The following is a 71,448-nucleotide window of genomic DNA, read 5'->3' as shown; positions in this document are numbered from 1 at the left end:
CTATAGTGGTAGCAAACTCCTGCTCCCAATAGGCAAGGTCCCGAATGCATCTTCTGGCACTTCGGGCAAGTAGGATAAGCTATGGCATTAGGGGCCCCGCCCCTCTGCTGCTGCGGCCTCTGCTGCTGTGGCCTCTGCTGCTGATTCGGGCCCTTAGCCGGCCCTGTATACTGCTTCTTCGCAGGAGGCTGCGAAGATGGTCGCTGGTACCCAGCCTGAAACTGCCTCTTCCCCTGCTGCTCCCTCTGGATCTCTCTCCGACCCTTCTCGGAACGCAAGACTCTACTGACTGCAGACTCATAAGTAAGGACGTCTGCCATACGAACATCATGCCTGATATCAGCCTTCAGGCCCTCCACAAACTGTCTCAACTTCTCCTGCGGACTATCAGCAATCAAGGGCACAAAGTGACAGCCCCTCTCGAACTGCCTCACATACTCAACCACGGTCTTGTCCCCCTGACGGAGACTCATAAACTCACGGATCATGCGACTGCGCACATCCTCAGTGAAGTACTTGGCGTAGAAGATACGCCTAAACTCTGCCCAGGTCAGTGTAGGAAGGTCAACTCCTCTGGCTGCACCCTCCCACCAGAGCGCTGCATCGCCCCTCAGCATGTACGTCGCACAGTTCACCCTGTCGGTGTCTGTGATCCCCATATAAGCAAAGATGGACTCCAGAGAGCGAATCCATCCCTCCGCCACCAAAGGATCGGTGGTACCAACAAACTCCTTGGGTCCCTTCTTCTGGAACCTCTCAGCAACGTCCTCCTCATGGGACAACCTGGGACGAGTAGCCTGCTGCTCTAACAGCGCAGTAATCCCTGCCATCATATTCGCATTGGCCTGCTCCAATGCTGCAATAGGGTTCTGCGGAGGTGGAGGTGGAGGTGGAGGTCCCCTACGTCTGTTAACTGGTCTCGGAGGCATTCTGCACCACCACATATTTCTTTACGTAAATCGTCATGCATAACTAAGTTGTTTAAAATTAATGCTAACTTAAATTCTAAAAATTAAATCATGCTATAAACACTTAAAACTTACAGACCGGTAGCGTGGATTTCTGAGCTCGCATAGCAGTAATGACCCCTCCGAGGACCGTGTTCTGATACCAACTGAAACGACCCTAACTCTATAATTAATAAATAAATATGCGGAAATTTTTTTTTTATTAAAATACTAATTAAAATAGATGTACATATATGCCCATACATATATGCACAGAATAAAAAGATTTAAAAATAAATAAATAAATAAACGATTAAATACTTAAATAAAAATGCATTCTTTAAAATAAAATAAATATCTGAGACAACATTTAATTAAAAATACTGCATAAATAAAATGATTAAAATTTGCATGCACTGACAATATTCCATAAAATATTCAAAACTCACAACCACTGAAAAATAATATAAAATATGTAACGTGCTGACATAACCAAAAACATGCATGTGACTCAGACATCTATCACGGTCACGGGGTCACTGCATGCCCGCTCATACATCCTCGCCTCCGGTGGGTACAACCTCATCCTCAACGTACTCACCTGCACCATACCAGTGTAGTGAGCCTAGAGGCCCAACATGCTAACATAACAAGGGTTTAAAATAATTTAAAACAATTAAATACTAATACATACATATACATGAATGAGCATGCTTAAAAATTACATAACATAACATAACTTAACTTAAATAAACTTAAATATCATAATCATACATAATACATAAACATTGTTGAGCAATTAATTTTCTAACATCGCATGGTTGTATCCGTAGTGTAACCTTAAATCATACATTAAATACTGATCAGCGTGGAAACCAACGTACGTGGCGGTAACGAATCAACTCTTAAATTGGCAGTAAACTGCCCTTCAATAGGTCACATATGGGGACGAATCCCCCTTAAATTGTCACACTACTTCAACTTCCAACATAAAATATTTTATTATTGCTCAACCTTAAACATTTAATTATGCATAAAATTATTTTATGAATGCATGTACTTTAAATAAAAATGTGTGTCCTTCATATATATTTAATTTAAATTTCTTACTAACATATAAATATTAAAATAACTTCAATGCATAAAAATAATTAAATATATATTCAGGACACATGCAATTTTCTCATGGATTGTACTGGACTGCTGGCCCTAACACTCAAGCCCAATTACTTAAATCTGGCTCATTAACACTGAGACTGGCCCATTAACATACTTAAGCCCAATAAGATTATTCTAAGCCCAATAAAATAATTTAAAGCCCATAAAACATTCTAGGCCTAATAACATCTTAAACTGGCCCAATGGGCCCAAAAACCCAAAGATTGGCCCAATAACTTTTATGGACTCAAAAGCCCATAAAATTAATGGACTAACTTAATTAAAATTTTAAAAGCCCTAATTAATTGACCCAAAAACCCATTATTTCATAAAATATTTTAAAAATAAAAAGACTCGAGCCCGGCCCAACAAACCCGGACCCGGACTCACTTAACCCAACCCACGACCCACTGACTTGACCCGGACCCAAGAACCCGACCCGGACCCAGCCCTAACCCTAAACTCGAACGCACCCTCCCTCTCCTCCTTGGCCGCCGCGTGCAGCAGCCCTTCTAGGGCTGCTGCCGCCCTGCTCCGGCCACCCCTGGCCGGAGCCCTGCCGCCCAGACGTAGCCCACGTCTGGGCGGTTCGAACCTAGACCCTGGCACAGCCCCATGCAACCCACAGAGCCGAGCCCGAGCCACCTTCCTATAACCCTAACCTGCGCATGCCTATGACCGAAACTGCATCAGCTGGTTTCCTGGGCTCGTTTGGCTCGAACCACTCGAGCCACTCGAGTCCAGGCCGTCCCCACACCTCCTAGGACCCTGACCAGCAGACATACCATCCATGGTTAACCAAAAACGTGGGCATGATTAAGAAACCAAAGAACAATGCGCATACAACCAACACCCGAATAGATTTCTGAAAATTCTAAATAATTTTCGATGCACACACAACACACACGTAATATACTGATATGGCACGAAATTAAGAGAAAGAATCATGCCTTTCACCAAAAAACGAAGAGAAAACGAGCGTGAGACGATTCCGGAACGACGGGACGACGACGACAAGCTTTGGACCTTCAAAAGTGTGGCTATGGTGTTCTTCTTGAAGCTTGCTCGGTCGAAGAAGATGAAGAATAGTGAGGGTGGCGGCTGATGGAGGTGAGTGATCGGTTGAGAGGGTTTTGGGTAGCTTAGGTTTTGATTTTTGTGTTAATTAAAAATATAGGTTAATTAAATATAGATAAAAGGTTTTAAATATAAAATATACAACTTAAACTCCTAATTAAAAGTTAAAATCTGATAACTAAATTTAAAAATCTTGAAATTACAATTTAAGAGAATTTTAAAAATACTAAAAAGTCAATATTTTGGCTTATTTTGAATAAAATGGACTCCTAAAATTATATAAAATTAAATACTAAAAATTTTGAGATAATAAAACTCAAAATAATATTTTAGGGCTCTAAAAAGGCTCATGAATTTAATTGGCTAGAAAGTTGTCATCTCGTCCGTCCACGGTCCCGTCTACGCGATAAAATAATTAAAATACTAAAAATCATAAAAATCACTAATTATGGGTTAAATGCTTAAAAATAAATTAAATCATGCACAAATAATTCACATAGTTATTTAACCCATAAATCTAAAATTTAAATAATTAAATATCCTAATTATGCATGTGGATTTACGTATTTAAAAATACCGGGTGTTACACAGTGGCAGCGCCGAGGCGTTGAAGAAGCAACTTGGGAAACTGAGAGTCGTATGCAAGCGGAATATCCTGAGTTGTTTGTTTTGTACTTTTGATTTACCATGTAAGATGTAATTACAGTTGTTGTAATAAAACATGGTTTGCTGTTTCATATTGTTATCTTGATTTGTCTTTAGATGTTATTTCGCGGACGAAATATCTAAAGGTGGGGAGAATGTAGTAACCCAGAACTCATTTTAAGATAATAATATGTTAAACATGATTAAGGGTTGGTAATTAATCAATTTCGGAGTGTTATTGGACTTCGGAAGAGAATTTGGGTTTTTGACTTTGGGCCGGATCGGAAGCTCCAAACCCAGATCGGAAGTTCCGATCCTAGCCACTTCGGAAGCTCATCGGAAGCACAGAGATCGGAAGCTCCGATCCTGGAACGGAAGTTCCGATCTCCGGCTGCCAGCTTTGCCCGATGACTCAGCCGCGAGTTTTGACAAGTGTTGATCGAGGGTGAGATCGGAAGCTCCGATCGTCGGATCGGAAGTTCCGATCCTGGCGTGTCCTGCATGCACGCAATGAGCTGGATCGGAAGCTCCGATCCCGAAATCGGAAGTTCCGATCCTGGCCGGGAATTTTGCCTATAAATAGGTCTCGTTCGATTTCATTTTGAAATACGAATTCCCGAGTTTCTTTCTTCAGTTATATAGTGTGAGATATACACTTGAGGGCCATATCGGTCATAATAGAGGTTTTGGAATAATCAAGGTGTGGTTATAGTCATCCAAAACTAGCGACTTCAAAGGGCTATCGACAGACGAAGGTATGGTCCAGGAATCTATTTAAGTTTTGGGAGTACTTATTAGCTTAGTTAAGGCTTATAGAATTTATGTAGTGATACGGTGAACTTTTGAATATAGGCTTGGAACCTAGGATCCTATTATACTTGAACTAGCCTAGAGGTACGTACACATTGACTGAGATTGCCAGCGAGTATACATGTTTATATGTTGCATTTATTTGGCATTATTATATGGCATGATGTATGCTTTACCGTTTTCTATACTCATATGTCATGTGCATATACACGTTGAGCCTATACCTTGTTATACCTGACTATAGAGCCGCTCAGCTCTATACTCGATAGTCTGTCACTGAGAGTACCGCGACGGCGGGGGCATTTATGTCTGTCTACTCTGGTGTACTAGATGAGTGTGGTTGCACCCAGAAGTTGATCCGTGCGGTGGCAGCACTCATGTGGCGCTGGTACTGAGCATGACTTTTCGGATGACCCTGTACCAGTCATCATGTTGCATGCATCATATATTTACGTGTACTCATGTCTATGTACTGGGCGATAGCGCTCACGTCCTAGTTGTTATCTTGGACACCCTATTCCATGGGGCAGGTCGCAGGATGGACGGAGCTTGTAGTTCAAGACAGGACTAGGGAGCAGGAGCCTTGAGGATTTTATTATACAGCAGGATTCGATATAGCTATATAATGTTTACTGTTTAAGTTTTTTATTTGGTTGTATCACTACAGTATTAAGCCTGGATTATTTACTAAGCTGATATGTAAATTATGGTTTTGTTTTCACATATTTTACTCTGTTAAGTTATTTTGTTGTATTAAGTTTAATGCATGCTATTAGTTGTCAGTTAGTAGGTGATTTCATGCAGGGTCACTACATGAACTTTGGTTGGTGAGTTGATCGTTGTTGTTGATCATCTCTTGTCTTCGTACAGATTCGTTGGAGTTTGTCGAGCCCTGTATTAGCAGCATTTGGTCGTCGAGTGATTGGACGAAGAACGGTAAAGAGATTTTCTTTGAGCCGTTGATTGTTGTTTAGGTTCTATAGTTGTTGATACAATCTTTTGTTGTAGCTTTTCCAGAGTTGGAACTACTGCATTGAAAGGTAAAAGCAGTCATCGTAGCGAGATAGCATACTCGGGACAGTTGGTTCTCGAGTTTCCTTTTCAAATCATATATTGCATCTACACTTGTTCTAGCATGAGGAACTTGTGTCTTGTTGATTGATTTTGCTTTTGACTATGTGGCTTATGTTTTATGTTTCTGTTATACATTCATCTTGAGCCTACGTTGATTTCAGCGGGCAGAACCGCCTTTTTTGTTTGGACGTTTGGGAACTAAGATTGAGTGGCCTAGGTCGTAGTCGTATCGCCTAGTGCTAGCATACTCATTATGGTTGCTCAAAGTCTAGAGGAGTAAGATATGTGGCACCACCTCGATTGGGAGAGTCGGTGAGTCGTCACATGATATCATCCTCGGGATCCCAAAAGCACAGCAGTAATCCCTCGTTTATCAGCTTTGATATCCCGTTTTAAAGACATGCATTTCATTATGTTGTTATTGATTTCGTTGATGTCTTGAAAGCATGTGTATTGTTGTATTACTTGTTATGTTGTTTTTATTGGGAATATCGTTCTCACCGGTTTATCTGGCTGTTTCTTTGTTTTGTATGTGTACTTGGCAACAGGTGGGGCAGGAACAAGCCAAAAGAGGCATGGTTAGCTTCGAGGGCAAGAAGTAGAAGTGGGACTCGGTTTAGAAGTCGAATCAGCATGCCAATCTAGTTTATGTTTCATAGCATGTTTAGTTTCGAACTCGTTGTTTTGTCGTATCAAATATGATAGTATCGTGGATTGCAGGTGGTTGTCATATGTATTATGAACCATGTATGTTTGAATGTTGTTTTGGGCATGAATACTTGATGAAAAATGGATTGGTTTCATTTTGTAAAATAGAAAAAATGCTGGTTTATTTTTGACACAGAACTGGTCTCGCTCGAGCGGCAGTTGGTGCTCGCTCGAGCGAGCGTTCTTTAGTGTGCGAGCTAGAGCGTTGCTCGCTCGAGCGAGGCCTTTTAAAAAAAAATTATTAGTGTTTGTTGCTTTACTTTCAAGTCTTGGATCTTGTTTGCTTCTTGTTGTTCAATCCGAGTTTAGTAGATGTTTAGAACTAAGCTCTCACATACTCCATGGCTGGAAATCGACGAGAACCCATCGCCACCTTTTCATCGCGCCGCCAACCACCCTCCTCAACCAGCATCGATCGTGTCACACCGATTACCCTCTTAGCCGCCTCCCTCCCTTCTCCATCATCTTCTTCATCGAGCAGACCCCAAAGAAGTCACCATAGCCTCGGTTTTGAAGGTCCAAGTCGGTTGTCGTCGTCCCGTCGTCTCGGAATCGTCCCACGCTCGTTTTTCTCTTCGTTTCCGGTGAAAGGCATGATTTTCTTCCAATCTTTTTGTACCTATCAGATATTATATTGTGTGGATTGTGTATGCATCAAAACCTTCAATTTTTTTTCAGAAAATGGTTCGAGTGTTCGGATTTTTCCCAAGGTTACTTGTTTTCATGATTCATGTTCACATTTTTAGGCCATGGGTGCGTTCTATCTGCTGGCTAGGGTCCCTAGGGTGTCCTAGGTGTGACTGGACTCGAGTGGCTCGAATGGCTCGAGCCAAACGAGCCCAGGGAAGCCATTACTGCAGCACGGCCGAGGGGGAATCGCAGTCTAGGGTTTCCTGAAGGAGGGCCACGGCTCGGTGCGTGGGGCTGCATGGGGGCTGGGGCTGGGTCAGGTCAGGTCCGCCCAGACGTGGGCTACGTCTGGGCGGCGGCGCTCCGGCCAGGGGCGGCCGGAGCAGGCCGGCAGCAGCCATGGAGTGGCTGCTGCTCACGGCCGCAGCCGAGGAGAGTCTAGGGATCGGGTTCTAGGGTTTTAGGTGCGGTCCAGGTCGGGTCAGTAGGGTTGGTGGGTCGGGCTCGAGTCTTTTTATTTTTAAAATATTTTATGAATTAATGGGTTTTTGGGTCTATTAATTTGAAATAAAATTATTTGGACTCCCAAATAATTTTATTTGGGCTTTTAAAATTTTAATTAAGTTAGTCCATTAATTTTATGGGCTTTTGAGCCCATAAAAGTTATTGGGCCAGTCTTTGGGCTTTTGGGCCCATTGGGCCAGTTTAAATTGTTATTGGGCCTAGAATGTTTTATGGGCTTTAAATTATTTTTGTTTGGGCTTAGAACAATTTTATTGGGCTTAAGTATGTTAATGGGCCAGTCTCAGTGTTAATGGGCCAGATTTAAGTAAATGGGCTTGAGTGTTAGGGCCAGCAGTCCAGGACCATCCGTGAGAAATTTGCATGTGTCCTGATTATATATTTAATTATTTTATGCATTGAAGTTATTTTAATATTTATATGTTAGTAAGAAATTAAATTAAATATATATGAAGGACACACCTTTATTTAAGTACATGCATTCATGAAATAATTTTATGTATAATTAAATGTTTAAGGTTGAGCAATAATAAAATATTTTATGTTGAAAGTTGAAGTAGTGTGACAATTTAAGGGGGATTCGTCCCCATATGTGAACTATTTAAGGGCAGTTTACTGCCAATTTAAGAGGTGATTCGTCACCGCCACGTACGTTGGTTTCCACGCTGATCAGTATTTAATGTATGATTTAAGGTTACACTACGGATACAACCATGCGATGTTAGAAAATAAATTGCTCAACAATGTTTATGTATTATGTTATTTAAGTTATGTTATGTTATGTTATGAAATTTTCAAGCATGCTCATTCATGTATATGTATGTATTAGTATTTAATTGTTTTAAATTATTTTAAACCCTTGTTATGTTAGCATGTTGGGCCTCTAGGGTCACTACACTGGTATGGTGCAGGTGAGTACGTTGAGGATGAGGTTGTACCCACCGGAGGCGAGGATGTATGAGCGGGCATGCAGTGACCCCGTGACCGTGATAGATGTCTGAGTCACATGCATGTTTTTGATTATGTCAGCACGTTACACATTTTATATTATTTTTCAGTGGTTGTGTGTATGGAATATTTTATTGAATATTGTCAGTGCATGCAAATTTTAATCATTTTATTTATGCAGTATTTTTAATTAAATGTTTGACTCAGATATTTATTTTATTTTAAAGAATGCATTTTTATTTAAGTATTTAATTGTTTATTTATTTATTTATTTTTAAATCTTTTTATTCTGTGCATATATGTATGGGCATATATGTACATATTTTATTTAGTAAGTATAAAAAAAAAATTTCCGCATATTTATTTATTTAATAATTATAGAGTTAGGGTCGTTTCAGTTGGTATCAGAGCACGGTCCTCGGAGGGGTCATTACTGCTATGCGAGCTCAGAAATCCACGCTACCGGTCTGTAAGTTTTAAGTGTTTATAGCATGATTTAATTTTTAGAATTTAAGTTAGCATTAATTTTAAACAACTTAGTTATGCATGGCGATTTACGTAAAGAAATATGTGGTGGTGCAGAATGCCTCCTAGCCCGATGAACAGACGTGGGGGATCTCCACCTACACCTCCACCTCCACCTCCGCAGAACCCTCTAGCAGCATTGGAGCAGGCCAATGCGAATATGATGGCAGGGATTACTGCGCTGTTAGAGCAGCAGGCTACTCGTTCCAGGTTGTCCCATGAGGAGGACGTTGCTGAGAGGTTCCAGAAGAAGGGACCCAAGGAGTTTGTTGGTACCACCGATCCTTTGGTGGCGGAGGGATGGATTCGCTCTCTGGAGTCCATCTTTGCTTATATGGGGATCACAGACACCGACAGGGTGAACTGTGCGACGTACATGCTAAGGGGTGATGCAGCGCTCTGGTGGGAGGGTGCAGCCAGGGGAGTTCACCTTCCTACACTGACATGGGCAGAGTTTAGGCGTATCTTCTACGCCAAGTACTTCACTGAGGATGTGCGCAGTCGCATGATCCGTGAGTTTATGAGTCTCCGTCAGGGGGACAAGACCGTGGTTGAGTATGTGAGACAGTTCGAGAGGGGCTGTCACTTTGTGCCTCTGATTTCAGATAGTCCACCAGAGAAGTTGAGGCAGTTTGTGGAGGGTTTGAAGGCGGATATCAAGCATGATGTTCGCATGGCAGACATCCTTACTTATGAGTCTGCAGTCAGTAGAGCCTTGCGTTCCGAGGAGGGCCGGAGAGAGATTCGGAGAGAGCATCAAGGGAAGAGGCAGTTTCAGGCTGGGTATCAGCGACCATCTTTGCAGCCTCCTGCGAAGAAGCAGTTTACAGGGCCGGCTAAGGGCCCGAATCCACAGCAGAGGCCGCAGCAGCAGAGGGGCGGGGCCCCTAATGCCATAGCTTATCCTACTTGCCCGAAGTGCCAGAAGATGCATTCGGGACCTTGTCTATTGGGAGCAGGAGTTTGCTACCACTGTAGGGAGCCAGGGCAACAGATAGCTAACTGCCCGAGGAAAAAAAACACCGCTGGTAGGGTGTTTGTGATGCAGGCCGAGGAGGTAGATCCAGACACCTCCTTGATCACCGGTATATCTTATCCCTAGCATTTTAATAATTTTCCTTTGGTTAAAATTTAGTCTTTAATTTGGAATTATTGTTATTTGGGTTATTTAACTGCATGTTAGAATAGGAACATGTTTTACTTGTGATTATAATTAAGAAGTAGTAGTGACTCGTTGGGGAAAATTTAAGTAGTGGTATGAATATGTTGGGAATTTTCTACGTGCAGGGAGAATTCTAGTTGGAGGCAACTCCACGTTTGCGTTGCTAGATTCAGGGGCTACGCATTCGTTTATCTCCCTGGAGTTTATCAGGCGGGTAGGCATCACACCTGAGAGTAGTGACAGTGGGTATGATGTTACTATGCCGTCAGGGCAGATTATTTCTATCTCGAAGGTTATTTGAGGACTGGAGTTGGAGCTGCAGGGACACTCCATATGAGCAGATGTGGTAGTTTTGCCTTTGAGTGGATTCGATTTTATTTTGGGCATGGACTGGTTGACAGTCAATGGAGCTTCGATTGATTTTCGTCGGAGATCAGTGTCAGTGAGACCTACAGTGGGCGACCCGTTCACTTTTCATGCATCTCAGAGCAGTGATATTCCTCAGGTGATATCTCTTATTCAGGCGAGGAAGTTGTTGAGACGGGGTTGCCAGGGGTTTCTAGCGAGTATTGTCACGACTTCAGAGCCATCTAGCAGCTCATTATCAGAGATAGAGGTGGTTCGTGACTTTCCGGATGTCTTTCCGGAGGATGTTGCCGGAATTCCACCAGTGAGAGATGTGGAGTTCAGCATCGACTTAGTGCCAGACACCGTGCCTGTAGTGACCCTTACCCGGATCACCTACTAAACAGAACTTAGGCATGCAATTAACTTAATAAAACAGATATCAGAATAAAACTGCGGAAACCAATAACATTATACAATCCCAAGAAAAGGAATCTGTAATTATCCAATAATATACAACCAAATCGAATAGCTGTATAAAACCAAACAACAGTAATAAATCCTAGACGAAGCTCCAGCTGGCCAACCACTGACTAGCCCCTCCTGGATCCACCCTCCTCGTCCAATCGCAAACCTGCCCCATGGAATAGGGTGTCCAAAAAATACAGAGTACGAGACGTGAGCATAAAACGCTCAGTGCGAGAGTATGAGTATACATGCATGCAAAGTGAACTCCCTATAGACTCGAGGTCAAGGATCAGATAACAGAGACAGACCGGGCCCTGGTATGTAGCACGCTGTGCCGTCGCTTCAGGAGGTGGCTCCCATACCGAGATAACTGTGGATACGCCGGACCCAAATCGATGGAAGTCCATCCACTAACAGGATAGGGTACAACCCTACTACAGACATCTCGAAGGAGATACAGCAAGATGCAAATGAATGCAGCATAATATCATGGCATATAAATCATGCAGTCATATAATACATGCATACTCAGTCAGGATATCTCGAACAGTACTTTCGTACCTCAAATACCAGGTAGGCACTACCAGCTCTAAGTCCATGCCTATAGTCTGCTCTACACTGCCAAATGATACTACTATCATTAAAGTGCTCTAAAAGCCTTAACTAAGCTATTGCATACTCCTAAATATTTATAGGAAGCAAAAGCTATACCTTCGTCCGTCGTTAGCCCTTTGATGTCGATGCCTCCAAAACTTGGGCACAACTCCGCTACGACTACCGAACGCCTCTCCGACCTCCGGACCAAGCCTAAGAAGACTAGAACAGCTCCAAAAGGACTAGAAAGGAAAGGAGAACTCGGAATTGGCAAAGAGAAATGAAGTCTCGGCCTTCTATTTATAGACAACGATCGGAGCCTCCGATCCTCGATCGGAACGTCCGAACCTCGATCGGAACGTCCGATCCTGCCATCGGAGCTTCCGAAGATCCTGATCTGCCACGTGTCAAAATATCACTTGATGACTCCGGATAGGGGTGATCGGAGCCTCCGATCCTGATCGGAGCTTCCGATCCAGTCACACGTCATGGATGACGTAATATCATCGGTGCCTCCGATCCTCATCGGAGCTTCCGATCCCGATCGGAGCTTCCGATCGTCCCTTCGGAGCTTCCGATCCGTCCGATGCCTAATTGAATTAATTAGCATTAATCCTTTAATTACTCAATTAGGGTTCGGGCTACTACATTCTCCCCCACTTAAGATATTTCGTCCTCGAAATCAGATCTTAAGTACCGAATGCAAATACAGAAATCAGAAACATTCTTTATTCAAACAAACGTTTACAGAGTTTGCAACTGAATACAACTTAAAGAATGAAATCAAAACAACTCAGGATGGTCTTTACGCATCCTGTCCTCAAGCTCCCAAGTAGCTTCCTCAGTGCCTCGGCGCTGCCACTGAACTAAAACCAAAGGAATGACTTTGTTCCGTAAAACCTTATCCTTATAATCAAGGATACGAAGAGGTTTCTCAACATAAGTCAAATCCTTGTCTACCTGAACCTCAGACCGCTGCAGAATATGAGATTCATCTGCCACATACCGTCGCAACAGAGATACGTGGAACACGTCGTGAATGCTGGATAGATGCGGTGGCAATGCTAGTCGATAAGCCAAATCGCCAATACTCTCCAAGATCTCAAACGGACCGATAAATCTGGGAGACAACTTGCCCTTAAGGCCAAATCTGAGAATCTTGCGGAAAGGTGACACTCTCAGAAACACTTTCTCCCCGACCTCGAACTGCAAAGGCCTACGCTTGATATTAGCATAACTGGCCTGACGATCCTGTGTAGTCTTAATCCGTTTCTTGATTTGATCAACAATGTCTATCGCCTGCTGGATAAACTCCGGTCCCTCCCTGTCTCTCCCCCACTTCTTCCCAGAAGAGTGGAGTACGACAACGTCGCCCATACAACGCTTCAAAAGGTGACATCCCAATACTAGTGTGATAGCTGTTGTTGTAAGCGAACTCGATCAACGGCAAATGATCCTGCCAGGCTGAACCAAAATCCATGACGCACGCTCTAAGCATATCTTCTAACGTACGGATAGTGCGCTCTAACTGACCATCAGTCTCCGGATGATAGGCTGTACTCAAACTGAGAGTAGTACCCATCGCACGCTGAACACTCCCCCAGAACCTAGAAGTAAACCTGGGGTCCCGATCGCTGACAATGCTCACAGGCACTCCATGAAGTCGGACGATCTCCTGAATGTACATCCGTGCCATGCGATCCACAGAGTACTCTCGGCTATAGGCAATGAAATGCGCTGACTTGGTGAGTCGGTCCACCACAACCCAAATAGCATCACAGTTCCTCGGGGATACCGGCAAATGGGTCACAAAGTCCATAGTGATAAACTCCCATTTCCATTCAGGAATAGGCAGACTGTGAAGCAATCCTCCAGGTCGTCGGTGTTCTGCCTTGACCTGTTGGCACACCAAACATCTCGAAACAAACTGATAAACACTGCGTTTCATTCCCTTCCACCAGAAACGAGTACGTAGATCCTTGTACATCTTGTTGCTCTCAGGATGAATACTCAACTTAGTGCGATGTGCCTGAGATAAAATCTCCTCTCGCAACTCTTCATCTTGTGGAATCACAAGCCTACCAGACAAACACAGAAAGCCATCTGACTGATAATGAAATCCAGACGAGCTACCCTCGTTAGCTAGACGAGCTAAACGCTAGGTCTTTGAATCAGACATCTGAGCATCTCGGATCCGCGAATACAAGGCTGGCTCAGATAATATCGCAAACATCTGGATACTCTGCATACCTTTCTTATGATTGAAGGTAAAACCTGAAGTACAACAGTCACAGATCGCACTAGACATCGAACAAGTCTGAAGTGCGGATAGTCGCACCTTGCGACTCAAAGCATCAGCGGTGAGATTAGCAGCTCCCGGATGGTACTTAATCTCGCAATCATAGTCCTTAAGCAAGTCCATCCAACGTCTCTGTCTCATGTTCAATTCTGCCTGAGTGAACAAATACTTGAGACTCTTATGGTCGGTGAAGATCTCAAATTTCTCTCCATAAAGATAATGACGCCAGATCTTCAAAGCGAACACAATGGCTGCCAATTCCAAATCATGGACTGGGTAGTTGTCCTCGTGAAGCTTCAGCTGTCTAGAAGTGTATGCGATCACATGCCCATTCTGAGTCAGGACACAACCTAACCCCTGAAGAGAAGCATCCGTGTAAACTACATACCCTCCAGATCCTGACGGTAATGCTAACACCGGCGCAGAAGTCAACCGCCGTCGAAGCTCACGGAAATTCTCCTCACACTCGGAGGACCACTCAAAATCCACACCCTTGCGGGTAAGCTGCGTCAACGGTCGAGCTAACTGAGAGAAGTTCAGAATGAAGCGACGATAATACCCTGCTAGACCCAGAAAACTACGGATCTCAGCAACTGTCGTCGGACGCGACCAATTAAGTACCGCTTCAATCTTGCTTGGATCAATAGAAATCCCCTCCCTGGATATGATATGGCCAAGAAAAACCACTCTATCCATCCAGAACTCACACTTGCTCAGCTTGGCGTACAATTGCTCATCTCGAAGAGTCTGTAGTACCAACCGCAAGTGAGAAACATGCTCTTCTGTATTACGCGAATACACCAAGATGTCGTCAATGAAGACCACGACAAACTTGTCCAAATACTCCCTGAAGACACGGTTCATCAGATCCATGAATATAGCCGGCGCATTAGTCAAACCAAATGGCATCACTAGGAACTCGTAATGCCCATAGCGAGTACGAAATGCAGTCTTGGCTACGTCCTGATCACGGACTCTCAACTGATGATACCCAGATCTCAAGTCAATCTTGGAGTAAATTGATGTGCCCTGCAGCTGGTCAAACAAGTCATCAACACGAGGCAACGGATACTTGTTCTTCACAGTCACTCGATTCAGCTGCCGATAGTCAATGCACAGCCGCATCAACCCATCCTTCTTCTTCACGAAGAGAACAGGAGCTCCCCAAGGAGATACACTAGGACGAATGTACCCCTTGTCCAAAAGATCCTGTAGCTGATTCTTTAACTCACGCATCTCTGACGGAGCCAGACGATACGGTGCTCTAGAAATAGGCGAAGTACCCGGCATCAACTTTATGCCAAACTCGACTTCCCTAGCAGGAGGAAAACCCGGAATCTCATCAGGAAACACATCTGGAAATTCATCCACAACAGGAATGATCTCTATCCCAAAACTCTCAGCGGATAAATCAACTGCATAGATAAGGTAGCCTTCCCCGCCAGACTCCAGAGCTCGACAGGCTCTCAAAGCTGATACCAAAGGCATCGGGGGTCGCGCTCCCTCACCATAGAAAAACCAACTCTCACTCCCTTCCGGATGAAAGCGTACTAATCTCTGATAGCAGTCCACTGAAGCTCGATAGGTAGTCAGCACATCTATTCCCAGAATGCAATCAAAGTCGTCCATCGCCAGGACCATGAGATTCGCTAACAGAACGTTCCCTTCGAACTCTAAAGGGCAACCCATCACTAGACGCTTAGCCAAAGCAGATTGGCCCGTCGGAGTAGAAACAGACATCACTACGTCTAGTGCAATGCATGGTAACTTATGCCTCTTAACAAAACGTGCAGAAATGAAGGAATGAGATGCACCAGTGTCAATAAGTACAAGAGCAGGTATACCATAAAGCATAAATGTACCTGCGATGACTTTCTCATTCTCCTCCACAGCCTGATCATGTCTCAGGGCAAACACCTGGCCAGAAGCTCGTGGCCTCAAATGAGAACTCCCAGCAGACTGTCCCTGCGACCTCTGCTGTACGGTAGCCTGAGAACCCGATCCTGAACCAGAACCAAAACCGCCTCCCCCAGACTGTGGACAATCCCTCCGGATATGACCAGTCTCTCCACAACGGAAACAAGCTCCAGAAGCTCTGCGGCACTTGTCGGAGGGATGGTTCTTCCCACAGTGATCACACTTGTCCTTCTTACCATAACGGACAATACCTCCAGAACCAGAGGAAGAAGAAGATCCAGACTTCTTGAAAGTTTGGGCACGGGGACCCAAAGAACTAGCAGGTCTCGACTGAGAGAAAGACCTGTTCCGCCGAATGCTGTCCTCTGCCTGATGACAACGGCTCACCAAACCCTCGTAGGACATGTCGTCACCAACCGCCACACGGTCATGGATCTCAGGGTTAAGGCCCTGAAGGAACAGATTATACTTCATCTCTGAGCTATCAGCAATCTCGGGGCAATAGGATAGCAGATCAAAGAACCTCTGCTGATACTCATCGATAGACATGGTTCCCTGTCGCAGACTCAGTAGCTCGCCTGCCTTCGACTGTCGGAGTGCAGGAGGAAAATACCGCTTTTGGAAAGCTGTGCGGAACTCGGCCCAGGTGGCCACTCCTCTCGCCGCAACAAAAGGTGCAGAAGTAAACCTCCACCACCTGCGCGCACGCCCATCCAGAAGATAGCCAAGGGTCTCCACCTTCTGCTCATCGGTGCATTGGAAAGTCTGAAAAGTCGTCTCCATGCGGTCTAACCAGTTCTCCGCATCCTCCGGAGACTCACCTCCAACTAAGGGCTTAGGACCCATAGCTAAGAATCGACGCACAGTGAAACGCTCGTCGTCATGATGACGATGACGCCGTTCTCGACGAGGCTCCCGGTCGGCATCACCCCAACGCCCACCAACACTGCCATGAGAACTCTGGTCGTCACGATTTGACATCTACAAAAATACCTCAAGATGAGACTAAATCCCAAGAAATCTTTTACATGCTCTGATACCATAAATGTAGTGACCCTTACCCGGATCACCTACTAAACAGAACTTAGGCATGCAATTAACTTAATAAAACAGATATCAGAATAAAACTGCGGAAACCAATAACATTATACAATCCCAAGAAAAGGAATCTGTAATTATCCAATAATATACAACCAAATCGAATAGCTGTATAAACCCAAACAACAGTAATAAATCCTAGACGAAGCTCCAGCTGGCCAACCACTGACTAGCCCCTCCTGGATCCACCCTCCTCGTCCAATCGCAAACCTGCCCCATGGAATAGGGTGTCCAGAAAATACAGAGTACAAGACGTGAGCATAAAACGCTCAGTGCGAGAGTATGAGTATACATGCATGCAAAGTGAACTCCCTATAGACTCGAGGTCAAGGATCAGATAACAGAGACAGACCGGGCCCTGGTATGTAGCACGCTGTGCCGTCGCTTCAGGAGGTGGCTCCCATACCGAGATAACTGTGGATACGCCGGACCCAAATCGATGGAAGTCCATCCACTAACAGGATAGGGTACAACCCTACTACAGACATCTCGAAGGAGATACAGCAAGATGCAAATGAATGCAGCATAATATCATGGCATATAAATCATGCAGTCATATAATACATGCATACTCAGTCAGGATATCTCGAACAGTACTTTCGTACCTCAAATACCAGGTAGGCACTACCAGCTCTAAGTCCACGCCTATAGTCTGCTCTACACTGCCAAATGATACTACTATCATTAAAGTGCTCTAAAAGCCTTAACTAAGCTATTGCATACTCCTAAATATTTATAGGAAGCAAAAGCTATACCTTCGTCCGTCGTTAGCCCTTTGATGTCGATGCCTCCAAAACTTGGGCACAACTCCGCTACGACTACCGAACGCCTCTCCGACCTCCGGACCAAGCCTAAGAAGACTAGAACAGCTCCAAAAGGACTAGAAAGGAAAGGAGAACTCGGAATTGGCAAAGAGAAATGAAGTCTCGGCCTTCTATTTATAGACAACGATCGGAGCCTCCGATCCTCGATCGGAACGTCCGAACCTCGATCGGAACGTCCGATCCTGCCATCGGAGCTTCCGAAGATCCTGATCTGCCACGTGTCAAAATATCACTTGATGACTCCGGATAGGGGTGATCGGAGCCTCCGGTCCTGATCGGAGCCTCCGGTCCTGATCGGAGCTTCCGATCCAGCCACACATCATGGATGACGTAATATCATCGGTGCCTCCGATCCTCATCGGAGCTTCCGATCCCGATCGGAGCTTCCGATCGTCCCTTCGGAGCTTCCGATCCGTCCGATGCCTAATTGAATTAATTAGCATTAATCCTTTAATTACTCAATTAGGGTTCGGGCTACTACAGTGCCTATCTCTAAGGCACCGTACAGACTTGCTCCTACCGAGATGAAAGAGTTGAAGGAGCAGATTCAGGAGTTGTTAGAGAAAGGCTTTGTTCGTCCTAGCTTTTCTCCGTGGGGAGCTCCGGTGTTATTTGTGAAGAAGAAGGATGGCAGTATGAGACTGTGCATCGATTACCGAGAGCTCAACAGGGTCACAGTGAAGAACAAGTATCCATTGCCGAGGATAGAGGATTTATTTGACCAGTTGCAGGGAGCTTCGGTGTTCTCCAAGATCGACCTGCGATCTGGTTATCATCAGTTGCGTGTTAGAGATGCAGATGTGTCCTAGACTACTTTCAGGACACGATATGGGCATTACGAGTTCTTAGTGATGCCATTTGGGATGACCAATGCTCCAGCGGTTTTCATGGATCTCATGAACCGAGTCTTTCAGCCATATCTAGATCAGTTCATCATAGTCTTTATTGATGATATTTTGATCTATTCTAGGAGCATCGAGGAGCATAGACAGCATCTTCAGACAGCCTTGCAGACTTTGAGGGAGCATCGGTTGTATGCCAAGTTCAGCAAGTGCGAGTTTTGGCTTGAGCAGGTGGCATTTCTTGGCCACATTATTTCGAGAGATGGGATTGCAGTTGATCAGTCTAAGGTTGAGGCAGTGCAGAATTGGGGTATTCCGAAGAATGCTTCAGAGATTCGCAGTTTCTTGGGTTTGGCAGGATATTATAGGAAGTTCATCAAGGGTTTTTCCTCTATTGCAGTACCCTTGACTTCCTTGACCAAGAAGAATGCGAAGTTTATCTGGAGTTCAGACTGTCAGAGGAGCTTCAATCGGCTGAAGGAAGCACTCACTACTGCACTAGTGTTAGCGATGACAGTACCACACGAGGAGTTAGTGGTGTACACCGATGCGTCTAAACTGGGTTTAGGCGCAGTACTTATGCAGTGTGGTAAGGTTATTGCGTATGCGTCGAGGCAGCTGAAGATTCATGAGCAGAATTATCCGACGCATGACTTGGAGTTAGCAGCAGTGGTTTTCGCTTTGAAAATCTGGAGGCACTATCTGTATGGCGAGAAGTGCAAAATTTTCACAGACCACAAGAGTCTCAAGTACTTCTTCACACAGAAGGAGTTGAACATGAGACAACGCAGATGGTTGGAGTTGGTGAAGGACTATGACTGTGACATTAGCTACCATCCGGGTAAAGCTAATGTAGTGGCCGATGCTTTGAGTCGGAAGTCGTCAGTGGTATCATGTTTGACCGTACAGTTACCCCTACAGAGCGAGATTCGGAGATTTGGCTTGGAGTGTTATCCGAGTGGTCATGCACCGAGCTTGTCAGTATTGATGGTGCAGCCAGTTCTGCGAGATCGGATTAGAGAGGGACAGTCTACTGATGAGGAGTTGCAGCGATGGAGACAGAGAGATGAGGCTAGAGGTAATCTCTTGTATACAGTGGAGGATGGTATCGTTCAGTACCGTGGTAGGATGTGGGTACCGAACATCGATCAGTTGAGAGCTGAGATTTTAGCAGAGGCTCACACATCTCCGTACTCCATTCACCCCGGAAGTACGAAGATGTACAAAGATTTGCAGCTATTGTATTGGTGGCCCGGGATGAAGAGTGACATCGAGAGAGTGGTGTCAGAGTGCTTGACTTGTCAGCAAGTCAAGGCAGAGCATCAATGTCCAGCAGGACTTCTTAGACCTCTTCCTATTCCGGAATGGAAATGGGAGAATATTACGATGGACTTTGTGGTTGGCTTACCGAGGAGTGCCAGAGGTTGCACAGCGATTTGGGTGATTATGGATAGACTCACCAAGTCAGCTCATTTCTTGCCGGTGAGGACTACTTATACTTTGACACAGTATGCAGAGCTTTACATCAGAGAGATTGTTAGACTGCATGGCATACCAGTGTCTATTGTGTCAGACAGAGATCCGAGATTCACATCTGCGTTTTGGAAGAGTCTGCACACAGCTTTGGGGACGAGGCTTTTGTTCAGTACAGCATTTCATCCCCAGACAGATGGTCAGTCTGAGAGAGTGATCCAGGTTCTCGAGGATCTTCTGAGAGCTTGTGTCATTGATTTTCGGGGCTCTTGGGAGACTAGACTGCCATTAGTGGAGTTTAACTATAACAACAGTTTTCAGTCGTCTATAGGTATGGCTCCTTATGCAGCATTGTATGGGAGGAGGTGTAGATCTCCTGTGCATTGAGATGAGGTTGGTGAGCGGATTTTGCTGGGTCCTGAGATTGTGCAGCAGACAGCTGACATAGTGACTCAGATTCGAGATCGGATGAGGACTGCTCAGAGTCGGCAGAAGAGTTATGCAGATGCCAGACGACGAGATTTGGAGTTCGCTGTAGGTGATCACGTATTCCTGAAGGTGTCACCGATGAAGGGAATAGTGCGTTTTGGCCGGAGAGGCAAGCTTAATCCGAGGTATATAGGGCCATTCGAGATCTTGGAGAGAGTTGGCACGTTGGCTTACCGTTTAGCTCTACCTCCAGGGCTAGTGGCAGTGCACAACGTTTTCCATGTATCCATGCTTCGGAGATATGTATCCAACCCGTCGCATGTGTTGGATTTCGAGCCCTTACAGTTGCCACCAGATCTAGTGTATGAGGAGAGGCCAGTGCGGATCTTGGCAAGGGAGGAGCGGAGGCTTAGGACGCGGGTCATACCGATGGTCAGAGTCCAGTGGCTGAATCACTCGGAGGAGGAAGCTACTTGGGAGACCGAGGCAGATATGAGGACTCGCTACCCGGAGTTGTTCGAGTAAGTACTTTAATTTCGAGGACGAAATTCAATTTAAGGGGGGGAGAATTGTAACACCCGGTATTTTAAATACGTAAATCCGCATGCATAATTAGGATATTTAATTATTTAAATTTTAGATTTATGGGTTAAATAATTATGTGAATTATTTGTGCATGATTTAATTTATTTTTAAGCATTTAACTCATAATTAGTGATTTTTATGATTTTTAGTATTTTAATTATTTTATCGCGTAGACGGGACCGTGGACGGACGAGATGACAACTTTCTAGCCAATTAATTTCATGAGTCTTTTTAGAGCCCTAAAATATTATTTTGAGTTTTATTATCTCAAAAATTTTAGTATTTAATTTTATATAATTTTAGGAGTCCATTTTTATTCAAAATAAGCCAAAATATTGACTTTTTAGTATTTTTAAAATTCCCTTAATTATGTATTTCGGGATTTGTAAATTATTATCAGATTTTAATTGTTAGTAGAGTTTTAAGTTATATATATTTTGAATTTAAAAACCCTTATTTATATATTTTAATTATCCTAAAAACCTATCTTTATTAAAATAAAAACTCTAACCTAATCTACCCCAAACCCTTAACCGATTACCCTCTTAGCCACCTCCCTCCCTTCTCCATCATCTTCTTCATCGAGCAGACCCCAAAGAAGTCACCATAGCCTCGGTTTTGAAGGTCCAAGTTGGTTGTCGTCGTCCCGTCGTCTCGGAATCGTCCCACGCTCGTTTTTCTCTTCGTTTTCGGTGAAAGGCATGATTTTCTTCCAATCTTTTTGTACCTATCAGATATTATATTGTGTGGATTGTGTATGCATCAAAACCTTCAATTTTTTTTCAGAAAATGGTTCGAGTGTTCGGATTTTTCCCAAGGTTACTTGTTTTCATGATTCATGTTCACATTTTTAGGCCATGGGTGCGTTCTATCTGCTGGCTAGGGTCCCTAGGGTGTCCTAGGTGTGACTGGACTCGAGTGGCTCGAATGGCTCGAGCCAAACGAGCCCAGGGAAGCCATTACTACAGCACGGCCGAGGGGGAATCGCAGTCTAGGGTTTCCTGAAGGAGGGCCACGGCTCGGTGCGTGGGGCTGCATGGGGGCTGGGGCTGGGTCAGGTCAGGTCCGCCCAGACGTGGGCTACGTCTGGGCGGTGGCGCTCCGGCCAGGGGCGGCCGGAGCAGGCCGGCAGCAGCCATGGAGTGGCTGCTGCTCACGGCCGCAGCCGAGGAGAGGCTAGGGATCGGGTTCTAGGGTTTTAGGTGCGGTCCGGGTCGGGTCAGTAGGGTAGTGGGTCGGGTTAAGTGGGTTCGGGTCCGGGTTTGGTGGGTCGGGCTCAAGTCTTTTTATTTTTAAAATATTTTATGAATTAATGGGTTTTTGGGTCTATTAATTTGAAATAAAATTATTTGGACTCCCAAATAATTTTATTTGGGCTTTTAAAATTTTAATTAAGTTAGTCCATTAATTTTATGGGCTTTTGAGCCCATAAAAGTTATTGGGCCAGTCTTTGGACTTTTGGGCCCATTGGGCCAGTTTAAATTGTTATTGGGCCTAGAATGTTTTATGGGCTTTAAATTATTTTTGTTTGGGCTTAGAACAATTTTATTGGGCTTAAGTATGTTAATGGGCCAGTCTCAGTGTTAATGGGCCAGATTTAAGTAAATGGGCTTGAGTGTTAGGGCCAGCAGTCCAGGACCATCCGTGAGAAATTTGCATGTGTCCTGATTATATATTTAATTATTTTATGCATTGAAGTTATTTTAATATTTATATGTTAGTAAGAAATTAAATTAAATATATATGAAGGACACACCTTTATTTAAGTACATGCATTCATGAAATAATTTTATGTATAATTAAATGTTTAAGGTTGAGCAATAATAAAATATTTTATGTTGGAAGTTGAAGTAGTGTGACAATTTAAGGGGGATTCGTCCCCATATGTGAACTATTTAAGGGCAGTTTACTGCCAATTTAAGAGGTGATTCGTCACCGCCACGTACGTTGGTTTTCACGCTGATCAGTATTTAATGTATGATTTAAGGTTACACTACGGATACAACCATGCGATGTTAGAAAATAAATTGCTCAACAATGTTTATGTATTATGTTATTTAAGTTAAGTTATGTTATGTTATGAAATTTTCAAGCATGCTCATTCATGTATATGTATGTATTAGTATTTAATTGTTTTAAATTATTTTAAACTCTTGTTATGTTAGCATGTTGGGCCTCTAGGCTCACTACACTGGTATGGTGCAGGTGAGTACGTTGAGGATGAGGTTGTACCCACCGGAGGCGAGGATGTATGAGCGGGCATGCAGTGACCCCGTGACCGTGATAGATGTCTTAGTCACATGCATGTTTTTGATTATGTCAGCACGTTACACATTTTATATTATTTTTCAGTGGTTGTGTGTATGGAATATTTTATTGAATATTGTCATTGCATGCAAATTTTAATCATTTTATTTATGCAGTATTTTTAATTAAATGTTTGACTCAGATATTTATTTTATTTTAAAGAATGCATTTTTATTTAAGTATTTAATTGTTTATTTATTTATTTATTTTTAAATCTTTTTATTCTGTGCATATATGTATGGGCATATATGTACATATTTTATTTAGTAAGTATAAAAAAAAAAAATTTCGCATATTTATTTATTTAATAATTATAGAGTTAGGGTCATTTCAGATCGAGCCAGATTTGGACGCATCCACAGACAGTGGATGCTCCATGGCTGGAAGTCGATCTCCGACAGTTGCCACATCTCCTTTCTCCTATCACATCCATAGCCCGTCAACATCGCCGCCGCCGATTTAGCCATCCGTCGATGATCCTTGATGATGGTGGAGAGATGGTAGATTGAGATTTACACACATAGATACACATAGTATACAAAACGTTGGGACAAGTGCCAAGAGAGAGGACAGTGAATATTATTTATCTACTATCAAAATTAAAGCTAAGTGTGAAGGAAAAAACAAATTTACATGTCATGTGGATTACTCCTACTATCTTTGCTCTATTAATTTTCCAACACACGAATACTGCAATAAAAAAAATTCAAACACAATATTACGGTAGTAAGTTGTGATGAAAACACTACGGTATTGAATTCATAATGGTAATCCACACAGAGTTCTACTGAGTTTCTATAATTATTATTCTGGAAGGACTTTGATTCCTATCCTATTACACCACAAATTTTACTGCAATTCTATGATCATTATTTCGACAGGACTGTGAATCCAACAATTTTCAATTCAACTAGGACTTTGTTTCCTACTATCTGCAATTCATTTGCAACACATTCCTACTACAATTACTCTGTAACGATATCACCAAATTTTTTACTCTCGGTCATCTCGCTAAAACGACATGCCCGAGAGTGGGGGGCTTATGATGGGTTATTACCCAATTTGACTTTCTGCCGGGCCCAAGCTCAATGACTCAATCCATATGGGTCTCATATTACTCCGATATTTATTTGAACACTTTATCAAGGCCCATAAATACCTCAAAACCCATAAGAGGCTAAAGTCCATGAAACTCTCTGATTATCTATAAATAGCTCAAGTTCTCTCATTATTAAGGTACACACTCTATAGTCACATGATCTAGTTCTCTAGAACTTTTATTGGGAAAATACTGACTTGAGCGTAGGAGTGTCTTCGCCGGACAACTCCCGGCGCCACTCACTTTGTTTTGTGATGCAGGTAACAACCCACGAAGATCGAACTTTGGAACAACCCGAGTATTAATCCGGTTATCCAGATCTCTACCCGTTATCCAGTTTTTTTCCAATCGGGTAATATCAATTTTTTGCTACGTCACTCAATTACCTCATATTTTCACTAGTCGAGTTCATCCTTGAAATTAAATACTTGATCGAGTAGAGCTCAAGCCTACAAAATTTAAATCGAGTTGAGCTTGAGTAGTTTGATACTTGAGTTCGATATGACTTGTGGACATCCCTATGTATGTTTCTGCTTAAAATTATGAAGCCATTATAAATATATATATATATGAGACCGAATTGAATATTTGGTTATAATTCACATTACATTTGGATTTAGGGCCTATATCTTGAGAACAATTATGGAAATTATGTTAAAAGAACGTGATGTGTATTGAATAAATAACATAATGTCGATGACCCCAATAATATTTCAATATATGATTTTTTGAACCAATATTATAAATAAATTGCGAAATAAATAGTATATATAGCTAATTCCAGGAAAAAAAAAAAAAAAAAAGAACAATCCAAAATGATGCTCTTTTTTGATACTGTAGTCAGAATCTTTTTTATCTGTTTCTCAATCATTACAAAATCTCGATAAGTTTCATCATTCCGGACAACCGTTTGGTCAAATTTACAGTTTGACCACTCATAATTTTCAGAGCCACTTGAAATATTGCAAACCGTCCAATGTCCGTTGGGATCAAATCAATTGATAATTAACTATTTCAAATATAATTCGACTCCCAGTTAATTCCATTATTACCTTTTATTCTTATTATAAAGTAATTTGCTTTTTTATTATAAATTAAATATACCCCAACTCACATGACATAATGATTTTATACTATTTAGTTAACCAAATATCAACTTTGTTCTTATTTCGATACCCTTTGCAATTTTTTCAACTTTTCCCATCTTTTTACCTTGGTTGGTTTGGTACACACATGACACTCTCTATACGATGTTCATGGGAAAAGCTTCCCTAATCTTGAACTTTTATTTTCTTACAGCTAGCAAAAGTGAAGATGTAACCGTTAGCAATGTTCCCAATAAATTAATAATCGGTAATAACTAAAAAGGAAAAATAACAAAACAAAAAAATAATAAGAAGGTTAACACAAGTACACAACTACTATGTAAAGAGATTAAATTAAAAAAAAAAAAATTTAAAAAAACAGAAATACCATTTTCCCTACTTATTTATTTCTTTATAGGATTCTCAGAAAACCAATTTTCTCCTCGAGCTTCTATATGATGCCAATGCAGCTAGATCTTGGATCATCCCATTGACCAAATCTTTGAATATCAGCCGTTCGATGTCCAGGACTGCCTCCGACATCTCCGTCGGATGATCTCCTCCCCATCCGGTTAGCTCGTCCCCCGCTAAGTCCTTCCTCAACACACCACAGATGACCTCAAACAGATCTTCAGCAGCATTGCGGTTGCGAATTCTTTGAAACTCGGACCAAACGTCTTCGAGGAATGGCTTTGTCATGTTGTAATTAGTCCAAGAAACAATCTTCCATGGAGGAAGTCGTCTGTTTCTTTCGATGATTTCGTTGGTAGCATCGAAGATTAGCTTTCTCTGGAGCCTGGAGGCCTTGGATGTGTCATTTCCTTTAAGATATTGCTGCTTTTCTAGCAACAGAAAGATGTCCGGGTCTTCTGAGAAAGAATCCGATGCCCTCAAGATATCGGAAATGTACATAAAATCGCAGTCACCCCGTGTTTCTTCTTGCCATTTTGATCGAGTTGATGATGCCATCGGGCTCCATATTTCTTCCTCCAATTCGCCTGATTCATCTGCGCTCATAAATTTTAACAGCGATCAAAACATGATGCCTAGCTAACAAAGTCTTTAGATTTTCAAAGACTAAAAATATAATATATAGAATCAAGTGTGTTCACAAAATCCAATTTAAACAATTCATTTCCTTCATATATTATATGTCCCCTGAAGTTCAATGATAAAACCAAGTACATACCCTCGGCATGCAAGGACCACATGAAGAAGAAAATGTGGGCACCAGTGTCCCTCCATTCATAAATAATTGGACTATATTATATTTATTGATATCAGATTTGGTTCCACATCCAAGAAACACTATCCAAATTCAGATATTGTAAAGGTTCAGGACAGAACTATTTCAATTATTCGGGCCAGCATTTAGAAGTCGAGCCAAAAAAACCTGATTGAAGTGTGGCTAACATTTAGCACTAGCCACTACACCACATAATAGCATTACACTTGCACAAAGTACTCCAGCTTCAACATTCACTAATGTTTCTTCCAAATTCAAGAATCAAGAATGTGCAAGCCATCTATCCATACACACATATATATAATAAATGAAGTAAACCATCTTAGATTTCTTGATTACAATCTACCCAAAAAAAAAAAATACTGGATTAAATTGGAGTTTCATTCTGATTTTTGGTGTATTATTATTCTGATATGAAAAAAACATGAAATAAGAGAATAAAAATTCAACCTTTGAAATCAAGATTGCGTCTGGCTGTAAGAGGTGAAGGGGTGAATGATTCGTCCTTGTAGAGAGACGAGTCAAGAACTGACACGGGACTCGGCTGCGGGTCACTTCCATTCATCTCTGCTATGCTCTGGAGCAGCTTATCACATCTCTCCAATAAATTCTTTCCCTCTTTGAATTCCACAGTCTTCCACCTCTGTAATAAATCAACCATTTATTGCAGTTATATTATTGTTATTGTATTGATAAAGGTAATCAACTCAAGATTAGCGGGTAATTAATGATTTGATGGTAAACATTACCTCGGTATCGGTTGATGTAGTGATGCTGCTTCCAGAAATGGATGAAGATTCGCCCTCTTCAGTAGTAACGGTCGTGATCTTCTCATTCTTATTGATCTTGGCCGTCGGATCTGGGCTGCCTCTTCTGCTGTTGAGCTTCGGAGAGTTAATGGGAGAGACTCTCCGATTGTCAGCTGAATTCTTCAGTTTCCTTTGGGTTTCAACGCTCAACGGTTTCGGTTTGACTATGGAGTTTGACCGTCGGGGACCCGCATTGCATTCATTTCGGCTCTCACCGGCCCGAGTTGGGCTCCGCACGCTGCGGTCACGGCGAGGGCTTACTGACTGGTGATTTTCAGCGGCGGAAGCGTGATTACGGCGAATGCTACGGGCTTGACTTCTACCGTTTGGCCGTGCGTAATCAACGACGTTTCTTCTGTTAGTAGGCGACGAATTTGAGCTGGACTGTCTGGAAGGTTGCATTACCACGATTGGTGAGTCGTCGTATATGAAGATCCGGTGGCTGACTTGGTTTGGATTGTTGGAGTTGGAATGCAGAAGCCCTTTTAGTTGCAAAGCTTCGAGGATCTGTTTCAAGGTCTCTAAATCTTTGGATGGTTCGTCGATTCCCCTCACCTTCAATCTCTTCTCAATCTCACCGTACACTGATACAGTCTGTTTGGGTTCTGGGAAAATGTCGGCTGAATCAAAGAAGCTTTTGCGGTGCTGAACATTCTTCCATGGAGAGGGAGAATTGAAGTTGGCCCTGTTTGTTGGTGGTTTAGAAAGTTCAGCCCTTGCAGCATTCTTCAATACATGGTCCTTTGGATCTGCATTGTGGAAAAGGGATTCACTTGGTTGCTCTGTGATGAATCGGGAGTGAAACAGATCTCTGGAGGCTCTGGATTCGGAGGCGGATCTCCTCAGCTCAGGCTTCTTTTCGGTTTCGGATTCGGGTGAATTGGGCAATGGCTCCAGACCCATGAGCCTCGCTATGACGCTGGGAGACCGGTTCTGGCACCCATCGGACGTGTCACTTCCGATGCTGTCGCATCGACTCGCCGTGGACAGAATCGATGGGGAAGTTCGGATCTTTTTGGGATGCAAGCCTCCCTTGGCATCTGTAGTAGCTCTACTGTCGAGCGACAGCCTCGGGGCTTCTTTGTTGAACTTCCACGAAGACTTGTTCCCTTCTTTCAAATTGAATATAGGAAGAAGAAGAGGTGATTTAGGGGGCAAAGGCAATTCAACCACCTCCGGCGCCACATCCTCCTCCGTCGGCTCCGGTCTAAATTCCCTACAAATGGCCAGCGACACGGGAACCGATATCTCCGGATCCGAAATCGTACCAACGGCCTAGAAATGGCGAAAGATTACAATTTACAACACACACAACGAAACTTCGTCAAAGACAGAAACTTTACGGAGAAGAAAACCATACCGGGGAAGAACAAGGGAGGCGCTTGGTGGAAGAGATACGGTGGCGATCAAAGAGATGGAAGAAGCCAGCCATGCAACCCATTTGCCTCTGCACCTGTTTCTCCAGATTCTGCTCATTCCCTGACCCCATCATCATTATCCGATGAATGACGTCACTTTCCGGCGACCCCGGAAAAACCCAAATCTCCTAATCCAGCGAAGTTAACGTGACATTTGGATTCAGATTCAGTTCCTTCTCTGATTTTTTTTCCACTTTTGCTTTTTTCATCTGTTGAGAACTAACTCCCGCTTTCTGCTCTTTTAAAGGTGGGACTGAGTAAATGGAGTGACACTAGGTTTTGCTAATGTCACCCGCGGGTTAATTGTTTCTGTGCCCCGCCTGTTGTCACCTGCAGGTTACCGTTTTGTGGGCACTAAAAAGTGTTTTACCAATTACCTCGTCTTTAATCAAATAATAATGATAACAATAAATAAAATTAAAAATATCGCCAATGATGTACGGTCACATGACATTATATATCTATCACATGATATGGATATGTGCTACGAATTTTATATTAAATAAATACGGTCTAAGCACGTGTATTATATATTACTACTTTTTTGGAACGCTGTGTGTGTATTAAAATTAATTTATCTCATGTTAAAATTTTAAATTATATAGATTTTTATTTGTGCAAATTGCTAAAAAATTCTCAATGCAAATATGTTTTGCTTTGCACTCCTTAGCCATTTTTTTGTACTATAATTTTTGTTAATTTGTACCACATTTTGTATGGTTTTGTACTACATCTTGTATTGTTTTGTACCACATTTTATGACTAGGGATCCTAAAGCAAAAAATGTTTGCATTTGGGGATTTTTGAGCAAATTGCCCTTTTTATTTTATAATAATTTTTTTTAAAAAAATCTGTACTAAATGAAAGTCGGATCATGATGTTGAAATTTAGTTGGTATGAGTGCAAATAACCTCGTGGTTTTTATGTCGAGTTGAAAATATTTTGATCAATATTTTCAATTATCGAATTCAAGTCGAATTTGAACATGTTCGAGTAATTGAGTTGATAAAATGGTGAGCACTTTTGTTTTATAATCGTTGTTGTATCGCATAATATTCCATTCTCATTAGTCACGATATGATTTAATTATTGGGAAATTTGAGAGTGTTTTTTGGAAAGAAATAATTAGTTGTATTATATGAACAATTGAATTATGGCATTTGAGTTGTTACGTGCTTTACCTGATTTAAGATAGTGAATTTGAGTTTCTATGTTAAAGATATTTATAAATTTTGATATAAAAAGTAAATTCCGATCCTATTAAAATATATGAATGAGAAAATTAAGGTGATTAATATTTTCGAATCTTTAAAGTTCATAGAAAGAGATAATAAATTTTGGCCTTGTCAAAACAAGATGGTGACAAATTATTTACTGGTTTTAAATGATAACTTAATTGCACAATTTGACAGCTTCAAAATTTCAATGGCACTTAACCGCGGGTAACAGCTACCCACATTTACAGCTAGCCTCAAATTTCTACTCCTAGATAATATCTATCCGTGTGAGTGTGTGTGTGTCTATATATAAGTACTCTATAATAATTATATGAAGTTATTGTGTAATTTTGAATTTGTATAGAAGATTTTTCAATCTTATCAAACTAACTACATGAATTTTTTTTAGTTGAACTAACAACATAATTTTACTATAAAGTAATGATATTTTTTTATTTTTATTTTTATTTTTTTTCATTTCAATTTAAAAAATCAATAAATTCTATTGCAAAATAAAAAAAATAATTTATTCTTTATTTTATCACAAAACATATACACATAGTGTGTGTCATGATTTGCTAGTTTTAATTAATTAACACCAACAACCGGCCAGCTTTGTATGGTTAGTTTCCTTAATTTGTGGTTACATTAATTATATTTGAAAGCTCTGTTCTTTCCAGAATGTTGGCAGTATATGCTATAATATATGTGCGTGGGTATGTATACATATAGACGACAATATATAGATGAAATAGTGCTTGAAAAATGAGTGTAACAATGTCAAATATTGTTTGACTGAACCCAAAAATTGTTCATAAATGACACATTTTTTTCCCTATTTGTGTGAAAGAAAGAGTAATAAATGGTAAGATATTGAACACCATATTTCCATAAACTTGTACTACATGACAATGAGATCTCGAACTTTGAAACGTTGTGTCGATGGAAGTTTGCAACATATTATGTCTGATTCGAATTGATTGCTTCGTATACAATACAGTCCTTCCATGTTACTTCTACAATTCAATCCCTATTAACTCGATGCACATGTCACATACATATATGGTCGTGTACTTTTTTTTTCCTTTGTAAATAAACATTCAAAAATGTTATTTTTTGGGTTCAAGATCAATGATTGATTCACATTTTCGATCGATGGGAGAGGTTAGCCATAGGACATTCAAAAAAAGCTTTGTTAGAGATCATCTAATTCAATGCATTATGTGTAATTTCATGTGTGTCATGTATATAATTTGAGAACGAGAATTGAATCGTCTTGATTTTCATTTTGAAGTAGAAGATGATGGAGTAGCTAGAGTTGATCTAACAGGTTATGTGCAAACGTTCATCACTCCTATAAAGATTTAAACTTAATGATATTATAAGGTTTATGTGTTTTTAAACTGCACAAATTCCACGTCGTAGCTTTTGTATAATAGCAAGCATGCGATCTTATAACGGCATCATCGTTAATTAAAGATCACACAAAAACTGTTACAAGATCATTTCACATATCGATTTACTCATAAAATATATATTTTTTTATTAAAATTACTTTTCATCGCATATATAATCGAATCGATCTGTTTTGTAAATATAGATTCGTGAGACTTAATCTGCATTAGATTCTCAAGATACATAGTACAACTATTAGTAGGAATTGCTGTAAAGAAATAATTACTTTATTGGTGGAACGATACAACCTAGAATTTATGTTGTTACGTTTGTTTAAACTATTTGAATGGTATAATTGCAACCAATTATAATTTTCTCCAAAATATTACGCACCTTAAATATATGCCTAATATATATGTATTATATTTATTATATTATATAGATATATATACATTAATATATATGTGAGTTTTAGGGACCACTTAATTACGTGTAAGATGGATCATGAAATGTGGAGTACCATCGTAAGACTACATCCTTGGTCTTAACAAAATGTGTGCATTTTCGAGGAATTCCCCATAATAAGATGCTCCAATACTTCTCCCTAACAAAGCCACTCAGTTTATTTTCAGTTTAAAAAAATTGACCACTTTGATTTGAATGCTCAAATTTCAGTAATTCTTATTGGAAATATAAATAAATGGCAGTTATATGTTGCTATCATCTCATTTTTTAATTAAGAAACTACTGTGAATACAATTTATTGTGCAACGAACCGTTAGTTGACTCCATTCATTAATTTTACCAAGCTTTTTTACTGAACTTTACGAAATTTTGGACTGTACATTATTACCTTTTTTTACCAAAAAATTAAGACACCAATGTATACATTGAGTTTTGCCAGCTGACATGTTATTTTTTCTTTGCACAAAAACTCTAATAAGATAAATTAATTTTATGAGACGGATATGTGATTTCACTCCACAAAACCAATTACTTTTGAGCAAAACATTTGGCTAAATCTGGTTTTTAAAATCATTTTCAAACACTTTCTTGATTTAACTCAATTACTATTTGTTTTCTCCATAACAAGAAGTTCAACAATGTATGGTAAGTGAGATGAGATCCTACCTATACAGACACTGTATTAACGTATATTTAAGGGTTGAGATCTATCAATACATGTGGGTCATATTATTTTTTCAGTTGACCCTACAAATATTGATAAATCTCCACTTTTAAATACCGGTAAAGGTAAGATGAAATTATCCCAGATGTAAAACTTAAAAACACCAAGTTTCTGATTTTCTTTTCTTAGAAAAAACATTTCATCAATTATTTTTGACGTATATATATAAAGATAGATTTTAAGTCTTACAATTTGTTCCATAATGAGTATATATAATATATATATATATATATATATATATATATATATATATATATATATATATATATAGAATTCCAGTGGCATACTGATTGTACAGTTAGTTATTCAAAGAATGATTGTTAAGGCAGAAGAATTGTTTAACTTAGTTAGACATACATATATATATCACTAATCGACAATTTATCAATGTTAAATATTAGTTTGGCGAGAGGGGTGGAATGTGCCATTTTATCTTCATACAATGCACCAACAATATTTTTCACATGCCCTAGGGAATCCTTTCTGAATTCTAGAGGGAATTTAAAATTTGTTTTTATCTTATTATAAAGAATAAATAAAATGATTGGTTTAAAAATGGGATATTGGATGAGAATCTTAATGCCTGATGTCATCCCTTCTGTTTGGGGTTTTGTACTTGGACGGTTGGATTGTTTTCTAAACTGAAACTCTGCCTCAAAATTATTTTTCTATTCCCAATATTACTTTAAGTTTTCAAGATTTAATTTAATCTATTTTTTTGGATGTTAAAGAAAGAAATAATTTATTTCTAACGTGTTTATCATGTAAAATTACAATCTCTTTCATTTATATTTGTTTAATTTTATCAAATTTCAGATCCCGTCTCGTATATTGTTTTTTATTTGAAATGATGACATGAAATATATATATATATATTTATATATATACATTTAAAAGTGTCTTATTAATGTCACGTCAGCTTCACGTCGCAAAAATAACTATAATCATCATAAAAAAATGAAAAACTGTAAATTTGGTCATGTATATTTGTCACTTTGCGATTTTGGTCCTCTATGTTTTCATATTTTAGTTTTAGTCCTGCATGTTTCGATTTTTGGCAATTTCGGTCCTTTTTATTCAAAAATGCTTACATGGCACTGCACAAGTCAGCTCCACATCAGCACTGAATTGGTGCCACGTCAGCGTACGTCGAAAAAAGGACTAAAATTGCCAAAAAAATAAAGATAGCGGACTAAAACTGAAATCTAAAAATATTTAAAAGATTAAAATCGCAAAATAACAAATATACATAAACAAAAAAACAATTTCCCCCCAAAAAAAATACATCATAATAAAACTGAAAATACGACAATATAATAAACTACAAATACATCATATAATTGCGTGTAGCATTTTTATCATGTAAAATTACAATTGTTGTAATTTATATTTGTTTTATTTTCTTAAAATTTGATATTATCAAATACTTTGTAGTTTGTTCCTCCTCCAAACTCAGGTCAAACACTAACCCTGGTATTCTTGCTTTGACCAGAGACATTCTGATCAGCTCCATGAATCACCGAGTTATGCACAGATTTCTCAAACTTCTCGCCATCTCCCCACAGAGCATAAGCTTCCTCCCCATGCACCTGTTCATCCCCGATGCTAAGCTCTTCTTCGGACATCCTTAATGGCACCGCAACCCTTATCAAAAGACAAATCAAACTGGTCACCAAAACATTCACTCCTATCACAAACACAACTCCAAGCATCTGAACTCCCATCTGCCTGAATCCCGCCCCCACTCTGCCGTTATTCAACCCGTACGCCAAGCCGGTGTACCTCTCCCAAGTCGGGGACATGTAGAAAAGCCTGCTCAGCTTCGGGTTGGCGAAGAATCCGGTGAGCAAGCCGCCTAGCGTCCCGGCCACCGCGTGCGTGTGGAACACGGCCATCGTGTCGTCTACTTGTTTCAGGAGCCATGTCTTCTTGTGGAGAACCATCATGGTGAACCATGGAATGGAACCGGAGAGGATTCCCATTATGATGGCGGCCCAGCCTTGCACGACTCCCGCGGCCGGGGTGATGCAGACCAGGCCTGTGATCATGCCCTGCGTCGCACCGATCACCGACGGCTTTTCGAAGAAAAGTATGTCGAGTAGGAGCCAAGTGAGCAGGCTTGTTGCTGCGCATATGTGCGTGTTGAGTACCGCGAGTGATGCGTCGATGCTGGCCATGTAAGGGTCTCCGCCGTTGAACCCCGTCCATCCCATCCATAGCAGGCCGGCTCCGGCGAGCATCAGAAGGATGTTGTTTGGTGGGAACCTCTCCCGGTCCCTAGGTGCCCGAGGCCCTACCTGCATTATATTATATATATATTTAGGCATGCATGCATGGTTCATATATGTATATTAGTACAAAATACACATTTAGTTACGTTTGGTTTGATGGTGATTGGCGAGTACCCATTAAATTTCTCAGGGTGCGTGTGTGAGGACATAAGCACGTTGAAAAGACTCGTCTTGATACAATGAGTTGTTACACATGGTTTATATATATATATATATGTATATTAGGAGAAAAAACACTTGCATTTTGTTAGGTTTGGTTTGATTGTTATTATCCACTAAATTTCTTAGGGTGCGTGTGAGTAAGAACATAAGCACGCTGAAAAGACTCGTCTTGATACAGTCGGACGTTACACATGGTTTATATATATATATAGAATTTTGATATGATGAGCACCTGTCATGTGCACTTATGTGTGCACCTGCTGATGTGGTGTTTACCTATTGGATGTAGAGGATGTCACATCAGCAGTGCACACAAAAGTGCACATCATGGGTGCTCATAATATCAAATATGTATATATATATATATGTAGATTGGTACAAAAAACACATTTTGTTAGGTTTGGTTTGATGGTGATTACCCAGTAAGCTGCGGTGAATCCTGCGACACCAGAAGACAAGTGAATGACGAAGCCCCCGGAGTAGTCGATAAGCCCCATCTTGCTGAGCCAACCATTGGGACACCAGATGCTGTATGCACCCACCGTGTATGAAAACGTGAGCCACAATGGCACGAACATCATCCATGCAATGAAATTCATCCTCCCAAGCAGAGCACCAGCGATCAATATCAAAGTGATGGCAGCAAAAACGAACTGGAAATACACCATCGTGGCGTTCGCGAACTTGTAAGTCGCGAAAGATTGTTTCAACAGAATATGCTGATCCAATGCATCATCGATCTTCCCAAGAAAAGGCAAGAACGAGTCTCCAAATGATAACTGATACCCCCACCCAACCCAGCAAACCAGGACCGCTGCAAAGGCGTAAAGCGCCATGAAAGCTGAGTTTACGGCCCATTTCTTCTTGACGATGCTCCCGTATAATATCACAAGCCCCGGAATGCTTTGCAGGCCCACCATTGTGGCCGCTGTCATCTGCCATGCGTTGTCTCCTTTGTTCATCCACTCGGGGTTCGCGTCGTCCGGCTGGAGATTCGACGGCAGCCAGGCGTATTTCGGATCCATCTTTCCACTCCCCCCCGAATTCAGAAAGTGTTTGAAAAACTACCACAAACGAAACAAATGTATCAAAGCTATAAATAAACGTGACACAGTCACAGACGGTATAATATATATTTTGTGTTTTTCTTGTTGCATGCCTGGATATGGGATCATTTAATTTACTGAAAACCCCTTTTGTTTCTTTTATCAAGACAATAAAAACGTCTCTAATCGAGGGTAAATGAGTGATTTCAGAAGAAGATTCACAGGAAAACAGGTTTGTAAGTATTTGAGTGGACGGAGAACCCAAATATGAAATTGAAAAAGAGATCAAATATTGAAGCAGTGAAATTCTTGAGGATACAGGACAGGTTGTCTAATTTCTTGTTCATTGATTGTTCCAATGAATTAATGAAAGACATTTTTTTGTTCTTGTATATGGTCTTATAAATCTAACGATAATTCGTTTGTCGCATGTATAGTAGTCTTTACAAAATATTATATACAAATATAATGTATTGTATATTGAATAATTTGTTAATTTTAAAATGCTTGTTTTTTTATTTTTTTCAAATTTAAAAATTTTTTAGCTATGGATGAAATTCAGTTTTAGATTGATGGAAAAATATATGATAAAAAATAGATGATGTGAGCAGTTGAGAGAAAAATGTGGGATAAGTGAGTTGGAGAGAGAGTGTGTGTATAAGAAAAAAAATTGGAGAAAATTTACCATGACACAAAAAACGATTAGAATAGGCTACGCACACTTAATAAAATAATAAAAATAATAAAGATTAGAAACAAATGCTGAAATATGTTTAAGTTATAACCCAACTCTAGACGATATTATCTATCAACAAGTGTGTATTCAACCATCCAAATTTATTCACATATAATTATATGTGTTCATGATTTATTTTGTGAACCTTGCATCTCATAATGAATAAGGACCATTTAATATAACTTTAGAGTAATAATACTATCATCTCATTCAACCGATAAATACTAAAAATAACTAATTGATTTGACTGATTTCCTGCCATTTTGTCATTTGTTTTTATCAAATTTTAAATGCGGTAAGTCCAAGATTATTCTAAAATTAATGATGTTTGATAGGAGGGATGAGTTGAAAATGTTTTATATATAGGTGAAAATTTAGTAGTAACACTATATGGTATATTCTTGAAAAATACGAAGATTCTCTAGTATTCTTGCAACAGGAAGTCCCATTATGAGTCTTTGAATTATGGATTTCCCTTTTACCAACTTAAAAGCAACGGTCCATAGTCAAAGCCCACATGGGCAACTAAATTGAGTACTCTGTTCTACTTACAAATATGGCTTATTTTTCGTTGGGCTGGCCTATTTTCTGGTTTGGTTCTGTACTTTCGGCCCAAAAGATGTAATAACGTCCTTGCTTGGTGTTGGGCTTTAAAATTCGGCCTCATCTTCCTCGTCTCCTCTTGTTTTTTTTACCTTTTTATTTATTATTATATTCTCGGTTTGTCTCATTCAGAGTCACATGACTCGCATCACTCTCATCTCCACCGAAAATTTTCCCAGCCCTTCAATTATTTAATATATATTTAATTTTAATGGGTTAGATAACCGACCAACAGTACGATACTCGAGGCATTTGGTGTGGTTCTTAACGCCTCTCCTCACTCAGCACTCACCCGGAAGAACCCCCAGTCTCAATAGCAGAATTAGGCTGATTCCGCTCTTGGGTTTTGCTAATATGCTTCAAATCTAGTGAATTACCCTCAAAGGTCACATTTTTTTGCTCGTGGGTTCTTTCAATTTGGTCATTTAATGGCTTCTGCGATGCTGAACGGAGCTGAAAATCTCGCACTCATCAGAAATTTTTGCCCGCCCTCGAAAGGGTTAGGTTGTCTTGGCTCAGATTTTCACGGCAAGAATTCGCTCAAGTTAAATTCAGTTCCTTGTGGGAAGATTTCAATCGGGGTGAGGAAGAACAGGACAACCCTCGTCCCAAAATGCAGTGCCTCCGCCTCGAGGCCTGCGTCACAGCCGAGATTCATACAGCACAAGAAAGAAGCCTTCTGGTTTTACAGGTTTCTCTCGATTGTGTATGACCATGTGATAAACCCTGGGCACTGGACTGAAGACATGAGAGATGAAGCGTTAGAGCCAGCGGATTTGACTAACAGGAATATGATTGTGGTTGATGTTGGTGGAGGAACAGGGTTTACGACTTTGGGGATAGTGAAGCATGTAGATGCCAAGAATGTGACGATTCTTGATCAGTCTCCCCACCAGCTTGCGAAGGCTAAGCAGAAGGAGGCCTTGAAAGAATGCAGGATAATTGAAGGAGATGCTGAGGATCTCCCGTTTTTGACAGATTCGGTAGATAGATATGTTTCCGCTGGGAGGTACATTCTCTAATTTTTCACGTTTGTTGTTTATGTTTCGTTGATTACTTAGTGTCTGAGAAGTGCGGCTATATTTGCGTGCTTGGTGATGTTTAGCTCTATCGGATTGAATACTTGAAACTTTAGTTGGCTGGAGCCATGGAATTTTTTTATTGCAGTTTAAATAAGGACTCCGAATTAAGGCATAGTTTCCATCAATTGTTGTTTTCTCAGTGTTGCTGAAAGTTTGGCTGATGTTGTTGCTTGAAGTTATCCTTGAATTATTTCTGAGCACCAAAAGTTAGAAAACTGGAGAAGAAAATATATTTAGGAAGATAATGATTGATTTCATTTCATCTTGAGAATAAAACATTTACAATCATCCATATTTATGGATTCCTATGACTGATAAGCCAATGACAGGTGACCAATAAATCGTAACAGGTTAACAAACAAATATTCCTTTCTTACGAAATAAAAAATCTATCCACTAGATCTTGCTAGGTTAACCACCGGCTGTGATTTTTGCTGATGCACCTTTGGATTTAGATAGACTTGGGCTTTGATACCTCTTTGGACTGAGATAGACTTGGGCTTAATATTATAACCTTAACTCCAAAAGTTATTTTTTTTTAATCAAGATGTCCACTCCACTAGCATATTTTAGTTTCTTCTCTAGTTCCTAGTTTTGCTATTTGTAAAGGTGTATGCGGAAGGCTCTGTGTACATCTCGGAATAACGGTTCTGTTGATATTGTGATTGAAGGCTCTGTCTTTTAATGAAAAGTTTTCGGTTGATGAAACATGAATTATGAGAAGCTAGGGAAATATTTGGTGTAGGTGCATAATTGGTTAAAGCATTTGCATATACACTCTCAAAATATTTCTTTGGAAATCTCATAAAAGTTATTTGATTTTCTGAACCTTATTAGTATCGAGTACTGGCCAGACCCACAGCGTGGAATCAAGGAGGCTTACAGAGTTCTTCGACTCGGGGGGAAGGCTTGCCTAATTGGTCCTGTGTATCCTACATTTTGGTTGTCTCGCTTCTTTGCAGATGTTTGGATGCTCTTTCCGAAGGAGGAAGAGTACATTGAGTGGTTCGAAAAGGCAGGATTTAAGGATGTTCGACTGAAGAGGATTGGTCCAAAATGGTATCGTGGGGTTCGCAGGCATGGCCTTATCATGGGATGTTCTGTTACAGGCATTAAACCCGCGTCTGGGGATTCGCCTTTGAAGGTAATGTTTCATCGATCTCCAGCATATTAACGTTATGCATTTCCTATGTTTCTCCTTTCAAAACCAGAACTCTGCTTCCTGGTTTGAAACAACTTTCACCGTTACTTTCCCGTGTAGAATTTGTAGACAACAACTCGCCTGATTTGTTCATGAATGCTAGAAATCAATGAACCTTGAATTCATGTAGCAAAATTATAAAGTAATAACATCTGGTATACGAAAAGTCTGAGTTCTACAGTTTTCCAATTTCTGTATCTTGTATGTTTTAGAGTATCAAACAGCCTTTGTTCGTGTCAATTTAAACTTTGGTTGTGGAGCACGAATTATACTTTGTGCTAAGCTTGGAGCTTTGCTTGACATTTAGTCAATCTATATGATATATGTAATATTGCTTTCTGATTTACCATTATTGTTTTCTTGTTATTTTTTCAAGAGTACAGTGCTTTTTAGTGTTGAATCTTAAAAAACTTCTCCTTTTGCTTTATGTTTATCTGCAGCTTGGTCCTAAAGCAGAGGATGTTTCAAAACCATCGAATCCATTTGTATTTCTTATGCGCTTCCTTCTTGGAGCAATGGCAGCAACTTACTACGTGTTGGTTCCGATTTACATGTGGATCAAAGATCAAATCGTCCCGAAAGATCAACCTATATAGGATGAGTTAAGGAAACATGTTGGAGCAGCTTAGCCTTCCTCAATCCCATCCTGTGGACCTTTCTTGAAGACGATTAGCGAACCTCACAAAACAAGTTTGTTTCAATTCTCAACTTGCTGATAGTTTATGCATTTTCTTCTTGGTTTTAGCAGTCGAGAATTGAGCTTGGTAAACTTAGTTTTTTTTTTTCAAAAACGGTGTATCTTTGTTTCGTACCTTTGCAGTATTCTGCACAAAAAGAAGGCAATTTAAAAAGTTCATGTTTTGTTGGAATGGTTTTCAGTTTCTAAACATGACAGCTTGACCTTTTATTGAAACTGATATAGAATCATGGACTCAAATTCGAGTCTCTGCTTACAAAGATCTCAGATGTATCATCAAGCTAAAAGCTCGTAAGGCCGCTCGAGCTCCCGAACCTGTGTCCCTGAGTTAGAATCGGATTTGGAATGTTATGGTTAGATTTTTGTAGGCCAAAAGAACGGACCCGCTAGCCAGTTTGAATTTCAGATTGTTTCTGCACGTTGATTCAAAGTCTGGGTTGACTAATGGAAGTCAAGAAATGATTTTTAAATATTTTGCCATAAGATGACCCAGTCTTGTACAAAATCTAGATTCGTCATAACATAAATGGCTTCTTCTTATTTTACGGAAGAAAGGGTCATAATGAAGGAATGTGCTTAAGTACGAATTTTGATGCGTATTACTCAAAACTATTAACTACAGTTTAAATTATGTGTTTATAAAATGAGTTGACATATATATGCATAATATGAATAAAGAATTAAATTTTATGATATGAATAAATATATTATGCTTAGAGTTATTTTTTGTAATAAAAAAATATGTTTTAGTTAGTTTATATAATAATGTGTATAAAATTAAGCATATTAGGGATTATATAAGATCATTTTATTTTAATGGGTCAGTCACGTTATACGGTGAGAATCTTTGTTTTGGAATTTAATTGTAAAAAAAAATGAGATTACTATTATTAATATAAGTAATTGGGAAAGAGAAAGCGAATTATTAATATAAGTAATTGGGAAAGCGAAAGCAAAATAAAACGAAAATTTGATTTCATGCACACGTATGTTATGGATCGTATTACTGAGAGATCGATAAATATAACAAGTTGTTTTCTTGTTTAATATAAAAATATATATATCATTATAAAAGCTCACTCGAAAATACTCTCACAATATGTGCCCTGCTAACTTTTAACTTGATTTATACATTAAGGCATTGTTTGGTTTGAGTGATAGGATAAGTAATTCATAAATAAGTAATATAATGTAAATTAAAAATAAATAAAAAAAATAGTTAACACATTATTTGATTTGATTGATAGATTATAATTTATTTGATTTAATTGAGGTAAAATTATTAATTAGTAAATAGATAAATAATATGACGAAAATAAGACGAAATTTATTGGGATAAGTTATACATAGATTAATAATACATCAAACCAAACAATGGCATTTGTGATACTATAGAATATACTAATTCAGACACGATATTCATATATATGACCAATAAATTGTTTCTAAAATCTTTATAATTATAACAAGACAAGCAACATAGTTGCATAAAGGAGAGGCGTATGATATTAATTCTTGTGAGTTATCATCATAATAATTAATATAAAATATAGAGCATTGAACAAGTCATATAGTAATATTATAATCAATGTTTTTTTATTCACACGATGATCTAGTGAAGTAATCGTTGATTAACCACGATACTGATTATTCAATTAAATCTGACATAAAATCTCCTTAAACTATTAAGTGGAACGCTATTAATCATATCTAAATGATATTTTCTCAGTTTTTTATGACTTAACAATTAACATATGGGGTTTCGGAGTACCTCAATAATTAAGGGCTTTTGTTATTAAGAAAAAAGGAAAGAAAATCTTCCTTTTTTAATTTAAAATAATAAAAATTATAAAAATAAAATGAAATCTAATTAATTTCTTGGTGTCGTTCATCTCCCATTCAAGTCAACCCATTGAATAAAAATACAAAGAACTTTATCATTCCAGTCTTGAATGCTGAAAAAATATAGTAATTTTCTACCCTATGGTGTTTGACTTTATAAATTACGTAGCATTTCACTCGAGCAAATTAAATCGCCGTGCTCTTATATAGTATATAGAATCCTGTACTAAATTATTTCCGTAAATTCAGGTCCACCCACCATATACGGTCTCTATATTTGTTCAACTTTCTTCCATTTCTATATTTCTCTGTTTCATTAATTGTTTATAATATTATATATACACTGTCATCTCATAGCAGAACTATAATTAAGACTTCTTCAAAAAAAATAAAAAATGGTTGATTCATTGACACAAGTGGAGATTTCCGAGTTCCGGGAAGCCTTCTGCCTCATCGACAAAGATTCAGATGGTTAGTTTTTGTTCTTTGGAATCGATATGATTTTTTGGTTCTAATTAGTTACTTTCTTGAAAATGCATTTAATAAGTAGTACAACTTCAGTTTTGTTTAATTATATTTGAATCTGTTTTCTTAAAAAGGACTGATTACTGTGGGAGAATTGGCATCCGCGATTCAATCTTTGAACGAAAATCCGACGCCCGAAGAGATTCAAGAAATGATGAATGCAGACGGAGATGGAGATGTCACCACCGTGAGTTTCGACAAGTTCTTGAGCATTATGGCAAGAAAAATGAAGGTATTCCACATCAAATTTACAATGATTTTATATATTATTTAAAAAAAAGAAGCATTATTCGTTTAACAAACTATATTATAAACTCGGAATCAATAAAAAGTTATGAAAAAAATATATAGCCGACACTGTTTTTTACTAAATTGTAACGAATTGACAGGAAAATGTAGCGGATGAGTTGATAGAAGCTTTTAAAGTATTTGATAGAGATCAAGATGGATTCATTTCTGCCGTCGAGGTGAACATATTTTCTTTACTTATTAATTATATAAGTACAGTATCTAATTAATAGACATTAAATCTCCTTTGACCTTTTCTACATAAATAATTTTTAAATATATTTTTTAAATGTAATTTTGAGCAGTTGAGAAACGTGATGATAAATTTGGGAGAAAAACTTACGGATGAAGAAGCAGAACAGATGATCAGAGAGGCTGATGTTGATGGAGATGGCCTTGTTAGTTATGAAGAATTTGTGAGGATGATGATAATTTAATTATTTAGCTCTAATACTATTTAGTGATATATAGTTTTTCATAGATTTATTGATTTTTGTTTAAAATAATAATAATGATATAATAATATAATTATGCCTTTGTTGTTTAATTTGTTTGTATTTCCATGCATTGGTATTACAAAGTTCAAGAATTTTTAATACCTTTTAAATCAAGATAGATGTAATTGTCAAATGCAGACATAAATTTTGAATATTTATGTCTATATATATTGCATTGGATGTCTCCCATATTTCCCCATTGTTAGTTCGATGTTTAGATTGTTTTGATTTGATTGATAATAATATAACAAAAGCCGATGTGAACATATCGACTAATTAATATTGGACAGCCAGCAATCCAAATATTTGAAACAATTTAATAAGAAGATAATTTAAGAAAATAAATAAAAGAAATGGATGAATGGTCAGAAAAAAATGTCTCAAACCCACATTGCATTAAAGTTTCAGACTTCAGTTGGTCTTGGAAAATAAAATGTTAAGTGGCAAGTGAAAGGGAGATAAATGAATGTGTTTTATGAAATGATCTCATGAATAATATAAATTTGTATGTGTTTTCAAAATCGGACTTGAAAATCGATCGGTTCAATCACGGATTTAGTTACGAAAACATTTACCAAATTATGAAATTTCAAAGGATTGAATTTCATGCTAATCTCACACGAAAAATATATATTTATATTCCAGTAATTCAGATACCTGACATGCGCGCCAACCATATGATATAAATATAATATAACAACGAATTTTAGTTTCATTGCAATGAAAAAAGGGGAATTATGGGATTATGTACAACGGTTTGATTTTAGATTTGGATTATGAGACCTGGCGAATCCTCGTTATTGTTAACCCTAATTTTAGGGTTTTTGCTCGGCATTGCCGGGGAATCTCCGACATGCCTGACGGTGTACAGAGAAGGCGGTGCGCCAGCGGTGTTTCAATCCCCAAAATGCCCTCGTTGGAAGCCCTCTACTTTCAACTCCGGCGCCAAGACCCAATCGTCCGGCGCCACGTGCCAGTCTGCGATGCTTAGAGGCCGCCGCAAGACCATGGAGGATCGAACTCTCTGCTCATTCGAACTTCGCATTCCTTTCCCTGGTTGAGTATCGGTGATGAGTGATGACTAGAGTATATATATGAATAACGGAGGATTAAATTTACTTTTTTTCTTTTGCTGCAGGATTATGTAGGCATTTCTTGCTGATTTTCTTCTTGTTGCTGCAGGTCCTAAGGGGGTCAAAGAAATCAATGTTAGAATGATGGCCGTTTTCGATGGGCATAATGGTTCGGAAGCGAGTCAGATGGCCTCGGACTTGCTGTTGGAGTATTTCATTTTGCATACTTATTTTCTTCTCGATACCACTTACTCCATTTTGTCACGAAATTTTGTGTGGCTGCTGCCTGGTAAGGGAGGAGCCGTTCCTGCTTTCCGCAAGATTGAGTGGAATGATGACACCAACAGGCAAATCTTGGATCTTGGAAGGTTCTTGTTGAATGCTTTTGAGAATTGAGTTTTATAAGTCGATTACTGGAAAGAATTATTGTATGTCTATACGTATATCAGTATTTTTTTGGTGACCAAGTCGATATCCAACCGTCAATCTGAAAATTACGAATCTATTTCAGCTCTTAACGTTATTATCAATAAACCACATTCAAGGGTCTTGAAAAGTTTTTCCTTTTCCATTTGTTCAAGTATATCGTTTTTGTCTCTTCTTCCTACGTCCACTCGTGGCAGAGAGTTTCTGTTGCTGGTGGTTTTTTTTATAGGCACCATTCATGAATAATATTTAATGGCTTTAGTGGATTTTAAGCTGTTGAGATATTATTTGATTTGTTTTGGTTGCACTTACTCTATCCTTATGAAGGATTGATTGCAGTTAGTAGTTTTATTGTTTTTCCTCCGTTGCCTGTTTATCTGTGATGTAAATTAAAATTTATATATAGGTTCCAGGTGACACTATCTGCTATATTAGACGGATCTTTTCCCCTTGAAATATTGAAGGAAGCATTGCTGAGGGCAATTCATGATATAGATGCAACATTTTCTCAGGTGAGTAATTATTATGTTGATATAATAAACTTTCTTAAATAACTAGATTCTCATTATTTCCTATCTCGTCCACTTGATTTCTAAAGGATGCACATAGGTACAACCTGAATTCTGGCACTACAGCTACTGTGGTACTTCTAGCAGATACTCAAATTCTAGTAGCCAATGTCGGAGATTCAAAGGCATTTTTGTGCTCTGAAGTATATCAGTCTCCTTTTGAGGCTAAAGGTGATATCCTCTTCTGCCTTCTCAATTGAAATAAATCAGTTTCTTAGTGAATATTGTTCCAAAACAACAGCAAGATCCTAACTTTCATGTTTTTAAAAATCTGGGCCTAGTAGAAAATATGATTTTATTTTCAGACAATAATGTCATCTGTTTTTTATATAAATTCATGTTCGTCGTCACTGAAAAGGTTTTTAAATTTTTTTTTCAGTAGGATTACAAGTTTATAGAATTTAAGAATTTTAAATTACTTGTTTGCACATTGCAGCAACTGTATTCAGGATAGTCAGGCAAAGAAGAGCGACTAATACTTCTCCATCCTTAAAGGATTATCATCGCTTAAAATCAGAAGCTTCTAATGGATGGATGTTTTTGATTGCCAAAGAACTGACAAATGATCACCACCCTGACAGAGATGATGAAAGATCCCGAGTGGAATCTGCTGGCGGTCATATTTCGACGTGGGCTGGTGTAGCTCGTGTGAATGGCCAGTTGGCTGTATCTAGAGCAATCGGAGACATACACTATAAAAGGTTAGATAATTTACGTATTTTGTTCTTCGAAATGATATTTTTGGAATCCATCTTGTATATCTAAAACAAAAGAGTTGGAAATACGCGGCCTTTTATTTAACCATTAGCTTGTGGACAGTTATGGTGTAATTTCCGTTCCTGAGGTGACAGATTGGCAACCTTTGTCAGCCAGTGATAGCTATGTGATTGCTGCTTCTGATGGTGTTTTTGAAAAGCTTAGCCCCCAAGATATTTGTGATCTATTATGGGAACCACTTTCTCAAGTCTCAGTGCCTCCAGAACCCGTTTCTTCATGTTATAATTCATTAGCTGAATGTATTGTCAATATTGCATTTGAGAGAGGAAGTATGGATAATTTGGCAGCTACAACCTTTCCTGTCAGAACATTTGATTCTTTAGAAACTTTGTGGCGGGCTTGGAGTCATAAATCAACGAAATCTTTATACTCTACTATAGGATATCAAAGACAGCTCGACCAAATTTCAGGTGATCTTTATTATGTAGCACTTCAAGAAATTTGTGTTTTACCCGGAGATAATTATAGTAAAATCAACGATTTTCAATTGTATGAGTTAATGCTCCTATAGATTGACGACAGACGATTGATATTTCTGGAAACGAGCAATTTTGCTGATGCTGATGCATTAATGCGTACATACTCATGTTTATTTCCGTTCTTATGCACATTATGTTTTTGAATCTCAACGGGTGTTCTTCAGCCTTTGTTTCAGTCTTCCAGATGTACTAATCTATGGTTTGCTCATTTTGTCAGCCGATGATGACACTTCAATACTCATTAAGCCGCTGCACCATCCATATAATGCCAGGTTTGATAGATTATTGGTAAGCATCATACTGATAGCCAGCAATTTAATGTAAAGTATTCAATCGATCCTCGCTTTTTGTTTTGGTCTGCTTCCCATTTGTATTCCAGTATATACGTATATATGTCTACTCAAGTTGAAAAGGCACATGGCTTTATGAATGCACACAGGCCATCCAAGGCTTTCATGTTTACTGTGTGAGTGCAACGTCCTAGTTATGTACACGAGGTTAAGCTACTACATGGAACCTTATGCTTCTGTGGGCTAGAATTCACTAAGCCCTAGTTACGCAGAGGTCCAACTTTTCTGCTATCAGGATCATCATCACCATGCAATCTTTAGTTCCAAATTGGTCTATTCAGCTACATTTATCGCTGGTTTCCTTTATGCTATGTTTGAGATTAATGCTTTAGTTATCACAACACATGCATGATAAAGTCAGGCTAATTTTGATCTTTCTTAGTTCCGACTTTTCTATTTGTATCTCCAAATAGCAAGTTGCATAGAAACTACAAAACATCACTGTTTCTCGCATTTGCATGAATTCCTTTACTGTGAGATTCTGTTCGACGTCTCTTGGACAATGTTTGGGTATCTGAGCAAGTTTTTCCTATTCTTATTGGTTTAAGGTATGCAATTTAGATTTAGTTGGTTGGGAGTTTCACGTGTAGTTTTTGAGCAACAATGTTTAGAGATGGATGATTTTAATGAAATATGAGAGATTTTTCTATGCATTCTGGATTCTCTACATTTGCGAAGTGACAGATCAATGTTTTATTCAAATGAAGATTGGTTGTTGATTAATTACTCTTGCTGCAGGTAGAAGGAAAACACAACAACTTTGGATCCTTTTATCTATCTGAAAACCTTGACGTAAATGATGATTACACATTTTGGCTTCATAAAGATGACCAAGAATCTATTTATGACTTGGCACATGCTTTACCTGGTGGAGATCATTTTAACTGGAGTACGTTACATAATTCATTTTTTATGAAAACTCCTGCCCTGTGCTCTCAAACACTGTATATGGGCTTGCTGAAATCTTTCATTGAACGATATTGTTAAAATCGATGTCACTGATGATTAATGCTTCTGTTATTACTGGTGCAGGTGGACCTTTAGATTTGTTCAATGATCACCATATTTGCGCCCACTTTGGAATGCTTATTGATGAAGATACAGATCAATGTGTGAATTCTGATAGTTTCTCCAGATTCATTGGTTTGCTAGAATCAATTCCTTTTCATTATACTGGTCAAAACGAGCACGGGGCATCAGATTCACGGTATATTTCTTTCTTACTTTTTGTCCTGTTGGATTTATGCCTAAGTGGAGGATAAAAGATTGTCCACGCTTAGTTGCTGCTGTTGTTGGTCGAGTAATTTCAATTGTCATGTGGACTGGTACTTGTTAATATGATAACAAGATTGTTTACGAAGTGCTTAAGGAGCTATGTTTTGAGCTGTTTTCATGGCATCTTTACGGTTAGGAAGCGTTATGTGATCAGAACCTTTCTTCAAACAAATAATTTGCCTCAGATAACCAGGGCTTTATCTGTTGTTTCCTGAGCTGTAACAGTTCGGGAATTTTACTGGTGCTTGTACCTATTTTTTGTGGATAATCGGAATGCCAGATATTTGAGATGTTTTAGTACCAGTGAATTTAAGATAATTGTTAGTGCATCGGTTTGTTATTATGCTCACATTTTGGAAACGTCAAAGGTGTCAAGAAAATTACAGTTTTCCCATGAGATAGTGTGTTTTCGATTGATCTGATCTTGATCAAATAATGTGATGGGTTATACCTTCTGTTCTGGGGAATATCAAAGTTGTCAAGAAAGTTATATTGCATTGGCTGTCTAACATTGATTGCCTCTCTTGCAGATGTAGACTCGTGTTTATTGTTGATATTTGTTATACATTGGATTTTGAATATTATATATTTGATCTTTAGATACATATTAAAAAAGAAGTTTGATCGTGGAGCATATGGAGAAGTTTGGCTTGCTTTCAATTTGAATATTTCTCATGTTGGGAAAGATGAAAAATGGAGCCATGGAGATAAAAATATTTTTTCCAGAAAAGATAATTTTGGGGCATGCAATGAAAAGCTGCATACAAGTTCACTTGCTGAGGATTGCAACTCCACACATTCTGATGAAAATATGTTCATTTTGAAGAGGATAATGGTAAAATTTCACAATATCACCCTTATTTGCAGATGGGGTTTATGACTTCATTACTGTTTTGCTATCTCTTCGTAAATGATTTTGCTTCTCCTGCATGGTGTAATGGTATGAATAATAGCATAATTGCTGAAAAAATGCAGGATAATTATATTTTTTATCCTAAAAAATCTCTATTATGGAGAACTATAATAATGTCTGAAAAGTTGATGCAAGAGTTTTTTTTATTCATTTTTAACTCAGCTTCTCTGGGAAGGCAAAGAGTATGCAACTGCAGAGACAGCACGTTGTTTTCATTGATGCTAGATTTTGAGTCATGAATAGTTGTAGTGATTGTTTACACCTTTGTTTTATGTATTAAGCAAGAATACAAATATTCTTTGTGATTTTGTAAGATGAAAACTTTCTTGGTTACATGGTCATGGAATTCTTGATGTACGACATTATGTGATTTCCGCCAACAGGTGGAAAGGGGAATTGCTGCTTACTTGAGTGGACTTCGAGAGAAATACTTTGGCGAAGTTTTCTTAAATGCCTCTCACTGTATTCGAGGTTCACTCGCTGCGGAAGTCTCGGATTTTGTCTGGACAAGGTCACCATCCAATACATATGGCTTCATAGATGCGAACAATTCAGTTATATTAGAAATGGAAGAATCTTTGAATATTGAGGGTATCCCTTTCGAGGAAAAAAGACCACATGGAGTTGCCCATGAAGAAGGATTGAATCACATTGCAAGATATGTTGAGTCTTTTGAGTCACGTTCTAACGAAATATGGCTTGTATTTCATCATGAAGGTGTGTCATTGTCAAAACTCATTTACACTGCTGAAGAAGTGGTAAACAGTGCCAACAAAGAAAGAAGTGAAGAGGGTAGGCGTGTTCAGGTATTACGGCCATCAAAATGGTGGCATTGGCTGAAGACAACTGAAGAAGGAAAAGAGGAATTTCGCAATATAATTTGGCAGTTGGTATGCTAATTGTATGTGCTTAACATGGGCATTTTTTGATGATACCGAATTTGGCATCATTTTAAATTGAAAATTTGTTACAAGCCTCTCCCTCGAGAAGAGGATGGAATTTTACAGTGGTTTCTAGAAATTTCTCATTTTCAAAGTTAGTGCAATATTTTTAGGAGAGTCACAATCATAAGTGTAACGTTTTCACAGTTGTTGGCATGCATACCAGAATATCACTTTTATAAAATTGTACTTTCTGGAGGAAATACAATTTAACATATATATGCCGTTACTTTTTTGTGTCTATTCATCAACCTCTTAACATGCTTCCTTTTGTTTTCAGTTGTTGGCACTGAAGTCCTGCCATGATCGGAATATCACTCATCGGGATATTAAACCTGGTATGGTAGACACTTATTTGTCATGCATTAACTATTGGTAGTTTTTATGGTATGATGCTAATGGACGATGCCATTTGATTTACCTTGCTAGAAAACATGGTCATTTGCTTTGAGGATCAGGACTTTGGAAGTTGTTTGCTAGGAAGCCCAAATGGAGATAAGAGTTACACAACAAAAATGTACGGTTGATTATATGCCGACATTGTGGGTTTTCCTTTTTCTAGTTTATCAGAAGTAAATAATAATTGACTTCTTGCTATCAAATATTAATTATTCTTCATTTTGTGAGTATGCCATAACTGGGGGCAAATTTATAAATATCTGATGTTTTTGTATGTTAACTGTTAAACCTGTTGATAAATCTTCAAATAGAAGTTGTTTGTCCAGCACTGATAGTTAGGAATTTGGGCTTCAAACCTTGATGGTGGTTTGACAAGATTTCATGTCTTTCTCTATCAATTTTTCAGGCGCATTATTGACTTTGGTAGTGCAGTGGATGATTACACTGTGAAGCATCTTTATGGATCTGTTGGACCTTCTAGGTATTATATTTCCTGTTTGCTGTTTGCCTTTCACCTTTTGGTTCTTTGCTTCCGACTTCTGTACAGCAGTATTGTATTATTAACGCAGGTTATTAAAGTATCTCAAAGATGTATGATTATATGTCATTTAGAGAACAACCCCCTTGTCTCAAACTGTTTTGGAAGCATATTTCTTAATATTTGAGATGGCTTTTAGGAAATTTATACAGCCCAAATGTCTGCCAAAGCACTTGTTCTGTTTCTTGCTGAGTGCTTGACATATGTTTGTTTTCTATCTTTCAGCGCTGAACAAACTGTTGATTATGCACCACCAGAAGCTTTTCTAAATGTGAGTTGGTATAAATGGCCGTCAAGCATCACAGTGAAGTATGCATACTTTCTGTGGAATTCAAAAGCTATACTGTATCAGTGAATTTGTTAATGATTTTTTTTTTGTTTGGCATAATTTTAACAGTGAAACACCTAATGAGCGAACTCCAAATTTTTGTGGAAATTATTTATTTCATTCATGAGTTGAAATGTTGATGGAAGGCGTTTATTTCAATCTGTTAGCCTGAGTTGAGTTCCCAATTGCATAAAAAGATACTGGAGAACTATGTATAGTAATAATTAGTAAGTAAATTGACTTCACCTTTGTGGGAAGTGATAGACATCGTTTGAAAGAAAAATGTGGAATCGCAAGGGTTACCCCTAAAAAAAAGAGCCCTGGAAAGGAATTGGTTGAAATTTCAAAATTGCATGTTCTTCTTGAACAGAACAAGGTTATTAAATTTGTCTTACTTCCATCTATGAACTGTTTTCTTGGATAGGTATGACATGTGGAGTGTTGGCATCGTGATGTTGGAGTTGATTTTAGGATCGCCAAATGTGTTTCAGATAAATTCTATAACACGTGTACTTTTAGATCAACACCTCAAAGGTTGGAATGATAACTTGAAAGAGCTTGCTTACAAGTAAGTCCATAGCATTATTATTAAATTTTTTCTTCTATAAATCATGTGGAGTAATATTGTGAACTGCATCATTTGGCATCTGTTACATATGATCGTCAGGACAGCTTCCACACTATACATTTGTGACTGAATGATTTCATACATATTGTCCTCAAATTGTCGGCCCCAAGTTACTGTTGCTTTGGATAAGATTGAATCAGAAACATCTGTCACAAGTTGCTCTTCCCCATGTTTCCAATTTCTCAGTAAAATGTCAAAAGGAATTTCTTGAGACGTGGCTATTTTGCTATCAGATGATTTACATGGTCATTTTGAAATAATTGGCACACACATGCATCATGACATGCACCAATATTGAGGTGAAAAAAGGATACCAATATTGGTATCACAACTGGCAGATGTTGATCTATGCATTTTCTTTGTGTTTGCTTTTTTGATTTCTTAATTAACTAGCATATGCGCACCACGCAGTTTTGACAATTGTTGCTGTACACATGGTAAACATTTGTAAAGTTATCACCTCTCTCATTGATAGATGATTCTTGGTATCTCAAGTGACCTGCTATTTCCTTGATGGCAGACTTAGAGCTCTCATGGAATTGTGCATCTTAATTCCTGGGACTTCCTCGATTCTTCGTCAAGATTTTTACACAAATGGTCCAGTGAGTTCCCTTACTATTTAATTCTTTTATCTTGTATTTTTTTCTTAATTTTGTGAAGATGGCAGGTAATTTGACCTGTCCCTTTTGACTCAATAAGGTTCCTATTAGGATGAATTCTCTTATCATTTTGTTGGCTTGGCTCAACAGGAACCATTAATAATTAATAATTCAAGGAATATGCTTTGTATTGGTGGTTCGTGTATTGTAATCTTTGAAAACTTATACTCGCAAATTAATATCTTCTGGGAATCTGTAGCTGTCGGAACTGCATGGCTAAAAAGATGACACCGCTAACATATCTATTGTAAACCAACATCATTTTCTCTGGTCATTGGGCTGGTGTGCCGTAGCCGAATCAAGGTTTCCATGGCTCCATACTCTTGATTCTATGATAAATCCAACGCCAAGGATCTACAGTACGATTCTGGGAATTAAGATATGCTGAAAGATTAATTTTTTTGTGCACTTTTAAGCGCTTTGTAATATTGTTCAAGGACGAAAGTTTTTCTTATTTAAAGGTATCCTATTTATTTCTGGTTATTGCTGTATGATCTTGTTGTATTTGCCTAGTCCAATGCCAAATATCTGGAACTTTATGACATGAATTTATCTCATGCATCTACAAAGTTAATTGTGTAAGTGCACTCCAATAATGGATGTTTGATGTGCTTTGAATTGGATGCAGGGTTACAATTCACCTGTTCCTTGGAAGTGCTCTGAAGAATTCTTTTCTGATACAATAAAGAGTAGAGATCCTCTTAAAATAGGGTTGGTCTTTAGCTTCTCTTTCCCCTCTTAACTTTGCATGTCTTGTTAACCGATGAGTTGACGATTGTTTATACCTTCTATTTCTCTAAATTTTCTTAGGTTTCCAAATGTCTTGGCAATGCGTTTAGTCCGAGATTTGTTGCGGTGGGATCCGGTAAGTTTCGTTCTCGAAAAGCTTAATGTAACAGAAATTTAGCTATTGCGATTTCAACTTAACTGATGCTTATGGGATCTCCATCATTTCATTTTTGTCTTTTTTTTTTTGGATTTTGGAATTCTTTTCTGAGAAAATGCTTGTGTGTGTGTAAACTTTTTACCATGTCAGGAGGACAGGCTCAATGTTGATGATGCCCTTAGACATCCTTACTTTTCACAAGCTTCTGGAAAATGAGGTAAATTAGAATTCTAGTTTTGTTCATCCCACTGCTAGTTCTCTATTCAGTAAACAATTGACTGTCACTTTCGGTAGACGTCTTACTGAAGAACAGTTTACATTAATTGAAAATCAATAAAAACAGCCGACATATACTAAAAATCAATCTAAACTTGTCCCATGTGAATTAAACTAGAAGTACCACAGTAGCTCTATTGCGCCATTACTAAAAGGAATACTTGGGTAAAAAAACAACAGAGAGATTTGATTCTTCCCTCCGACTTTACGTTATTCTTCCGTTGTTTCGTTCTTTGTCAGGAGTTCTTCCTTTTATATCGCAAAATAATAAAGGAAAAGAAAAAGGTGCTGGTAAGCATCAACTTTCGTTCCTGCGTAAATGGATTTTTTTTCCTTTTTAGAGTACGGAAAGTGGTTTTTTTTTTTTTTTTACAGAAAAAGAATTAATGTCCACAAAAATAAATAGTAATAAATACCTTACTAGTTAACAACTTTAAGCAAAAAATGCATAATTATTCTCTCAATTGACATAATCAAGGATTATTTTATGCTACACCTTCTATGTTACATTTGGAGTGTTTCTCTCCTGTGATGTGGTCAAATGTTAGTCTTTGGATCATTAACACATATTCCAATTTCTATAAAAATGTAAGGGACGTGAATTCCTTCGTACATATTATGATAATAATAGCATGCTGTGTTTTTCTTTGCATTTTTCTTGAAACAAACATTGAATAACTCACACACACACACACACACACACACACACAAACATGTTTATAGAAAATATATTCTATATATGTATATTTGATATATAAGAAAGATAAGATAAGAAAGATATGACTCATTGCTACTAGTTGCTTTTTTTTTTGTGTGGCAACCTAGTGGAATTCATCTCTCTGGTGTTAACATGACGAATGCATTCACGATACCAAAGATAGGGATGAAGTGAAAGGGTGCGCCAAGAAACGACAGAATTTATTGTACATACTCAATACTCCTTTAGGAAATTGGTTGGGAACTTCAGTTCCGCTGTCTACACTTATATTTTTGCACCATTTTTTATATGTACATATACGCATAATATGATAATATGGTGGCCAGCTGCATCCTACTCATGTTCAATCTTGTCCCTTTTTTTTTTTTTTTCTTTTTTTTTTTCCTTTTTATAATGTTAAAATAAGAAAAGGAGAAATTAATCTATTCGTATGCCATAGTTCAACTTCGCCATGGTTCCAAAATCGACGATTTCGATTCAATGGAACCCATTTTAATTCAAGTCTATGTTTCTGAACTATGTAACTTGTAACATATCTTGGTGAATTTTGATTATATGTACCATCTGTATATGTCATGTGGTCGTGTGATATGTCGTGGTACGTTGAAATATGTCGAGCGGAAAACTTTGTGATAGATAAGTACGGATTGCATGGCCGTCAAATTTAGTTTCAGTCCAAAACATGTTTCAGAAGAACACCTCAGTTTCTGAACATTAATTAATTAATGTATGTAGAGAAACGACGTTGCTTATGTCGTCTGCGTTTCCCTTTGTCCTTTCTTCATTGATTCATACTTATCTTGCCCTACGATTTTCTATCGATTTATATAAGTTTTCATACTAGTGAATTGAATTGGTTTAAAAGTTTGAAATTTTAAATTTATGAAACATTTTTGGATTTCTGTACTGCGAGTGAAGTAAATATTTACGCGGCGATAAGTTTCGCTGTTGTTGAGACACGTGTGAGCGGACACCTGTTATCATGCATGCATGGCATCGTCACTTCCATGCAAGAACACCCCATTTCAGGACACTATATAAATCTGCAATCTACGTACAACACAATTCATCTTCATCACTGAGAAATCACGGATCATACGAGGAATTATATATAATCAAAGGATGGTGTGTTGTACCAAAGCGAGCTTCTGTTTGGTGGTCTTTGCAGCAGTGTTGCTTGTTTCATCGTTCGGGGCTGAAGATCCCGAGCTGAAGGAGTGCAAGCACAAGTGCAGAGCCCAGCAACGATACGGCGAGAAACAGAGGGAAGCGTGCGTGAGCCGCTGCGAAGAATACAGTAGACAGAAACAGGAGAGGGAGCACGGCGGCGAGGGTGGTGGTGGTGGCCGCGGCTCTTATGGTGAAGATGACCAGTCCTCCTGGATTAACCGAGACATCCCGACGACTGAGCGGTTGCAGAAGTGCCTCCAGGACTGCGAAACTCGACACGGGACGGATCAAGATCGCTGCCGGAGTAGGTGCCGGAGAGAATATGAAAGTGAGAGAGGAACATATGAAGGTGACGAAAGACAAGGGGAGATGGAGGAAGAAGGACAAGAGAAGCAGCAGCGATACGAGGAGAATCCGTACGTGTTCGAGGATCACCATTTTGTCACCGGGCCGCAGAGCCAACACGGCCGTATTCGGATCCTGCAGAAATTCACCGACAGGTCGAAGAAACTCTTCCGAGGCATCGAGAATTATCGCTTGGCGATTTACGAAGCTGATCCTCTGACTTTCTTGGTTCCTAATCATTGGGATGCCGAAGCTCTGGTCTTTGTTGTAAAAGGTATTTAATTTGTTGTAGTAATTCAGCGTAACGTCTGTTGTTAATTTGTACTTGATTCATTATTAATATGTGCCTGTGATATTTAGGAAAGGGGACGGTGAGCTTAGTGACGAAAGACAGGAGAGAGAGTTTCAATATCAAAGAAGGTGATATACTGAGGATCAAAGCGGGGACTACTGCTTATCTTATCAATAGGGATCAGAATGAAAGACTTGTTCTAGCCAAGCTGATGCAGCCAGTCTCGACTCCTGGTAATTTTGAGGTAAGTGAGGTGAACAAGTACCGATTCTTGAATTGATGTTATATATATCATGTAGTTTCGTTACTTTTTGACAAATCAAACAGGCTTTTTACGGCGCCGGAGGGGAGAATCCAGAATCATTCTACAGGGTCTTCAGCAATGAAATACTGGAAGCCGCATTTAATGTAAATATTTTACACTACCAAATTTATTTTCTTCCTCGGGTTGCATGGGATGATCTAATTTTCTTACAGGTTAGAAGAGATAGGATAGAAAAGTTATTTGGGCAGCAGAAGCAAGGTGCGATATTGAAGGTTTCCAAGGAGCAAATCCAGGGCATGAGTCACCACGAAGAGGGTGGAATCTGGCCGTTTGGCGGTGGCGAATCCAAAGGAACTTACAATATTTATCAGGAACATCCCACACATGCCAACCAATACGGACAGCTCTACGAAGTGGATTATAGCCGTTTCAGGTCTCTCCAAGACCTCGATGTTGCTATTACTTTAGCCAACATCACCAGGGTACGTACAACATTCATCTGTCCTTTTTGTTTGCTGTTTCTTGATTTTGTGTCTCATATTTTCCCACAGCTGAAAGTAATTTGATTTTGTGTCTCGTAGGGTGCAATGACGGCCCTATACTACAACTCGAGGGCAACAAAGATTTGCGTAGTAAAAGACGGAGCAGGCTACTACGAAATGGCGTGTCCCCACATGATGTCTCAGTCACATGAGAGCCACCAGCGCAAGCAGCCTGAAGGCTCCCGCCGCGAGTCCGGCGGCACCCCAAGCTATCAGAAGATCAGCTCCCGCCTGAAACGCGGCACCGTGGTGGTTGTACCGGCAGGACATCCTTTCGTGGCTGTGGCCGCCAACGATCAGAATCTGCAGCTCATTTGCTTCCTAGTCCACGCCAATGACAACGAAAAACACACACTCGCAGGTGAAGTCTTGTTATATCATATATCATAAAAATCAAATAAAAGTACCTGTGCAGATTACAACAGATGAAAAGTATATCGTAATTGTACAGGGAAAAGAAACGTAATCAATCGGCTCGAGAGAGAGGCGAAGGAGCTAGCATTTGGGGTTCCAGAAAGAGAAGTGGATCAAGTTTTCAGAAGCCAAGAAGAAGAGTTCTTCTTCAAGGGACCTCGCCAGCAACACTGGGGATTCTCTGATATGTGAAGAAGATGCATGGTGCGAGAATCTCCCTCCTGGAATCGTGTTAGTTTATTGCCAGCTTAGTTTATATTATATATATGTCTAATTAACATGATAATAAACAAATAATAACGCTAAACGCTGCCGGACAACTCTTTGAGATGTAAATATTAATGTATTATGTATCTTGTCTTCTGTGTAATCCAACTTATATAATGAATAAAACTCAGCTGGTCTCGGCCTCTCGGGGGAGTCCCGCCAGCTTTTTGTTCAAATATCTCTCTTTCTCAGTTCTCACGCACGATTACGGATTACGCGAGTAAATTTAGGTGATTTATTTTTTGTTCTTGCAAATCTTAAAATACATGTAAAATGGGAAAACATTTTAAAATTACTGAAAATTTTGTTTCAGAAAACACAAAAGTAGAGCGCGTGATGTGCACTTATAGCCCAGCCCAATTCAGCCCAGAAACAGGTGGTATTTTATTGGGTCGACTCAGAGCCGAATGTACCCATAACGTAGAAGTAGATCCAACTCAAAGCCCAGAGTTGGATCTGTAATATTATTAATTTTATTATTATTATTATTATTTTGTTAATGTGAAATTTCAATAAAGGCTAAGAAGATATTCACACGCAATTCAGAATTAACAAGCCAATCATTAATGATATATACTTTGGTATCTTCAGAGAATACTGCTGCATGTACTACAATCACGTGCATTATTGTGACTCTCATACTTCACAGTACTACTGCAAGAAAAAAGAAAAATTTTGCAATTTTTTTTTAAAAAAGGTATTTTATTTTTGAGCAAATTGACGATGAATCCCCAAACCCAAACTTGACTTTGCCCTAGCTTCTTACCCATAAGATTATTTGCAATAGCTTCCTAGGACCACAAAACTTGAATATTTAATTGTTTAATTTTTGTACTGGATTTATGCTTTTTTATGCTTAAAATCTAAAGACTTTATGCTAAAATCTGAAGATTTTGTGCTTATTCATGGTGCAAAGAATTATCCGCAAAAATGGTATCAAAGCCTTAGGTTTATTATTCAGACATAATATTATTAGTTAATTCATGTTTTTCTTTGTTAAGGAGAAGATTTTTTTTTAAAAAAATGACTTTAAACGAAGGTTTGAATCAATAAGATTTTATTCATATGAAATCCTATAAACAAGTTAATCTATTCACAATAGATTACTTACAACAGGTTGTGATTAATGCTCTTAATTTTGAAGAGATAAAGAAAAATGATTTCTAACTCTCAATTTTTAGAGATTACCCCAGATTCCTCTAAACTCTCCGAAGATCTTAGAGAATTCAAAAGATGGTACAATATTACAGCAATCAGCTGTATGAAATACCTCGGCAAATTGAAGAAATCCTTAAAAAATAAGAAGAAATTCTTGAAAACCTAAAGGATCTTCAAAATAAAATCATAAATCTAGAACACACTTCGGGTTCTAGAAAAAAAAATACAGGAGGAAGGTTACCACTCTCATTTGGTACCGAACCTTTGTTACATCAGAAAGGTAAAACCAAAATGGTCCAAAAACCTTTAACCAATGATGAAATGATGATTAATCTTATAAAAGCAGTATCAGAGAAAAACACTATCTGATGACTACTTTAGAAAGATTAAATCTCGAGGATCTACAAGATCTTGCGGATTCTTTTGCGAATCTCAAAGTAGTAGATCTAAAAATGAATTCTCCTGAGGGTGAAAAACCCATAGGGAATCCCCCAAGATATGTGGTTAAAACAGAAGAACCACTAGTGAGTTGCAGGTTGGAGAGAATTCACATCCAGCAGGAACCAGATCGAGAAAGAGTAAAATCCCACTCCATCAAACTCGTTACGAAAAAATTGTTTTAGATCCAATACATCCTTACGGGGTTATGTTAAACCTTGATGTTTTGGACTTCAAAAACAGAGAAGATCTTATAGATGATTGGACGTCAGCTATGAGAATAGCAGCAGGGACATTAGATCTCAATAAAGAATGATTCATTAAACTTCTAGAAATGAGTCTAATGGGATCTGTTAAGATCGCATGGGAGATGACTATGCCAGAAACTAAGGAATCAATCTTAGCAGGAGAATCCCTCAGCGAGATTGGAGAAAGAATGGCCACCCTATTTAAAGCACAATTCATAGGGGTAGACTATTTCAATAATCAAGATACAGAGAAAAAGAGAAGATATACTCAAGCTCTTTATAGCCTCGATTTACATGATATCTGCTTAGTTGATGAATACATTATGTTATTCACTAAATACAGATGAAATTTGGGAGTCGAGAAAAATATAGCTATTCAGCTATTTTTTGCAAAAATGCCAAGTCCCTGGAGAGAAATGCTGATTAAAGAATATGTTCCAGGCAATCTTGATACATTGGCAAGACGTGCCTCCTTTTTGAAAGTAAAATTAGCAGAATGGTGCCATATGACAGCATTACAGAAGAACTACAAGAAAATAAGGGGTATAGATAAGCGTACACCTTTGCGTTGTAGAGAAAATGATCTTCCAACGATCATTGGAAACAAATCACATGGATTTAAAAGGAAGAAATTCAGAAATAATCCCTATAATAAAAGAATGAAAAGTTCTTGGAAACCAAGAACATTTTGGTCCAAACGAAAGGCCAGATCCTATAGATCAGGTAGAAGAAGTGGACCTACAAGAACATCCCCAGCAATAGGCTCATCGCAAAGCAGGGGAAGAACACCATCAAAAAGAACTTTCAGAAGAACTCATACAAGAGCAAGTGAAAGTTTCAAGGATTGCAACTGCTGGACATGTGGAACAAGATGACATATATCTACAAATTGTCCAGAAAACGAGAAAAAAGGAGTTAAACTCTTTGAAGCAACACCAGATATGGATGATGCGGTCTTCTTTCAAGATCTAGTCCAAGTATACCAATTTAAGGATATCCCCTCAGATGAAAGCATATACGAAGAAGAGATATTATTTAGTCGAGAAGTTTCTGAAGATGAATCAGAATCAGAATCAGAGTAAAGAGGAAGTGTTTCGCCATGAAACATATGAAAGTTTGGCTGGGTTCTTTAGTCAAACCACGGTATCTCATAATATGGTCCAAAGGATTATGAGAGAAAATTCAACATTACAGAAGTACCAAGGATTTTCGGCAGGACAAGTTGAAAGAGTCTTAGAAAACCTAGGGCTAAGACAAAGAAGACATAATTTGATTTATAAGGTATCCAGAAGGGAAATGGCGATCCCTATGGAACTAACCAGTAATCAAATTGAAATGCAGTTAATTCCCTTTGAAGAAATTCGAGAAGAATTACAGAAATTAAAAGCAGAAGTAGCAAAGACAATGTCTTGGATTCATATTGGAGCAATCCAGATTATGATCAAGGCTACTTTTAAAAAGGGAATAGATTCACCCATAGATATCGTAGTATGCGATAAAAGAATGGGGAATATACAAGATGCGGTTCTAGGAACTATCTCGGGAAATTTATGTGCAGAAAAAATTGTGGGAGTTATTTATCCAAGAATAGCCTACAATTTAGCTGATAGAGATTTTAGTCGAGCCTTGACTTTGCATCAAAACTTCAAGGAAAAAAGACTAATGAAGGAAGGTAATAGGCCATATTCTATTACGTATCAAATTTCATATGCTCTTTCTAATACTCACCATTCTGAATTATTTATTAGAAATGAGTTCATTGAAATTTCAGAGATCTTTGGGAAAGTTGCTCAAGCAATATATCCGGAAAGAATCGAGTTTCCTTTAATTCAGGAAACAGACATTCAAATTCAACACAGACCGGTTCTATACAGAGACCTTAAAATAGAACCCCGAAGGTTATCTTTCCAAGGAGACAGAATAACAAGCAGGAGATGTGACAAATCTCTTATTCAAAAAATTCCACCAGAAGAAAAAGAGTTTTCTATAATAGGAAAACTTAGATCTCCAGAAGGATGGAAAGAAGTGAAAATAGTATTCGAAATTACAAGTCATCGGAACTTGTTCCCTTGTAACTCGATTTACTATTTGGAACAACAGGAAAAAAGAACTTACCAAGGAGTGATAAATATTGGAGAATTGGAAGTTCAAATCTGGGGAATTCCAGGAAAAGGAATAGATCAACTCATTCTTGGTCTAGAATTCCTAGAGGACCATAAACCATGGAAACGCCTTGAAAAAGGAATAGAGTTCATGGCAAAAGAAAAGACTTGGAGAATTCAATAAGAATTCTACGAAATGAAAAACCAAGAGAATTGGATAAGGGACAATCCCTTAATCAGATTCGAGAACTCTGTTCACAGACAGAGGAAGAAGCAACAGTTGAAATTAGTAAGTCATGAACATGATTTACTAGAACGCATTGAAGAAGTAGAAAGGAGTAACCATACTCTACCATTTGAGGCCTTAGGGAAACTAAAGGTAAATATTCTTAATCGGATTACTGAGTTACAACACAGTCTGTTAAAAATGGCGGGGCCATTTAGTAATCCCTTTAAAAAATGACAACAAGTCCTTTCTCCATATACATTTCGATAGGGATGTTATATGAACAATATAAGGCTGAGTATTTTGCAGCTATATTGACTCGAGAGCAGGAATTTGTACAGCAAAAAGAGGAGTCTTGAGACGTCCCGTATTTTAAAACATTTATTTAAAAGAGTTGCGGAAAAAGAGTGAGAAAATTTTTCAAAACTTTTTAAACTATGATGGGATTGCATCGCTCTAGTAAATCAACAAATTCATTATATGAAACACGGATGCAACCCTACATTTAAGTCCATCTAAATTACGGCACGTCAAAACCTGCTACTAACATTTTAAGAGGATAGGGGAAAGTGAGTTCAATTAATTAACTATGTATATAAAATACATTTGAAAGACGAAATATTTGAGATCCTCAAAACTCATCTTTAAAAGACTGACAATGAAAATAATTAAACCATTACATTTAAACATCGTACATAAAATATTATAACAACATAACATAAATAAACTTAGATAAATATTTTCTTTTTAAATATATCAGAGCTTTTAAACTATTGTGTCATGCAATGTCTTCGCCTCTTGGACTCTTTAGCCGTGCTACCCAAGCTTTTTAAATCAAAACGGCTAAACCAACTGCACCATTCAAGTATAATGAGTCTAAAGGACTCAGCAAGATTAAAATAAGCATATTGATATCATTATAGCTTCAAAATACTTTAAACATAAAATGACTTGAACATACATAACATGATACCTTGAACTTGAAGAATTTTAACGTAAACATCATGGAACTTTAAACTTAAAATCTTAAACATGAACTTCAAAATTTTTAAAAGATGCAAGGAACTTAAACATGAACATCAACTCACTTAACTTTAAATCTTGAAAATAGAATTCATGCATATTCTCAAAACTTTACCATTTTATTCTTAAATAAACATTTGCACTTAACATCTAATAAATAAAAGCATGCAACTTGGACAACATCAAACCGTGAACATAAACCATGAACATAACATAAAAACTTATCGTTTTGGGGTGATGAATTATGTGAAATTGTGGCAACCTTCATAATGGGCACATTCATCTTTTCTTGTCGATCAACGCATATGGCACTAAGCCTCATAGCATTCGTTCTTTCATTTTCGGAGGCCCCTCCGGAGCTCATCCCGGAGGACCTAACCCGTACATTGAGCCATATTTGGAAAGGTCCCTCCGGAGCCCAAACCGGAGTACCAGTCCCGTATTGCCACCACAAAGACACATAAAACATCAAAATATTTTCATGCATCAACATATCATATATTCATGCTTCATCATAACATTATTCATTCATGCTTTATCATCTTTCATTTCATCATAACTTTCATCTTTCATCATATCATTTCATTCATTATGAAGCATTATTATTTCATCGTAACTTCCTTCATAACTTTCATTCATGAACATAAAACTTTACTCGATAACTTCATGCATGTCATAAATGATAAAAATTATACTTTCATATTGAACATAGGTTTCATGAATGAAACATAGACATGTACATGCATCACATAACGTAATCAATCCACGTAAGTCGTTCTTTTCGTTCCTGATTTAAAACTTGAAACTTTTTGCATAGAAACTCTTAAATATACTTTAGAAGCCTTTAAAGATCATAACCATGAATTTAGGACCCTAAAATCAAAACTTAAGAAAATTAATTCGAGGCTACAGCGCTCCAGCGCTGAAAGAAAAGCGCTGGGGCGCTATACTTGCGCATTGACAGTTCTACTGCACTGCAGTTGCTATGCATTCACACTGATATTTCGAGTTCTTGAGCCCAGAATTTGGAAAAGTGATAAACATGAAAGTTGTAGCTCTTAATATTGGCTTTCTAATGCAGAAATCCTCACTTAAATTGGAGTTTTCAGTAAAAAGGTATACTCATTCTCCCGAGCTGTGTCACTGCCGGAATTTCAAAACATTCGACATACTTCGGGGCATTTTTGACCAATCTTAAAAAATGATTTTGACAAAACTCAAAACACGAAAGTTGTAGATAAATAAGTTATTTTTCTAATATAATTAGCCTCATATCATTTGAATAAGTAAACTAATGTTTATTTTTAAAATCGTAATGAGTGTCGCTAATCCGAGATAATCGAGCACATGCAACATTTCAATTCTTTAACTAAAACTAATTCAATACTTCAAAATATGATATTTTCTATTACTATAGCTATATAATTTAATTAAAACATATCTTTGAAGCTCTGGAACTCATCAAAACTTTAAAATAAACATGTATCTCTTGAATCAAACTCAATAACTTGACAAGAACGACTTATGCTTCACGATTTCGTATCATCACATAACATGCTCTTCAAACCATTAAAATATAAAAACATCATGCTCTTGAAATTCTTGAAAATCATACATACATATCTCAACATACATCTTTTCATATCAAAATAAATATATTTTGAATGGTGGTTTCAAAACCTTAAAAATTTGTACTTGCCTTTGATCTTTGAAGAACAAGATTAACTTGGACCTTGGTAGAGATCTAACCATACTCAAATGTTATCGAGACATGCTAAAGAGGTAACCAAAGGAAGATGAAATCCAAGATGTTGTTAAGCTGTTCCTAAGATCAAAATAACACTTTTATATGGTGAGAATACACCAAGAATAAAAAAAACAGAATATAAGAAGAAAGGGAATAGAAAATCTGTGCAGAAATGTCTTACAAGATGGCTTCGATCTAGGCTGAAACTGAAAGAGTGGGTGCCTGGTTAGCCAACTTGTGGCTAAGGGCTTTTATGACTCTATGTAAAACAATCTTTTGTTTAATATAATTTACACTTTTATAATGGCATTGACTTTATCTTTCTTCATATTGTTATATTATGATATACTATTGTTGTTTTGATAAAGATCTTGAATATACTATAGTGTATGTAAGATGTGGTAGCAAATGGGGATGGCTATCATGAAACACATCTTATAGTCACTGTATATTCTAAACAGTTTCTAGTCAATTGAGCCGTCCGCAAATAAGGATAAGGATCGCTCGAGATTGAGACTAGCATTTGCGATGCCGAGTACCACGTTTCATTGGTATGGAACATAGAGATGTTCAAAGCATGCAAATGGATATTCATATGATGAATGATCGAACTACCCTATTCGAACTTTCCAAGTGGTTATCACTTATCTAGTGGATAAAGTCCGCGGTTTTGGTTGTACACCATTAGTCTTTATTACTTGAAACATCATTGAGACTCTATATGCTAGTACTGTACTTTGACTCGTTTATCGACTCTATTGGGGTCATCAGGTGTCGGGATTGGGTACAGTTACGACACATATAGGAGTCGATGCTTTGTTGTCAAGGATTCACCACATACTTGCGAGTGTGGATATCCTATGCGATCTGAGGAGATATTAGTGTGACGAATCTCTGGCCAGAGTACATGATGTGTTTTAGGTTAATGGGTTATCCTAGTAACACATGCGATGTCACTAATAGATCTCCAAGATGTTATGCATAGTTATCGAATCTCGAACGACTCTCGATATACCAATGGTTGTTGATTCGATTCGGGATATATGGTTGAAGGGGCCGTACTGTACGCTAACCAAAATCTACTGGTTCTTGCGGGCACTATCAGTAATACCTAGGGAATCATGGGGCGATGTTGCTAGGCGCTCTTACCATGATTCGATGGGTAAGTCGGAAATTGTTGTTCCGAGTCACAAGGAGTTGTGAGCCCACGGCTAGCTGTATTCCTGAACCATTGAGGGTTACACAAGTAATGGATTACTAAAACCCCGTAGAGATAGTTAAATTTAAAGAGTTAAATTTAATGAAAGAGAAGTTGGACTTCTTAACTAAAGGGAGTGGAATTTCCTAAAATGACATAGGGATGGACATTTTTTGGAAATCACTGAATTCGGATTCAGAAAAATTATCTTGACTCTAAAAGATGCAGAAATGGTTTCTGTGCACATTGGTAAAATCAGTTTATCAATCGGAGTCACGATGAATTTTATATTAATTTTTAGAACAACGGGCTTGGCTTGTTGGGCTTAAGTTATGGATTGTGGGCTTTAAGGAGTTAGAGTCCTAACACAATTATAACTTAACCTAGTCTAGAAATTATCTATAAATATATGTGCAGTGTTCGAAAATTGCATGCAATTCATTATTAGAATTTTCGAAAACACTACAAAATATTTCAAGAGGATTTTTGAAATCTTCTGTCCCTTTCGGAGAAAATTCGGCTTGTGATTTTTATGAAAAATTACAATTTGAATTAACAGATCATATCTGTTTATTCTCTACGCAAACTTCTGATTGATTTCTAGTGCAGTCAATCAGAGAGTTTTGTTTTCTATTCGTGGACTTGATTGAAGAAACGTTCGTTCATCAGTTCCGGGGATATACAACAAGAGCAGATTAAATTCTGTTGGTGTCCATAATCTCGCTTCGAGATTTTAAGGTAAAATATTTAATTGTGATTATTTATTTTACTTACACAAATTTAATCGTAAAAGTTTTGATACCCAAATATGGAATCGTTCCATATTAATAAAATAAAATTTTTAAACTTCCGCTGCACCGGGTATCAATTCTAATTGATCTGAACACCGATTTCCAATATTGGTATCAGAGCCAGGTTGCTCAGATCAAATGATTAAATTAATCGATTGCACAAAATTTTTAAGCCTCGGTTTTTTGAAACAAAACAAATTTTTTAAAAATCAAAATTTTGACGGGCAAAACACGGGCAGCGATCGGATCGCTGCCCAATCGCTGCCCGAGTCGCTGCCCAGGGCAGTGACGGGCTGCCCAGCCCGAGCCCCGGTCGGGGCACGGGCTGCCCGGGATCCGGAAAATTAAAATTTTATTTTTTAAAAAATTTTGAATTTTTGAAATTCTAGTGTTTGATCCGATCAAAAATTGTTTTTGATTAGATCACGAGGCATCGGATTGAATTGTTCGAGTCCGAAATTTTTAAAATTGATTTTCGGATAAATTTGAATTTTTGGAAAATTTATAAATTTTATCCGTTAAATTAGATTTTATAAAATTAATTATTTTGGTACAATTGATGATAAGATATGATCTTATGGATGGATAAGATAAAATATGATTTTATCTTTTAATTATGATGCCTTTGCATGTTTATCCAATTATTTAATTATTGAATTAATTAATGGATAAAAGATGATGGATTGCCATGACCAATGTTTTAGGTGTATGTTAGGTGATTTACATTTGTCTTATTGTTGTTGGTGTTTATTAATGGGTTTGGTTTATAGCCCAATATGATTGTCATATGTAATAAAAGTGGGCCTGGTTTATGGCCCGTTCCCACCCCTAAAAATGTATCCCATATTTGTCATCGAAATTTATTGTAAATTTATTAGACTTAGTGGGAGACAAAGATTTGAAGAAATGGTGGGCCCAGCAGACAATGAAGACCGAAAAAATGTAAATTGGAAGCACAATGTAATAGGATTGCATTGCATACTTGCATATCACCTAGGATTGGACTTAGACTCGTGATTGGCAACCACGGGTCGATTAGTTAATGGGATCGATCATCCTTAAATAATATATGATATTATTGATGTATGCATGTTTAGACTAAATTGTATGAATCCCCCAAGCATACATAAATTGTATGATGAGACAAATTTTCAAAATTAAAAATCCCTCATTTTAAATATGATTTAAAATTGATATCAAGATTAATAAAAAGGGAATTTAAATATTGTTTAAATATTCCTACCTTCCATAAACGATCAATGTATGAGATGCTACCCGCGGATACGGTCCGGCTCATATTATTGGGGGGACCCGTTCGTCGGAAAGCTGTACATTGGATCGACACATGTTGTAAGTTGAGTGGAACTCCCATGGGATTGGCTCATATTATTGGGGATCCACATGGCGACCGTCCATCACAACTTAATATTGATGGGTTATCTTGACATGTCACAATAAACGGCGTCATATTATTGGGCCCTTATTGGACATGAGGTAAAAACGTAGAGGTTACTTTGGAAGCAATTGGGCTCTACCTTTTAAAAATTATGGTTGGCTGATATTATTCGGGACTATAGTTTGTCAATTGGACTCCATGTTCCCACTAAAGAAAATGTTTCTCGTTTTCACTAGAGGGTGGTGAAATCGTCAAAATAGTGGGAGTGTGATTCATAAAATAAAATTCGCCATATTTTATGTCTTAGTAAATTATTAAACAAATCATTGATTATTGTCTGTTTCCTTTTCAGTATACTATTACAATGACTTCTCGCAATCCACTGTTTTCAATTCTCGAACAAAACAAATTGACTGGCGCAAACTATATGGAATGGTTCCGTAAGTTGAAAATTATTCTTACTTAGGAAAAATATTTCTACGTGTTAGAGAAGCCGCCTCCGAAGGAAGCCCCGGCTAATACAAGTCCGGAAGAGTTGGCCAAACTTGATTTATGGTGGGACCATGATATCAAGGCCAAATGCTACATGCAGGCTTCGATGTCTGATGAGCTTCAAAGGAGATTCGAGGATGCCGTGAATGCTGCTGACATTCACAAGAACCTCAAATAACTCTTTGGAGCTCAGTCAAGGTCGGAGAGGTATGCCACCGTCAGAGAGCTCATGACGAGCCGCATGCGAGATGGGACTTCGATCCGTGAGCATGGGGTGCACATGATTGGACTCATTGAAAAGTTGGTAACACTCGACTTGACTTTGGAGCATGAACTTAGCGCGGACTTGTTGCTTCCATCACTTCCTTCATCATTTGACGGTTTTGTGATGAACTTCAATATGAACAAGATAGAGGCCACCCTTGAAGAGATGGTCAATATGCTTGTCACATATGAAGCCACACTAAAGAAGGATAAACCGGTACTCTTGGTTGGCTCCTCTTCTAACTCTAAGAAAGGACCAAGTGGAAAGGGTAAGAAACGTTCTGCCCCGCCCAAGAAGATTGTACCAAATAAGAAGGGAAAGGCCAAGGCTTCAATTGGAATAAAAGATGAAAACGTTTGCCATTACTGCAAGAAACCCGGTCATTGGAAACGTAACTGCAAGGAATACCTCGAACAGTTGCGAACTGAAAAGGGTATGTTTTACATTGAAATAAATGTTTCGCTTAATACTTCTTCTTGGGTATTGGATACCGGATGTGGATCTCACATTTGCAATGATTTGCAGGTGATGACAAGAAGTCGTAAGCTAAGGATGGGTGAGACCCAGCTAAGGCTCGGGAATGGTTCTAGAGTCGAAGCCAAAGCTATAGGAGACATTTATTTAGTTTTACAGAACAATTTTAAGTTATTTTTGAGAGATTTTTTATATGTTCCGGATTTGGTCAAAAACATAATATCTATTTCTATGCTTGATAAAGATGGTTTTTCTTGCAATTTTGTGAATGAGATTTGCAATATTTACAAGAATGAATGTTTGATTGGAAATGGACAACTTGAAAACGATCTATATAGCTTAAAATTAAAAGACGTTCCAATAAATTATGTTGATAAACCGGAAACAACAATTAAAAGGAAGGACGATAGTCAAAACCCGGCAAACCTTTGGCATGCTAGGCTAGGTCATATTTCCTCAAGGAGGATGAACAAGCTAGTGGGAGAGGGCATGTTTGATATGTTTGATATTAACTCTCTACCTACTTGTGAGTCCTGCCTAAAGGGAAAAATGACTAAATCTCCTTTCAAAGGGAAACCTGAGCGTAGTCAAAATCTGTTGGATTTGATCCATACAGATGTTTGCGGTCCATTTAGGATTGGTACTAAATGTGGCAACACCTACTTCATTACCTTTACTGATGATCATTCTAGGTATGGGTATTTATATTTAATGAAATATAAGTCTGAAGCATTTGAAAAGTTCAAAGAATTCAAGGCTGAAGTAGAAAACAAACTAGGTAAAAGTATTAAGGCACTTCGATCGGATCGAGGTGGAGAATACTTAAGTACCGAGTTTTTGGACTATCTAAAAGAGAATGAGATTCTCTCTCAGTGGACTCCTCCTATGACACCTCAGCTTAATGGTGTTTCGGAGCGTCGCAATCGAACTTTGTTGGACATGGTTCGATCCATGATGAGCTTCACTGAGCTCCCACCTTCATTTTGGGGCTACGCGCTTGAAACGACGGTATTGTTATTAAACAACGTCCACACTAAAGCAGTAAATAAAACACCATACGAATTATGGAATGGCAAAGCTCCTAAGTATTCTTACTTGAGGATTTGGGGATGTCCTGCTTACGTGAAGCAGACAGTGGGAGATAAGTTGGATAGTCGATCCACCTTATGTTATTTTGTAGGGTATCTGAAGAATTCAATCGGATATTATCTCTATCATCCTGCTGAAACAAAAGTGTTTGTTTCAAGGAATGCCACCTTCTTGGAGAAGGAGTTCTTATTGGATAAGAAAGGCAAGATGATGGAACTCGAAGAAATTCGAGAAGAACCCGAGATACAAAATAGCAATCCTACACCTCAAGAATCATCACAAGATACGCCTATTACTAGGAGATCCGAGAGGACTTCTAGGCCTCCTATTAGATATGGTCTTCTTCTTGAAGGGGATCAAAGTGAACCCGACATTGGATGTGATCCAAGAAACTTCAAGGAAGCAATTTCTGATGCGGATTCGAATTTATGGCTTGAAGCTATGCAATCGGAAATA

The 71,448-nt window shown here is 38.5% G+C and overlaps 6 protein-coding genes across 11 annotated transcripts; 4 read left to right on the top strand and 2 right to left on the bottom strand.

Annotated features, from left to right (window-relative positions):
- Positions 1–25,994: 25,994 nt before the first annotated feature.
- LOC140870834 (uncharacterized) lies at positions 25,995–29,243 on the bottom strand. The gene is made up of 4 exons (XM_073273242.1): positions 28,987–29,243; positions 27,567–28,901; positions 27,268–27,460; positions 25,995–26,578 (listed from the first exon to the last, which is right to left on the bottom strand). The coding sequence occupies exons 1-4, from the start codon at positions 29,119–29,121 to the stop codon at positions 25,995–25,997; spliced, it is 2,247 nt and encodes a 748-aa protein (XP_073129343.1). The 5' UTR covers positions 29,122–29,243.
- Positions 29,244–34,302: 5,059 nt separating this feature from the next.
- On the bottom strand, positions 34,303–36,323 carry LOC140870826 (ammonium transporter 2 member 5-like). Its single transcript, XM_073273229.1, has 2 exons — positions 35,718–36,323; positions 34,303–35,142 (listed from the first exon to the last, which is right to left on the bottom strand). Exons 1-2 carry the CDS (start codon positions 36,321–36,323, stop codon positions 34,303–34,305), a joined length of 1,446 nt encoding a protein of 481 aa, XP_073129330.1.
- Positions 36,324–37,854: 1,531 nt separating this feature from the next.
- On the top strand, positions 37,855–40,860 carry LOC140870831 (2-methyl-6-phytyl-1,4-hydroquinone methyltransferase, chloroplastic-like). Its single transcript, XM_073273241.1, has 3 exons — positions 37,855–38,692; positions 39,603–39,909; positions 40,407–40,860. Exons 1-3 carry the CDS (start codon positions 38,112–38,114, stop codon positions 40,560–40,562), a joined length of 1,044 nt encoding a protein of 347 aa, XP_073129342.1. The 5' UTR covers positions 37,855–38,111; the 3' UTR covers positions 40,563–40,860.
- Positions 40,861–42,734: 1,874 nt separating this feature from the next.
- Positions 42,735–43,786, top strand: LOC140870836 (calmodulin-like). The gene is made up of 4 exons (XM_073273244.1): positions 42,735–42,976; positions 43,105–43,262; positions 43,420–43,497; positions 43,624–43,786. Exons 1-4 carry the CDS (start codon positions 42,901–42,903, stop codon positions 43,753–43,755), a joined length of 444 nt encoding a protein of 147 aa, XP_073129345.1. The 5' UTR covers positions 42,735–42,900; the 3' UTR covers positions 43,756–43,786.
- A 498-nt stretch (positions 43,787–44,284) lies between these two features.
- LOC140870821 (uncharacterized) lies at positions 44,285–56,336 on the top strand. 6 transcript variants are annotated; one of them, XM_073273220.1, is made up of 21 exons: positions 44,285–44,871; positions 44,998–45,235; positions 45,721–45,826; positions 45,913–46,054; positions 46,320–46,584; positions 46,703–47,070; positions 47,357–47,427; positions 48,228–48,378; positions 48,522–48,696; positions 49,365–49,599; positions 50,061–50,567; positions 50,899–50,956; positions 51,048–51,135; positions 51,424–51,498; positions 51,781–51,864; positions 52,308–52,451; positions 53,032–53,113; positions 53,799–53,881; positions 53,981–54,035; positions 54,207–54,273; positions 55,158–55,333. In XM_073273220.1, exons 1-20 carry the CDS (start codon positions 44,592–44,594, stop codon positions 54,270–54,272), a joined length of 3,273 nt encoding a protein of 1,090 aa, XP_073129321.1. In that variant the 5' UTR covers positions 44,285–44,591; the 3' UTR covers position 54,273; positions 55,158–55,333. The 6 variants fall into 6 exon arrangements, with proteins under 6 accessions (XP_073129321.1, XP_073129320.1, XP_073129319.1 ...); XM_073273219.1 differs by having other exon boundaries at positions 44,998–45,256; positions 48,228–48,357; XM_073273218.1 differs by lacking the exon at positions 55,158–55,333 and adding an exon at positions 56,219–56,336 and having other exon boundaries at positions 44,286–44,871; positions 44,998–45,256.
- LOC140870823 (vicilin Cor a 11.0101-like) lies at positions 55,477–58,448 on the top strand. The gene is made up of 6 exons (XM_073273224.1): positions 55,477–56,839; positions 56,926–57,101; positions 57,185–57,265; positions 57,335–57,604; positions 57,704–58,025; positions 58,116–58,448. The coding sequence occupies exons 1-6, from the start codon at positions 56,173–56,175 to the stop codon at positions 58,268–58,270; spliced, it is 1,671 nt and encodes a 556-aa protein (XP_073129325.1). The 5' UTR covers positions 55,477–56,172; the 3' UTR covers positions 58,271–58,448.
- Positions 58,449–71,448: the final 13,000 nt, after the last annotated feature.

This window comes from Henckelia pumila, unplaced genomic scaffold (genome assembly GCF_033568475.1).
Source record: "Henckelia pumila isolate YLH828 unplaced genomic scaffold, ASM3356847v2 CTG_266, whole genome shotgun sequence".
In the NCBI taxonomy this organism is placed as follows: domain Eukaryota; kingdom Viridiplantae; phylum Streptophyta; class Magnoliopsida; order Lamiales; family Gesneriaceae; genus Henckelia; species Henckelia pumila.
The sequence above is the reverse complement of the archived record's forward strand: the minus strand, read 5'-3'. Positions and strand labels throughout refer to the sequence as shown.

Coding starts and splice junctions, on each gene's coding strand:
- LOC140870834 (XM_073273242.1), bottom strand. CDS start 29,121: ATGATGATGGGGTCAGGGAATGAGCAGAATCTGGAGAAACAGGTGCAG. Junction 28,902..28,986: donor GCCTCCCTTGTTCTTCCCCG/GTATGGTTTTCT, acceptor CGCCATTTCTAG/GCCGTTGGTACGATTTCGGA. Junction 27,461..27,566: donor CTACATCAACCGATACCGAG/GTAATGTTTACC, acceptor GATTTATTACAG/AGGTGGAAGACTGTGGAATT.
- LOC140870826 (XM_073273229.1), bottom strand. CDS start 36,323: ATGGATCCGAAATACGCCTGGCTGCCGTCGAATCTCCAGCCGGACGAC. Junction 35,143..35,717: donor GATTCACCGCAGCTTACTGG/GTAATCACCATC, acceptor AATATAATGCAG/GTAGGGCCTCGGGCACCTAG.
- LOC140870831 (XM_073273241.1), top strand. CDS start 38,112: ATGGCTTCTGCGATGCTGAACGGAGCTGAAAATCTCGCACTCATCAGA. Junction 38,693..39,602: donor AGATATGTTTCCGCTGGGAG/GTACATTCTCTA, acceptor GAACCTTATTAG/TATCGAGTACTGGCCAGACC. Junction 39,910..40,406: donor CTGGGGATTCGCCTTTGAAG/GTAATGTTTCAT, acceptor GTTTATCTGCAG/CTTGGTCCTAAAGCAGAGGA.
- LOC140870836 (XM_073273244.1), top strand. CDS start 42,901: ATGGTTGATTCATTGACACAAGTGGAGATTTCCGAGTTCCGGGAAGCC. Junction 42,977..43,104: donor CATCGACAAAGATTCAGATG/GTTAGTTTTTGT, acceptor TTTCTTAAAAAG/GACTGATTACTGTGGGAGAA. Junction 43,498..43,623: donor GATTCATTTCTGCCGTCGAG/GTGAACATATTT, acceptor AATTTTGAGCAG/TTGAGAAACGTGATGATAAA.
- LOC140870821 (XM_073273218.1), top strand. CDS start 44,592: ATGAGACCTGGCGAATCCTCGTTATTGTTAACCCTAATTTTAGGGTTT. Junction 45,257..45,720: donor CAAATCTTGGATCTTGGAAG/GTTCTTGTTGAA, acceptor ATTTATATATAG/GTTCCAGGTGACACTATCTG. Junction 51,499..51,780: donor GGATCTGTTGGACCTTCTAG/GTATTATATTTC, acceptor TCTATCTTTCAG/CGCTGAACAAACTGTTGATT.
- LOC140870823 (XM_073273224.1), top strand. CDS start 56,173: ATGGTGTGTTGTACCAAAGCGAGCTTCTGTTTGGTGGTCTTTGCAGCA. Junction 57,605..57,703: donor CTTTAGCCAACATCACCAGG/GTACGTACAACA, acceptor TGTGTCTCGTAG/GGTGCAATGACGGCCCTATA. Junction 58,026..58,115: donor CGAAAAACACACACTCGCAG/GTGAAGTCTTGT, acceptor GTAATTGTACAG/GGAAAAGAAACGTAATCAAT.